Genomic DNA, 71,043 nt, shown 5'->3' on the forward strand with positions numbered 1-71,043 from the left:
ATTCATTGAATTTTGAATTCAATGAATCATTTCATTCAATTCAATTTTCAAAATTGATTTGAAAATGAGAAGTTTTCAAATGTGATCCTCAATGGAGAGTGATGAGCATTAAGGCTCATTAATGGAATTAATGATCATTAAGTATTTTCATTGGATGAAAATACTTAAGCCATTTTTCTTCTCATTTTTCACAACTTCTTCATCATCTCCTCCCTCTCTTCTCCTCTTGGCCGAATCCTCTTTCTAAGGTTGCTAGCACACAACCTTAGGTGGTAGGCATCTCCACTTAGTGAGTTTGTGAGACAAACGAACCCTTGTTCGTGTGGATACCATAGAGGCGCGAGCGTGTGTTCGTGCTGAGATCCGAGCTGTCGGGAGTCCATGAGCACGCAACAAAGGTATACTCCATCATGTTTTAGATCTAACTTAGTATAAGTTTTTGTTTCCCTTCGCATGGATCTTCTGGAGTAATAGGTTTTTCCGCTGCGCGTTTGCGTATTTAGCAACCTATTACCTTATACAATAGATATCAAATATGACAATAAATCTAACTTAAATCTTTGTCCAAACATCAAAATCTAGGACACCTAGATTGCTCCAACAGTTGTTCCTAAACTACAATAAGTCTTTCTAAGGATGTACCCAATGAGATTATTTCCAAGATGCTATTTCGAGAGAAGGGCTTGTATGCCTTCTACAAAGGGAAGAAGGGCCTTGTTGAACATGTGCCTTCTTCAACAAAAGGGCTTGAAAATAAATGTATGTCTTCTACGGGAGAAGGGCTTGTGTGCCTTTTGCAGGAGGAAGAAGGGCTTTTGTGCATGTGTGTGCTTTTTTACCGGATAATGTCTTTAGCAAAACTACATAAAATGGAGCTGTAAAATATTAATATTGAATGGGAATGATACAAATATTAGACCTACAGAAAGTTGGTTATGAACGAGGATGATTAAAACACAGAATTGTAGCAAATTGGTGCGAAATGGGGATGATAGAAGTACCAGATCTATAGAAATCAAAGCTACAGAGAGTTGACCTTAAACATGGATGGTAGAAGTAACAGACTTACAATAAGTAGAGCTGTAGAGAGTTGATCCCGAACTGGGATAATAGAACTACTAGAACTATAGAAAGTCAATCCCCACATACACTACAATGCCATTAGAGCCAATCTTTACCCATTTAGGAAGAATAGAAAACCAATACATCCAAACACCAAAATAGAAAGATTAGAATCCAGATTCAACCCATCAAGAGAGAGGGACTTGATCCCACAGAGCTGAGGAGGTAGCAGCAATACAGAAAATCAGAATACCATGCTCAACCCACCTTGGGAGAGAACTCGATCCCAGAGGGTTGGGGAGATAGTAGTAATGTAGAAAATCAGAATACCACTCTTGACTCTTGTTAGGATCGATGATCGCGGCTAGAGAGGGGGGGGGTGTGAATAGCCGACCCCAAATCTTCATTTCTTTCTACAAGTTGACGTTAGCGCTAGGGGTGGGCATCGGCCGGTTTGGTCCGGTTTTACCCTACTACGGTTTTATTTTTTCGGTTTCGGTTTTAAAGATTTTTGATCCAAAATCAAACCATTTTATTACGGTTCAGTTCGGTTTTTATGTAATACGGTCCGGTTTTTACGGTCGGTTATATACGGTTTATACAATGAATTAAATTGATTTTGTGCTACTACAAATATTAGTTTAGAGACAAAGAAAAAGTATCAATTTATTAAAATAATTATGAATTTAAAGTAATATTCAAATTTTGTTATCCGGTAACAATAAGTAAATATAAATATATAATTTGATTATGCTATTATATTATAAATAATTAGAAATTAATCCACTTTGTATGATCAACTATCTATAAAAATAATGTTTTAAGTATAATACGGCCGGTTCGGTTTTTTCGGTTTTTTGGGAGTCAAAACCGGAAACCGAACCGAATAACCGAATTTTAAAAAACTTAAACCGAAACCGGCCGAAACACCGAAAAAACCGAACAAAAAAAACCGAAATTTTTCGGTTCGGTCGGTTTTTCCGGTTTGAACCGAATTATGCCCACCCCTAGTTAGCGCAGCGGAAAATAAAACAAAGAAACAAAGACAAGAAGATCAAACCTCAACACGCGTCGATCTAACGAGGTTCGGAGATATACTCCTACTCCTCGGCATGTCCGTAAGGTGGACGAAGTCTATCAATCCGTCGATGGATGAGTCCCCGGAGAACCGGCTAATGTAACACTCCTTCTGGGTGGAGAAACCTCGCCACAATGTTTTGCAAAAGCAATACAGGAGTAGAAAGCAGCAAGAAGCAAAATACAATACAAATGTATGAAACACCTTCGCTTACTTGCCTTCTCTTCGACTGGATGAAGCAGCAGCTTGTCGGATCCAACCACAACAGCAACAGCAACTGATCAGTTGGTCCCAGCCGAGTGGAAGCTCTCAAAAAGCTTCAGGAACGAAGAGCTCAGCAAAGCTCGCAGAAGAACTTGCAGCAGCAAGAAGAAACAGAGAGGAAGAAGAAGGAAGCAGTAGAAGCCCTCGATCTCCTTTTATAACTTGCACTGCACCTGCGAAGAACAGAAGACAGAAGACTAGCCGTTGTGAGCCAACGGATAGTTCTGGACCGATCAGGCTGAAGCCTGATCGGTCCAGGGCACCTCTGATCGGTCCTGGTGACCGATCAGGCCCCAGTCTGATCGGTCCCCGGACCGATCCCACCTCTCTGTAAGAGAGGTGGCTGCGTCTCTGATCGATCGTGGAGACCGATCAGACTCCCTGCTGATCGGTCTCCAGACCGATCAGATGACTTACAGAACCCTTCTGTTTGTTATCTGATCGGTCACCAGACCGATCAGATACTCAGGCGTATCGCTGGATCGGTCACCAGACCGATCCAGGTTTAGAGCTCCAGCCCTAAACCCTAAGTGGTCCTGAGAACGAGCTACCGAGCCCTCTCTTGACCTAGTCCGGAGAACGAGCTACCGAGCCCTCTCCGACTTCGTCCGGTCCAGAGAACGAGCTACCGAGCCCTCTCTGACCACAGTCCGGAGAACGAGCTACCGAGCCCTCTCCGACTTTCCGTGCCAAGTCTCCATACTTGGACTTTTCCCGTGCCAAGCTCCCTGCTTGGACTTTTCACCAGATGTCTGGTCAACCTTGACCCATCTGGATTTCCCTTGCCTGGCTTCACTCACCAGGACTTCCAAACTGCCTAGCTTCACTCACTAGGTCTTTCCCCTGCCTGGCTTCACTTACCAGGACCTAGCTCCAACTGCCTGGCTTCACTCACCAGGACTTTCACTTTCACCTATCTTCACTCACTAGGATTTTCACCTGGCTTCACTCACCAGGATTTCCTGACTACCTAGCTTCACTCACCATGACTTTCTCCAACTGCCTAACATCCCAGTTAGGACTTCCCAGTCAAGTATCCGGTCAACCTTGACCTACTTGACTCTTCTTCATCCAACCTGATCAAACCCTGATCAGTATCTCTCCGCATGGACAACTGCACCTGCATTGTCCATGTCTACATGTCTTTCTGTATTGTCAAACATCGAAACCATGACCAAGATTTACGCTTGGTCAACTAGGTCAACCTTGACCTACTGGAAAGATTAGAATCCAGATTCAACCCATCTAGAGAGAGGGACTTGATCCCACAGAGCTGAGGAGGTAGCAGCAATACAGAAAATCAGAATACACTACAAGAAAAAAGCTAATAGACAACGCTTTTAAAGCGTTGTCTTTGTGCCTGAAAAAGCGTTGTTAAAGGCACTGTTGTTAAAAGTCTGCTCAACGACAACGCTTTTAAAGCGTTGTCGTTTGTAGCGAAGACAACGCCTTTGCAACGCTTTAAAAGCGTTGTTATTTTTTTACAAAGACAACACTTTTTGTAACGCTTTAAAAGCGTTGTTATTTTTTTACAAAGACAACACTTTTTGCAACGCTTTAAAAGCGTTGTTATTTTAAAGAAAAAAAATTATTTAAAAATTATTATTTTTATATTTATGAAACTATTAATTTTCTTTCACCATGTCTAGATTCGAATTTTACATATAATCAACTCGGCTAATGATTTCAAACTCATACCAAAATAATAGAATTCTGACATTGAAGTAATATTAGTATTTAATTACATGAGAAGCTAGTAAATATTAAAATTAACACTAATTCTATTTCAAAGTAGATAGTGATATTCACATATAAAATAAAAGAGCACAAGCTATAGCTTGTCTTTCACATATTCACATATAACTCATACCAAAACAGTACAGTATTTACTACCACAATATGAAGAAGTAGCTTGTCTTTCTCAATCTATTACAGGAATAAGCAATTGGATTTTGTCTAGGATCTTTGTGAGCTTTGAACAGATTGAACAGTTAGCCTGAAATATAAACAAAAAATTACAATCAATAGTTTGAACCAAAAAATTACTTCTACTAGCTATTTTCTATAAATGAACCAAAACTCATTACTCAGAAATGAAATGCTTGCAGAAAGAAAGAAAGAGAGCTTGCAGAAATGCAACGTTTCCTCAAACTGCAGAAAGAAAGCTTGCAGAAATGAAACACTTTCTTCTCTGCAAATGCTTTCTTGCAAAAAGTATTGTTGTTCGTTTCTTCAAACTGCAGAAATAAAGCTTGCAATTTCTCCATTCTAAAATGCATACAGTATTTCTCCATTCTAAAATGCATACAGTATTTGTAGAAAGAAAACTAAAATGAAACGTTTAGAATATGAGTTTAACCAATGGTGAAAAATTGCCAACTTCCTAAAGAAAGCTTGTAGAATTTTTAGCTTAACATGCTTGATAGACTTAAAGCTTGCCAAAATCTTGCATAAATCTTGCAAAACTCTTGTAGAAAGCTTGCAGAATATTTGCAAAGAAAGCTTGTAGAATAGACTTAATATTGTGCCATTCATCACAATTCCGATGACCGAACCCATAATGACTTAGCATGAATTAAGTGCAACAAACTGAAGACAAGAAAGTACTCCAATGTATCTGAGCTACAGCTTAATTGTTGCCCTTGTAATTTTTTAACTACTGCTGATGTGGCTTGAGCCAAGTAGGAAAAAAATGATCTAGAGTTTAAGTACTGGAGCATCTCCACCTAAGTGACTAGTCACCAATGATAATTAGATTGTGTACAAAATAGAACTTATCCATTTTAGAGTGTCATTGTGTTGATTAGAACTGGAGCATCTACATCCAAGCGACTAGGCACTAGGATTGATAAGAAGCCACTAATAAGCAGCAGTGAAAATTAATAAGCTGGAGAAACTATTGCTCACAAATCAAATATATTTTACTAGGAAGTCAAAAGGATACGACTAACTGGAGCATTTTATAGAAAAAGTAATATTGAAGAGACTCACTGCAAGATAAAGAAAAAGTAATTATAAACTATGTCCAGCGAAGTGTAGTAGGGGTTTAGACAAATAAAAGTATTCCTAAATGAACTTTCACCAATAGGTTTTAGTCTAACGAAGTGTATAACAACATCAAACCTGCAGAAACAAACAAAATGATGTCATGCAACGTTAAAAAGGATATCCAAACAAAATCAGAAGCAGACTGTTAAATGACAGCAAAATAAAATTAGATCAATCAACACAACCGTTCATGTCCCAATCACCTTCCATTCTTCTAATCCTATTGTTTTCGACCATGTGAAAAGAACAAATAAAATATTTCCATGTGTTAACTTGTATTGTGATACATGCAACAAGCAATAATTTCAAAAGTGATTAGCAATCAAAAACCTTTATCAAATTATTCAATAATATAACCATTTATGAAACCCAAATCAAATACCTTTATCTGCTTTCCATTGCATTTTCCACCATTTTGAGTTTTGATCTCCAGAACCCATCCCAAAGGCAACAATTCGGGATCATCTTTTCCCTCATTTGCATTTTGACTCTATATGGGTAAAGCATGTTAGAACATATCTTATAATTGAAATTATAAAACTCATCTAAAGCTTGGCATTTCTTTGTCTGAAAAAGAGAAAAAGTGGGATATTGTTTGGCATCTAAAGTTCACAATCACACTTCATTTTGGAACCTTATGTGATAGTTGTAAGAAGTGGGAAGTTGTATAACTGGATAAGTAAAAATCTTAAGGGAAAAATGGATGCCTGTACAAAAAATACCACAGATGTATAATAGGTTATGTGAGATCAGATTGCTTATTAAGAGAACTCAAATATAATGGGATATACATTTTGATGCCTAGAGTTGGGGTCTTTCATTTTTTTTTTAGAGCTTGGTTGAACCAAGGCTAACCTGCTCAATTGAAGAGATAAATATCATAGATACCAACTCTACTGCGATTCCAAACACTAGAATCATTTTGGGAAAAAAAATCTACTATATTGGTTGATTTCAACTACAATATTATAATACAAACACAAAAATAAGGTAGGGACAACTCGAAGATGTAACACCCCAAATTTCATGATTTGAAATCCTAAAAGACCTTATTAAAATCTAGAAATGCTTTAGAAATATTCTAGAGATTTTTAGAAATTTTTAGAGTATTTTTATGGAATTTTTGGAGGTCGTTTGGTATTTTTACCAAAAGAAAGAAGTTGTGACAAAAAAATGTCCAAGTCGAGACTCGGACCGGCAACCCCTGACCCGAGCAAAACCTGACTAGCCAACTGGGATAGCAGTTGTTACTTGAATAAATAAAGGAAGAGATTTATTTAAGTAATAGAAATTTATAACAAAGAAATAAATTGGAGAAAAACGGTTGTGGCTGAGAATCGAAGCCCAGACCCGCGGTTTTGAGCAAAACCCAACGGACCAGCTGTTCCGCGATTATTTCGTGAACAGATAAAAACATGTAATATAGTTTAGTTATAAAAGGACAAGTTAAAGAGAGGGTTAAGAGATATTCTTTTCTCACCCGTGACCTAACTTCCTCCCCTTTCTCTCACGCGCGGCGCGTCGACATTCCTCTTCTCGGGCGAAGATGCAGCAGGGAGTTGGGGCTTCTCCGGCGGCCGGCCAAAGAGGATTTCCGCGAGCTCTTCTCGGACCCAAGTCCCTCTCGTCAAGGAGAGCTCGTGAGTGCAAGGAAGAGCTGGGATCTCGAGCTCGCCGAAACCCTAGAAGTTATTCCGGTTGTGAGTCAAAGAACAAGAGGTAAGTTGCTACTCACCTGCAGTAAGATAGCTCCGAAGCATATTTTGTATTCCTCTCCTTGTTTCCGAAGCTTTGCTTGAATTTTCTTGCGTTTCAGCTTTTGGATCTGTTTGTTGCCGTGTGCTTCAAAGAAAAGGGAAAAGGGGTTTTGTTGTTTAGCTTGTGCCTAATTTCTTTGGACCTTGTTGCTTAATTTAGGGATTTTGTTAGCTTCGGGTAATGGAGTTTTGGTTCCTTAGAATGGTATTTCTTTCAGTATCAGTTGCCATGCTATATTAGCTTTCATCTGTTTATGAATTGCTGTTCATATTAGAAGGAATTCCATAAATATTATCAGCCACGTTCTGTTAATTTTTACCTTAGTATTGAAGTGTTAGAAGTTTAAGAGAAATTCCAAGCTTTACATAGGTTTGAAAATCCCAGCAGGTTTTAGCTTGAGTTGGTTTTTGGAAAATTAAAAACTGCCAAGAAAATTGAGTTGTCTACTTTTTGGTTGATGACTGTTATGTGAATTGATTCCTTATCCTGTAAGCATACGGTTTTGTATTACAAGTTCTAGATGCTAATCATGCACCGAATCCTTTGAATTGAGACTAAAGATGATTTAAATTGATGTTCTGCCATTATAAAATTAGTAGACTGAATTTCATATCAGATTCGGTTTTATGTATTAGGTTTCAGATTTAGTTTGGGTGCATGTGTTATGAACAATTAGTCTTAATCTTTAGGTTCTTAAAGTATGAAATAGTTTCAGTTTTTAGGTTGTTTGTGACCTTAACTAGCTTTAGTTTTGTGTTAAATTACTAAGTGTGAACAACCTTTGGAGCTACTATACACTTTAGCTCACTGTTTAATTGCCGAGGCAATCTTAGAGCTTGTAGAGCAGAATTTTGTTAGTTTAGTGTGCAGAATTTTAAGTGCAGATTTCTTCCATTAAGTGCAGATTTCATAAGTATAGTATGCAGATTTTATAAGTATAGTATGCAGAATTTCATAAGTATAGTATGCAGATTTTGTAAGTATAGTATGCAGAATTTCATAAGTATAGTATGCAGAATTTCATAAGTATAGTATGCAGATTTTATAAGTATAGTATGCAGATTTTCATAAGTATAGTATGCAGATTTTTATAAGTATGGTATGCAGATCTTTTTATAAGTATTGCATTGCAGAATTTATTTAGCATAGTAGGCAGATTTTTGGTTTAAGCATTTCAAAGTTAGAATTTGCTTAAACATTTCAGTTTCTTTTTGTAAGAAGCATTCTTTTATAAGAAAAGTATAAGAAAGATAAAGAAAAAAAAAGAAAAGGCCGAGGCCTTAAGTAGATCCCAAAAGTCAAGACTTTAGGGATTTTGGCACACAAGGTGCCTATTAAAATGCCGAGGCATTAAAAGAAGAAGTAATTAAGATTATAAGTATTTTACTTTTAAGAAGAGGCTAGTACCCGACTTCCGAGGTTGTCGTTAAACAAATCCAGGTGTCCAATTCTAAGGTCTTGGCCCTGGTAGACCGAGGTCTGCTCTTTTAGGATTGGTGGCTCGCTACCCCAACCTATTAGGGAACGCGCATAAGATGGTACTATGCCTGGGCCCAAGAAGAAGTTGATTATTATTTTGAAGTATTATAAGTATAAGTTTTTGAACAAGTAAAGCAAGTTTTACATAAGTATAAAGTATTAAAGAATAAGTCTTTGAACAAGTGGAATAAGATTCAGAAGGTGTTTAGAATTCAGTAAGTTTAGTTCTTTATTCTACCATGTTTATCTAGTGGATGAGTAGTTTCATGTTTACCTATTAGATGAGTAGCATGATTAGCGAGTAGAATTACATGAGTAGATTTCTTAGCTTTTCTTTGCTATTAGTTTGACATGAGCAGTTATGTTTATGTTTTATTTCTTTTTAGAGCATATAGTTTTTAGTTCTTTTCGTATACATGCACATTCGTGATTTTGTGAGTTAGATAGCGCTTACTAAGCAAATTTTGCTTATAGACTACACTTCCTCTTACTGCAGATACAGGAAAGGAAAAGATATAGAAAGGAAGACGACAAGGTGGCGCGGATGGTGTGTGATGTCAGGACTATGGAAGCCTTGGGACTTAGTTTAAGAATTTATTAAGATTGTCATTTATTAAGAATGTATTAGATAAGTCATTTAGTCTTCCGCTGTTAGTTAATTGTATGTTTATTTTGTTTCCGCTATTCATTACTTGCATGATTTGATTTCATTAAACTGCGTGGTGATGTTATTCCTTTTGTGTGTTTGATATGTGTTCCAGCCGCCTGTGGCTGTGTATATTATGTTATGTATGTCAGTTTAAGGTCACCGGTACAGGGGAGATTCTGTCGAAATTTTTCGGTAGGGTTTCCATGTGATTTTTAATCATACCGGTTAAGTAGAATTAGTAGTTAAGTAACGGTCATCCTTAGAGAGTAGTAGTAGTAAGAAGGGTGGTCGTTACAGAAGAAATCTCCAAGAACATTGCAAATATCAAATCTCCATAAAACTCAAAATCTCTCTTCCGTATTCTTCCCTGAATGCTAGCAAAGTCTACTCTTTTTCGTGCCTTCGACCAAAAAAAAGAAGAGTCCTCCTACTAAATAAAGGAACAAATTCCGCATTCCGAATCTAAAATGCAAAACATAATACTAGGGCAAGCAAAGAGATCCACAAGCTTTGTAATCCACGCAGCAATCGTTCTCGGGAATCAATTAACTCCAAGAAGAATCGGAAAGAAAAGAGATCGAAATAGGGGAGGGAGAGAAGACGAACTTGATCTGCCAAATCCTTTTCTCTTTCTTCCTCCACAGTGAAGTGTGTGAGGGAAAAGCAGAAGCAGCCCAAGATAGTCAACAATATCTTTTACAACAAAATCAGCTTGACACAAAATTAGATCGAGGTCAACAATATTTTTAGTTTATATTTTTTTTTTGCTGTGTTCATGGTTTACAGCAAAAAAACAAAAAGAAACAAAAGTGAAAGGGGGCAAAATTAGATCGAGGGTTGGTTGTCATTGATGTACAACAGATTGAAGAAGAAAACAAAGAAAATGGAAATTTTTCGAAGGATCCGCCGACCTAGAATGGCGAGGTAGCCGGCGGCTGGTTGCGGAGGCGGTTGGTACTGCAGCGGCGACTTCATAGGGTTGGGAAGAAGAGGAGCCGTCGGGAGCGGCACTTGCTGCTGGGGTAGAAAGGTGCCGTATGGAGTGGGAGAAGGAGGGAACGGAAGCCGACGGTCGGCGGGAGTCTTGGAGAGATCGGCGTCGCTGCTGCACCCGGCCATCGACTTCTGCATCGAGCTGGGTGGGATCGCTGTGCAGTCCGATTGAAAACATAAATGGACGAAAAAGGATCAGCAATATAGACCGTGGTCACACTGCCATATCGTCGGAGGCGAAGGAGGCGAAGAGCTGGGTTGATCTGTCGTGGTCGATCACCTCAGCACCGGGATCTGCCACTTGACGAAGGTGTGGTCAAAGAGATTGGGCAGTGTGACGGAAGCGTGAATGAGGCGACGGAGACGAAGAGATTAGGGCATGAAGAGTTGAAGGAATAAGGTGATTAATCCCGTGGTCTTGACGGAGAGAAGTTCGGAGGAGTGGTTCGCGGAGAGGGGTTCACCGGAGAGGGGTTTGCCGGAGAGGAGTTGGAAGGAGAGGGCGTGAGAGGAGGAGTTGGATGGAGAAGGCCGTGTGAGATAAGGAGTTGGGAGGCGGGTTCGGGATCAAAAACGATCGAAAGATAGGAGTTAGGAGAAGGGTTCGGGTTTTCTAATAATAGACAACACTAAAAAAGATTTAGATTAAAATTTAATAAGAGACAACACTAAAAAAAGGCTAATAGACAACACTTTTTACAAAGCGTTGTCTTTGACCCATAAAAATCACTAATATACAACGATTTTTAGAAAAACGTTGTCTATTAATAAGAAAATAATGAAATAGACAACGCTTTTCACTAAAAGCGTTGTTAAAAAAAAAATAGACAACGCTTTTAAAAAAAAACGTTGTCGTTTTAGTGTTGTAGAATCCCATTTTTCTTGTAGTGATACCATGCTCAACCCACCTTGGGAGAGAACTCGATCCCAGAGGGTTGGGGAGATAGTAGTAATGTAGAAAATCAGAATACCACTCTTGACTCTAACCTGGGAGAGAGATTCAATCCCACAGGACTAGGGAAATAGCAGAAATGTAGAAAATTCAAATACCATACTTGACTCACCCTGGGAGATAGACTTAATTCCACAGAGGTGGAGATAGCAACAATATAGAAAATCAAAATACCATGCTTGACCCACCCTTGGAGAGAGATTTGATCCCACAGGACTGGAGCGATAAGAGAAGTTGGTTGTGTGGCCGCACGACCTACAGTAAAGTGCCTCCAACACCAGCAAATGAGATTGCTCAATCTTGGTCATTTGATCAGGAGAGAATGATCGAGTAGCTTAGTGTCTCCGACACCACCAATTCAAGTAAGTTGATCGTGGTCAAACGACCAGGAGAGATTGGTTGTGTGGCAGTATGGCCGAACAGTAAAATATCTCTAACACTACTAAGTGAGATAACTTGATCCTGGGCGAGTGACTAGGAGAGATAGCTCAATCCTAGTTCAGAATCTATGAGAGAATGGTCGAATGACCAAGTGTCCTGACACAATCAAGTAAAATAATTAGACATAAGTGAGAGGCTATGAGAGAGTGTTACCATCCATAGGGTAGCTGACTTAGGAGGGATGGCTGACCCGAGCAGGTTTTCATGGGCACGTCAAACTTCTTGACTTTCCCTTCTATTCAAATGGAGGAAAAATCTCGAGGTCGATGAACTATTGTTTGGGCCCATACGGTGTATGGGAAGAGAGATTTGATCACTTCCTTAATAGTGAAAATAGTTGGGTCACTGTCAATAGTTACTTTGGCCATGCTATCATAATTCTTGTAAGTGCACTTCATACTGACTTGAGTGTGCTTTGTACAATGATGTAGATGATCTCATTATTGTGATGATGTGGACGATCATTTAAGTTTTTTGATGTTGAGTATACTAGAATTAATTGATGTCTTTACTCCCGATCTGCTGTATCGCTTAAATCGGGTTTGCACTGATAGTGCTTCTTCTGTTAAGAACTGAGTTAGTTAACTATTGCATTGATTGAAAAATACTCATAAAGTTTGCATTCGGGAGAGAGCAGAGAAGAGATAACCTTTTTCTTGGTGAACTGACTCAGGGGCGGATCTAGGCGAGGGCTGGAGGGGGCTGAAGCCCTCGCCAAGATTTGCCGGAGAAAGAGCTAAAGAGGAGTCACACTTGTTCTGTGTCCGGCGGCGGCGTGAGAAGCCGACAACCACTGGACAAAAAATGAAGCAGCGACGTTTTCATCTTGTTTTTTTTTTTTTTTTTTTTAATAAAATTTATAGGCCTTTGCAGCCCAAGCCCAAGCCCAAGCCCAAATGCCCAATAGGTCATGTTTTGTTTTTGCCGTCAGTTCGTCAATTGCAATTTCTCCCTCTTCGCGATCGCGAATCTCGACTCTGCCTCAGCAGTCGGCGACTCGACGCTTCGACGCTTCGTTCTGTCGTCCTATGTTCGCCGGTCCACCGCCCACCAGTCCGACACCCGCCGGTCCGCCGCCCACTGCTCCGCCCGGCGGCGCCCGCTGACTGCAGCAGCTCCCTCTAAGGTTTTTTCTCTACTTTTATTTTGTTTTCTTGTGTAGTGTTGAATGTTGATTCCGTCGTCTGCCGGTCCATCGTGGCGCCGCCGACCAGTCTGTCGGCCACCCGCGGCCCCGGCCCGCCTGTCCGTCACGGCGTCGCCCATCCACTGCAGCAGGTCAACAGCTGTCAGCTGCAAGCCGCTGTTGATTTGATTAATGTTTTTCTTAACTTACTGAAATCCAAAAAATACTACCCTGTTGTCTGTTGAAAGTGAGTACTATTGTGATTTGATCCTAACAATTATTTAGATTAAGATTAAAACTTATTAATTTCAGGACTCTGTGCATTTTGTCCGGGATCAGAAGGTTATTATTTGGCTCTTCCAGCAAGTACAAGTAAAGGATCTGTCTTACTCTTGATTTACAACATAGGTGGGCTCACGTCATTCACTTAATTTGTGAATTCAAGGTTATTTTTTTTACCTTTCTTATTATTTTTTTACTTTTTTATTTCAATTTAAATTAAGAAGTTTAGGGTTTAAATTAGTTGTGATTTATGAATATTAATTTAGTTACATCATATACATGACTTTATTTTTAATTATTTATTTATGTAGATTATGGAGAGGTTTTTTTAAACCTAAACGTTTTCGTGAGGGTTCTTCCAATGATCCTAATATTAATGAAGTTGTGGAAATTCAATCTCATGTGGAATTAGATTTAAATGATATTGTTAGTGATCCTGGATTACGAAAATCAATTGAAGAGTTTGATATTTCTATTCGAGATCAAGTCCGAAGAGAGTACTTGACTAGGGGGCCCTGCCAACCAATTGGGCATATGTATCCAAAAAGATCTTTTGGTAATCAAGAAAGGAGTTTCCAAGATAGTTGGTATAAAATATATACATGGTTAGAATATAGCATATCAAAAGATGCGGCGTTTTGCTTATGGTGTTATCTTTTTAAACCATCAAATAAAGGAGGTCGATATAAAGAGGATGCCTTTGTAAAAAATGGATTTATTAATTGGAAAAATGCTTTAGAAAGATTTAATTTGCATAATGGTGCCGTAGATAGTTGTCACAATCATGCTAGAGTACAGGTTGAATCTTTTCAAGATCAAAGACATAGTGTTTCAAATATATTACGAGCACATGGGCGAGATATAGAGGTTTCTTATCGCATCCGTTTAATAGCAATGTTGGATGTTACGCGATTTCTTTTAAAGCAAGGACTGTCTTTCCGTGGACATGATGAGTCAAGTAATTCTTTAAATAGAGGAAACTTTCTTGAATTGCTTCAATGGTACAGTCAACGAAATGAGGAAGTTTCAAAGGTTGTTAATCAAAATGCTCCCGGAAACAATCAAATGATTTCTCCAGCAATTCAAAAAGACCTTACGCATGCTTGTGCCTCTGAGATCACACTTTCCATAATCGAAGATATTGGAAACAATGTTTTCTCCTTAATGGTTGATGAATCTCGAGACATTTCAGTGAAGGAGCAAATGAGAGTTGTTTTGAGATATGTGAACAAAAGAGGACAGGTGATTGAACGATTCCTTGCAATTGTACATGTATCTGACACTAGCTCTCGTTCTTTGAAGGATGCTATCGATGCTTTATTTGCGAAACATGGATTATCATTATCTAGACTGAGAGGTCAAGGATATGATGGAGCTTCAAATATGCGGGGTGAATTCAATGGATTGAAATCTCTCATTTTACAAGAAAATCCATATGCAAGTTATATTCATTGTTTTTCTCACCAATTGCAGTTAGTTATTATTGCTGTTGCCAAGAGTAATCTCAATGCGAGTGATTTTTTTTACTATGTCACTATGATTGTTAACACAACGGGAGCATCATGTAAAAGGAGAGATCAACTTAGGCAAATTGAACATGATAGGATTGTTGTAATGTTGGAGGGTGGAGACATTAGTACAGGCAGTGGCAAAAATCAAGAAACTAATTTAGTAAGGCCAGGAGACACTCGTTGGGGATCACACTACTTGACATTGGGTCGTCTATTATCTATGTGGCCTTCAGTGATTCAAGTGTTGGAGAATATTTGTGATGATTCTAGTTCTTTTGATAGTAGAGGGGTTGCCAAAAGTTTGATTCAGAAAATGGAGAATTATGAGTTTGTTTTCATGTTGCACTTGATGAAGATGATATTGGGAATGACAAATGAGTTATCACTTGTGTTACAACAAAAGGATCAAAATATTGTCCAAGCCATAAGTTTGATTGAGAGTGTGAAAGATCAATTTCAAATATTTAGGGAAGACGGATGGCATACAATTATAGATAAAGTCAACACATTTTGTGAGTTGAATGAGATCCCAGTGCCGGAGATGAAAGACAATTGTATGATTGGTGGTCGTAGTAGACGTAGAAGGCAAGTCATCACCAATTTGCATTATTATCGTGTGGAGATTATCTATCAGGTATTATTTTTTTAAAAAAATTATTATTATTAAATTCATCGATCCTAGATTTTTTACTTATTAATTATTTTTTTTGTGAATTATAATGTTAGGTTGTTGATTCAGTTATACAAGAGATGAATACTCGTTTTTCAGAAGTTGGCACAGAATTGCTTAGTTGTATAGCATGTCTTCATCCAAGGAATTCTTTTTCTGAATTCAATGTTCAGAAACTCGTTCGACTTTGTGATTTATATCCTGAGGACTTCTCAACAAATGATTGTATAGTTATTGAACAACAACTTCAGAATTTCATTCATAATATACGACAGGATCCAAATTTTTTTGGAATTGAAGATTTGGGAAGTTTTGCTCAGAAAATTGTTGAAACTCAAAAAAATCAAGCTTATCCATTGGTTTATCGTCTGATTGAGATGACATTAGTTTTACCAGTTGCGACCGCTTCTGTTGAAAGAGTATTTTCTGCGATGAAGACGATAAAGACTGATTTACGTAACAGAATGGGAGACGAGTGGATGAATGACAGTCTAGTCGTATACATCGAGAAAGATATCTTTTCAACAATTGAAAATGAGCAAATATTGCAGCGTTTTCAAAAGATGAAAAGCCGCAGGATGCAGCTACCTCCTCTTTCTTATCCAACGATCACCTAATATGTCACAAAGTGTTAACCAATACTTCAATAAGCAATAGTCTAATTGCAATTTATTAATTTAGTATTTTATCTTTTTGTGATGTCAAATTGAACTTTTTGTTATTAAATATATTTTTTATGTTACAAAAGATATTCTATTAGTCCTCGTTAAAATTTCTCTCTGGATCCGCCCCTGAACTGACTTATATAGACTTGAAGCTTCCTCCTCCATGGACTCCCCTATGCCTTGACCATCAACTCACGTCTTTGTTGCTGTTAACTCTTGTATGGGGAAAAGTATGGTGGCTGTCCTCTGCTCTCTGGGATAGCTTTTGAGATGTTTGACAAATATTGGTTAGGCGACCTATCCTTACAGTACTATGCCTCTTGTTGGCCCAGTTTGCTTGTACTATTGTTGTCATCTCATTTAGTCAGCCTTCAATTGACCCATGCTTAGTCCACAATTCACCATTCGACTCCTAATTTAAGAATGGTTACCAGCAATAATTAATTAAGTAAAGTAATTCACAAGCTCAAAGTTAATTGAGAGATATGGGTAGGTGGTGCCATTCTAGCAGCTTGTGATATTGCGCCACTTATTAGCTTGTTAGCCAAAAGGGTGTTAATGAGAGTAACACAGTAAATGATGAGAGGGGTTATAATCTAGGGGAGATCTATGTAGAAAGGGAGACTCTTGCAGCTTGAGCTAGTTGAAGTTCAGGGGAGATCTTCGTAGGTAAGGAGACTCTCGTAGCCTAGGCTGATTGAGGTTCAAGGGAGATCTCCTTAGGTAGGAAGCTCTCGCAGCCTAGATTGGTTGAGGTGCAGGGGAGATCTCTATAGGTAGGGAGACTTTCGCAGCTTGAGCTAGTTGAGATGAAGGGGAGATCTCTGTAGTTAGGGAAGCTCTCGTAGCTTGGATTAGTTAAGGTTTAAGGGAGATCTCCGTAGATAGGGAGACTCTCGTAGCTTAGGCTGGTTGAGGTCCAAGGGAGATCTACGTAGATAGGGAGGTTCTCACAGCTTAGGTTGGTTGAGGTCCAAGGAAGATATTTGCAAATAGGGAGGCTATCACAGCCTGAGCTAGTTGAGGTTCAGGAAAGATCTCCGTAAGTAGAGAGTCTCATAGTCATAGTCAAGACGGTGTGTTAGGGACTTTCTCAAACAGGAATGTTACTCCCATACTAATTGAACAAGTGGCCCATCACTTTTTCGCTCGAGCAATCTGGCTACTAGGTTGATTTAGCGATTCTCAAACCGTGCACTTCTAGTCGATCACGTAACGGCATATCAAAATTAAAAGCAAAGGAGACTTAGTGAAGGGTAAAATTGCTACTGTATATGATCTTACGATCACGAGTTAGATGTATTTCTTCGAATACTGCTAAACCTAAGAAAAACAAACTTTATTGCTTTCAAAGATTCAAAACATACAAATTTTTTTTACTGAAATTTAGTCACTGCGCCGCCGCTGGCTCCCTGCTTCATCAAGAGCATGCAACTTCAACCGCAAGGCTCTTACCGACATGCGCACAAGGATCACCGAACAAGTCGATCGATACTTCCACGTCACAGCTCGTGGCTCCAACGCATGCCTGAATCAGTAACGAGCACAGTCATTCATTCAATTCCATGAGAGAACAATCAGTGGTTGCATGCACGAAGTTTTACCTGCTTCACAATAGCGAGAGCCCTGGAGCTGCTGCATCCGCCATGGCTGTAGCTCCCACAAGTGCCATAAGGAGTACCAAAGCTTGCAAATGGCACCGAAGATATGACCTGGTCAGGACGAGGGCATTCTAGATGGAGCACTGGTGATTTATTCCTACTGTTCCAAGCTCGCACAGGCGGCGGATGATTCTCAGACACATGCCCACATAGCCGGGCTATCTGTCGCGTGGTGAAAGATATGATCGTCGGATCGCCGCCCATTTCTTCAAAAAGGACCAGCTTGTTTTGACCCGGCCGGATGAACGAACGGGGAACATGGTACCTGTTCGAAAGATAACGTAGTCGATCTCACAATTATGAAACTAACATGTGATGCAGCAAGGTAGAATGCAGATAATTTACAGTGTCTGAGATGGCTGTCCACAGTTCTTCCGGCACTTTTTTGCATCGTAATTGCCTCTGTAGTCGCATGGCTCGCAGCCAGATTCTGGAGCGAGATAGCTCGGCCAATACCGGCCGATGCTTTCCCCATTCACCCATGCCGTTCCCTTTCCCATTCCGGTGAAATCTATCGCGACAGGATCGTTCCCGGCAGGGGCCTCAAACTCTGTCTGCAGGAAACAAGTTTGAGATCGATGGAGAAGAATTAGGAGGAGGATTCAGAACTCACCGTGTACCACACCAAAGGTACATACTTTGGCAAGTCAGCTTGTGAATGCCATACTGATGAATCTCCTGAATCATACAAGCCCGAGTCTTCACCTTGTAGTCCAATCTGATTTAACAACACAAATGGGGAAATCATCGTTCGACACTGTGTTTTTTGACTAAAGCATCAGTAGAAGAGATACCTGGTAAGTCCATTCGCTTAAAGATAGATTTGCACTGGCAGTTTTACCTATTAGCAACACAGGGCTAATTATTCCCGCACCCTGTTTTTCGTAAAATGCACCGTAGTTCTGAAGACCAACAGTGACGCTCAGGAGATCAATTTTGTTGATTCCTTTGACAAGGGTTATTGTTAGATTCAGAGAGACTTTCGAATCGCCGCCGCTTCCGATCGCGCTGCCTGTGCAATAACTCAGCATTCTTAGTCGAATGTAAATGAAGTCGATCATGTTCGATTGTTCGATAGACAGAGCTGAAAACGACCTGTTGGCTGTCCATTAACAAAAGAATGGAGGACGTGGCCAAGAGACTCCACATGCAGTGTGCACTCACTCCCATCCGAAAGAAATGGTTCATTTCCAGTGATATCGAGACTGTAAAAGTTGTCCATGAGATCCTTTTGAACAAACACTGCACTGCACAAATCACAATACAAGTACAATACCTTGTTGAATACCAAAGATAGTCACTGGCATCAGCAGTAGTGTTTATCTGTTCGAGTATCTCTGCTTTCACAAAAGCACTGGACTTTGAGATGCCCACAGGCTCTTTGACATATTTCCATGCTAACTCGGAGCTCTGATCATCACTGTTTACATATTTCATCTCTGGAAGAGTAGTTTGAGAATTTATCTGTCATTGAAATAGCAGTTAGTGCAAAAATTAGGGAGGCCAGCATCAGCATATATAAGAAAATTATTACCTGTGCAGTATTGAAGACGACATGCTCACAGTCAGGAAGAATGCTCACAGACCATGCAGGCAAAAAGTAGGTTTTACCATTAAAAATAACAGTGGCATTAGTTTTGTTATCGATATTGGCAAGAAATGCTGCACATTTCCCTGATTCTGCTCGATAAACATCTCCCTAGATCATGAAAAGTTTTAGCAAATAAACAAAATGCAACTGATGTGGATATTTTCACATATATTGCAAATATTAAGTTCTTACGATCAAGTTTGGCCCGAGATCAATGGACTCTGGATCTGTTGCTACCATTGCTTCTTCACAAAGCTTTATGGCGATGTGTAGATCTCTCAAGTGTCCCCACTTAGGTTGCCTAACAAGACCTGAAATGTGCACCGACTTTGTAGAGGAAAATAAGCAGCAAGCTCAGTGTCCAGGACCAGAACATCAACTTACCATACTCATCGATGGGAGCATCATAATCGTAGCTCGTAGTGATAAATGGTCCACCTGAAGTGCGTCCAAAGTTGGTGCCTCCATGGTACTAGAACAGAAAGAAACACATTCATCTTCTGATCTTCTTCAAGATTATTTAGCAAAATGTGCAAGGCATTACCATGTAGTAGTTTTGTAAGGTACCGCCACGTTGGTAGAATCGAGCTACAGCAAATGCAAGATCTTCAGCGGGTCTGTATGGCACACTGTCACCGAAGCCGAGAAACCTGCATGCATGCCGAACGTCGTCGTCGTCGTCGACGTCAAGAAGATGGATGCTAATTAGGATAGAATTGCAGCATGAGATCACTAAGCCTTACCAACCGCTCCAATTCTCAGTCCAAAATTTCGGTTTGTGATACGAGTTTGGAGTGTACTGATCACAGTAGAAGCCATTGCAAGTGTCGATCTGTAGAACAGATATAGAGTTAATGCAAGTCGACAAGTTCACCAACTGAAAATTTGAAGTGTGGAACTCACAATGGGATCAGGGGCATCAGCTTGTTGGCACATCACCCATGGTACGCCTGTGTTAAGAGAGGTTGCCATTGATGCTGCCCAGTCGATATAAGTTTTGGCTGCTTTGCCATAAGCATCATCTATGTTTCCATACTCATTCTCAATCTACCATCAGCCATGAACGTACAGTGACAAGTCAGTCATGTTCCGTGCTGAAATTGAACCGAAACTTCATTTCAATTACTAATTACACTACCTGTGACAGGATGATAGGTCCACCTTGCGACGCATAGAGCTTTTCATACTTCATCATGTCCACAATCTTTGTCGTGAAACGTTGCATCTCCTTCTGTGCTTGAGATTTTGAAAATTATAAACAGGACTCGATCCGGAGATGTCCAGTGCATGAAAAATGTTGGAATTAATTAAAGCACAACTAAACCTTGTAGGGCTCGTTGTCAGTCCTAAACTCGATTCCAGGGATGAAGTGCAGCCAAAGAGGGAACCCACTGCAACAGAGGAAGAAGAAGAACCAAATGAAGAAGAAGTCAAAGCATAATCGATGATCAGAGTTTCAGTTCTACCCGTAATTCCACTCGGCGCAGACGTAAGGACCGATCCGAAGGTGAACGTAGAGGCCGCCCGCCGCCACCGCCTTCACGAACCGCACCAAATCCTTCCTCCCTTCGAAGTCATACTGTCGAAAGACGAATGGAAAAGCGATGAGTTGAAGGAGAAAGCGCACAGCGTTTGGTGAGAGAAGAAGAACCGTCACCTCGCCCTGAACGGGCTCGTGGATGTCCCAGAAGACGTAGGTGTCGATGACGTCGAGCCCGCCGCTCTTGGACTTCTCGATGAGGTCGGGCCACATCTGCGACATCTCGAACCGGCGTAAGCACAACCAAACGGTGATCAAAGGGAGAAAAATAATGCACAGAGGGTGGAGGAAGGGACCTCGGGGGTGCTGCGAGGATAGTGGATAGAGCCGGAGACGAGGACTCTTCGTCTTCCATCGATCACCAACGCCCGGTGGTCGTACGTCACGTTGGCCGCGGCGGAGAGCTCAACGCCGTGACAGAGGATGAGCAAGACCAGCACAAGCAGCGAAGTCGGAGCCATGGCTGCTGCCATTGAAGGGGAGGATGGAGCTGCAAGGGAAGAAAACAGAGTAGTTATATATACTTTTTTTTAATTCTCTTTCTTTTTTTGAGAAAATAAATCCAGATCAACAACGAGTCAATGCGTTTTCTTCCAACAAGGAAATGTCAGAATTTAAAAAGTTATCCAAATGAAATTTTTTATTTTTTTGATAAAAAAATCACGCCCATATTTAACAGTAAGTTACTAAATCACGTAGCAATGTTTTTTAAAATATTTAAAACATATATTTAATTTTAAAATTATTAAATCACTTACCTAATTTCATTATCCACTGAACCGATTGCTAAAAAAATATTAAAAAGTTTGATGAGATCAAAATTTGACAATGGTTTATCGAATTGAATATAATCAACGGAACGGTTCTATTTCAGTTAAAATTGGTTGATTTTAGATAATTCAGAATGACACAATGCAGTAATTAATTTGGAGGGGTAAAAATAGAATTAGATATCATGATTTAATAATTTTAAAATTAGAGTATGTAATTTTTGTATATTTAATCAAGATAAAGACTAATTGATTGGCCTTCCTTCGTAATTATATTCATCGGTTCTATTAACCTTCCCTTTTTTATCATTTAGTAGATAATTAAATGAATGACTTTTCATTTACCATTTTTAATCGAGTTCGACATTATCTGATTAGGATGAATGATCCTATATATAATATATAGTTACGTACGCTAATTTTCAATTCGTTATTTTGTATTTATTTTCAATTATATTAATTAAAGAATTAAAAGCAATAATAAATGTAATTAATAACTGTCATATTATTATGGTATTAAATTAACACAAATGCCAAACTAAATTATAATTAATTTTGAGATTAATTTGAAGGACGTGGAAAAAAAATTGATTTTACGTTGGAATAATTATTTGGTATATGGTGTATAAAATTAATGTTATGTACAATTTATAAATCAGTTATCTTTCTTTTTCATTCTATATATTTATACTATTTGTTTTTGGATATAGAAGATGATTTTGTAAAATAAAACTGTGTGATCAACCAAATAAAAAATTAAAATTTGAAAAGTAAAAAAATTAAACGACCTTTTGTAAAATGTCAGGTCGGACTTAGCAGATTCTAGCTCGGCCTGCATTGATTCCAGTCGAGCTTCTTATGTGTCCAAGTTGTGTACTTGCGTTGTTGTTTTAAGATTAGTATATCTTTGGTGGATAGTTCTTTGGTTTGCTCGGCTGACCTGGAGGCATAAGAGACTCTTATTCCCTCCAGTAGGGCGATTTTTTATGTCAAGTCGGAGATCACCTTTTCGCTCGAAGTTTATTTTATTGGTCTGAAACACGATTTCTAGTTTTCTTTTGTTGACATGTTAAGACTCTACTAGCTATTGAAACTCCCGCATGACTTGCTCCATACACGATAGGAGTCCGTCCTGATAATCTACTTCCTTTTGTAACTTGACCATCTCCTCGCTTGGGTTGGAAGCAGAAAATTCCAATTCCCCCACGAGCTCCTTCAAAATTTTATTATCTCTCTCCAAGTTCACCACTAGGTGGCTTAATTTAGCCCGGTGGCATAAAACTAATATGAATAGAATGGAGAAATATTATTGGAGAAATTTTACCTGCTAACAGAAGTAATAGTACAAACTTATCATAGTTACGGTCCGAGAATACTCGTTTGCGCGTTCAGAGGTAGAGAAGTCTCTCAATCATCTTCTCGCAGTCACCCATGCTACGACCAATGAGCCTTGTAACTTCACCACCCCGTATGATTGGGGAGTAGAAACCATTCCCTACTAGGATGGCAAACCATAGGTGAATTGAAATTGACGGCCTTAGTCGGCAGGAGAATATGGCTTGGAGCAAAAAGCACCTAGGATAAGGCTCGTTGGTGGGGTCAATCGGATGGAAGATGAGGGTCTTGTATTTATTTCGAATGGTTGGGGAGGCTGCCCGGAGGGCAAAGGCCTAGTTGGTCGAGTAAATTAAGATGATCTAGTGTTGGAAATGGGGATAGTGGGGAACGTGGCCCATGTTCCCCACTACACATAATGGAAAAGTCCATTATGCCCCTAGTGTATTTCCCTATATAAAGGGGATCCGTCCAAGGCTCATGGTGCGTTGGAGACTAGAGTAAGAGGAGAACATCCAAGGCGACGGGATTTGGTTTGTGGAATTGCGGAGGGCTTTCCGATCTTGTGATCGCTCTTCCGACAGCGAGTTTTCGCCACTGCCGACTGCAGATCTGCGGGAGATCGCTGTAAGTTTTTATCGCATTTAATTAATTCATCTATCATGCATTTAGAACATATTTTCTAAATTGGTATCAGAGCGCGTAGTTATTTCTAAATGCATAGAGACGAATTAGAAAATCGTTGTTCGGATGTTTTCTCGATTTGCCATTTCTCGTCACTGTCTTTTGCACGACTAATGTGTCGTAGCAAACAACGTCGCTCACCGGTGACAGGGTCGCTGGCAAGAGTCACCATCGGCGTTAACGTCACTGCTCAACAGCGTACTGTACCAAGTTTAAAAAAAAATCGCGACAGTATAGCGATTTCCATCAGAGCAGGGCTCAGGCCGCAATGAAATACCGGTGAAGGCATTCTGTGGCCTATGATGGCGTCTTGGTTGGTCGACGGAGTGCTCATGGCTGCTGCCTCTCACAATTTCTGCGCAAGCAGAGACTTGCTACCTGCGTTCGTCGTGGGTGAGGCACTGAAGTGGTGGGCAGCGAATAGATTGTGGTGAAGAAAATGCCGGCAGCGTGCTTGAGGCGGCCTCGGCCTCTTGCAGTTTCTGTACCGTGTTTGTCGCTGGTGCGCGGCTGAGACGGCGTGCACAACGTGCACGATGTGCGGTGTGCGAACGTGGCCAGCGGGCGTGGGCAATGGGCGGCGGAGAAAACGCGATGCTAAAAAAAAAAAAAAGGAAGAACGTGCTTCGTGAGAAAATATTTCATGACTAGTGAATGTTTGATTTAAATAAATCAAATATATATATATATATATATATATATATATATATATATATATATATATATATATATATATATATATATATATATATATAAAAGTGTTGCATGCAATTAAAAAAAAAACCAAAACCTTTTGGTTTCGAATGGCTCTTCCTGTAAATTTTTTTTTAAGCTTCTGTGTTTAAAAAAAAATTATGCATGTTAAAATTAATTAAAATTATGATTGTTGGTCTAATTTTAATTAGTTAGGTGGGTTTAAACTGGTTGGTCCAATTAGACCCGGTTTAGATTAAACCATTGGGTTTAATTAAACCAATTTGATTCAACTCCAAATTAATTTGGGTTAATTAATTACACTTGGACCAAATATGATCAAATGACCAGATTTGTTCTAATGGGTCAGATTTGATCAAAACAATTAGATTTGTTCTAATTGGTCAGACTTAAACCAATGGGCATTGGTTTGATCAAACGGACCTGAGTTTGATCAATAAGTCTGAAATTGGTAGAAATGGACCTAGAGAAAAAGTAACAGAACATAGGTACAAAAATCCTTATCCAATTAGATTAGTTCTAATTATGGACAATGGACCAAGCTTAGGATCTGGATCCCTAATCAACCAATCCAATGGGTCTGACCAATTAGATTAGTTCTAATTGTCGACTTAAACTCCTGAAAATCGAGAAGATTTGGTTTTCTTGATTTATTATGTTGGTACTATGCATGTATAAATTGAAATAAGCCGGTTTTGTATTGACTTATTTATTTCCAATTTTTTAGATGGCACGGACGATTACCACATTGACTCGTTGCGAAGTGCGACGAAATCAGCTCATGGAGGAGATTCAGGAGATAGAGTACAACTCTGCTTATGGAGTCGACGGACACATTGGACGGCTTGATGATCTGTTTTGGAAACTTGAGCGAGAAGAGTTTCCAGTCCTGGACAGTTATAGGATTTGGGCTTTGATGCAATCATTGCCAGAAAATCCAAGGATGATAGCAGACTATATTTGGGGGTGTCATCAAGGACGCGTCACATATTCTGTACTGTGTGAGGAGTTGCTTCATCATATGACTGAAGAGGATCCGGAAGAGTTCGAAGAGGACCCGGAAATGATCGAGGAGGAACCAGAAGAGGATCCAATAGAGAACCTTGAAGCTGTCCTGCCTGTGATTACCCCAAATTAGTCCAGGCTGAGAGGGATTATTTTGGCCACTGCACCAGTGTCTGTCCTAGTGGGAGTGGTAGTTGCCTATTTAGTTTATTAGAGTTCTGTTATTTTTATTGTCGTTTTGTATGAACAACAGTTAGTCCATTTCATTCATGTCAGTTGGTTATATGTTAACAATTTGCAGCATAATTTTATATTAATGATATGTTCATTTATTTATGCTGTTTGCTTGACATGATGCATGATTAGTTCATGATGTATTAAATGATTAGTTCATTTAATTAAAAAAAATATGATATATTAAATGATTAGTTCATTTAATTAATGAATTCATGATATTATAAATGATTAGTTCATTTGTTGGGATGTATGTAATAGAATTGATTAATATTAATTTGATTGGTCATACGGATGATGAGTGAAAACATAGTTGTCACTTGATTTTATAAACCAACTCAAAGTAATATTAAGTCAATCATAAATTGCATACATATGATATACACTGAATACTAAATAATTTGTTTATTCATGATAGATTATGGCAACCAAAAACATAATAGCTGAACTCAACAAAGGTGAAAAACTTAATGGGGATAACTACAAGATCTGGAACCTCAAGATACAATATGTACTTGAGGAACAAGAAGTTCTAGAGGCTGTAAATCAGGTTATGGAAGTACCTGTAGATGGTCCCACTGCACAACACAGACGAGATCTTGATGCCTATAAGGCATGGAAGAAAAAGGACTCCATTGCAAAGGGTATATTGATTAGTTCAATGGTAGACGACCTAGCTTTTGAATATGAGTCATATCTTACGGCTCATGAAGTCTGGGTTGCCCTTAAAGAAAAATACAGTGGAGTAAGTCTGAGCAAGCTTCGACAGCTGACAATTAAATTTGACAGCTACAAAAAGCGTCCGAATGCGTCAATGGTTCAACACCTCAGGGAGATGTCGAACATGATTCGGGAGCTTAAAACTGCTGGTCATGAGTTGACTGATGAACAACAAGTTCAAGCAGTTATTCGTTCACTTCCAGATTCTTGGGAGACCATGAAGCAGACCTTAACTCACAGTGAGAGTATCAAGACTTTCACTGATGTCTCACGCCATGTAGAATTGGAGGCGAAGAGAGTTGAATCCGCAAGGATTTCTGGACAAGCCTATGTGGCTGTAGGTTCTGCAGGATCATATGGATCCAAGAAAAAGAAATGGTTCAAGAAAGAGAAGGGAAAGAAGAAGGAAGCTGCTGTTGTGGGACAAGGCCCAATCAAGAAGATAGTCAAGAAGACTGGAAAGAAACCTAAAAACAAGTTGACTTGTTTTAATTGTGGCAAAAAGGGCCACTTTGCTCGGGAGTGCACTGAGCCGAAAAAGGTAAATCCAAGTGTGTCTTTTTCTTTTCAAGAGTATTTTGTTGCTAGTTCAGTGTTGTTAGCTGATTCTTATCCTTTGTGGATTATAGATTCGGGAGCAACCAACCATGTAGCTCGGGAACGAGTTACATTTGTTGAGTACCGTCGGGTACCAGCTGGCAACAAGTGGATCTATGTGGGAAATAATGCAAGAGTTGAAGTTAAAGGAGTCGGCACTTGCAAACTCAACCTACGTGGTGGTAGAATTTTATTTCTACATGATGTCCTGTATGCTCCTGAAATTCGACGGAATCTTGTTTCCGTTACGTGTCTTCTTGATTTAGGGTATTGTATTAATTTTTACAGTCGGTCTGTTGAACTTGAGATTGACTCAGTGTCAATCGGATATGGTTTTTTAACAAATGGTTTTATGGTTCTTGATGTAGAACTAGATGTCAATTATGCTATTGATGGTTGTTTTTTAAACATTGCTTTAACTAGTGATGCAGATATAACTGATGAAGTTTGGCATGCTAGATTAGGACACATAGGACAAGAACGTATGAATTGATTAGCTAGAGAGGGTCTATTGGGCACTCGAGCTAAGATTCAATTGTCTATATGTGAGCATTGTCTTGCTGGAAAAGCAACTAGGAAACCATTTGGTAAGGTTATTAGATCTGAATCAACATTGCAGTTAATTCATTCGGACATTTGTGGTCCAATGAATGTGAAGGCTAGACATGGAGCTTCCTATTTCATTACATTTATTGATGATTTCTCTAGGTTCGGTCATGTGTATTTGATTTCTCACAAATTCGAAGCATTAGATTGCTTTATTCGTTATATGAACGAAGTTGAGAATCAAACGGAACGTAAAGTTAAGACTTTACGCACTGACCGTGGAGGGGAGTATTTGTCTGATATGTTCAAGACAATATGTAATGATAGAGGGATTATTAGACAGTTAACAATCCCTGGAACTCCACAACAAAATGGGGTAGCTGAAAGAATAAATAGGACTCTTCTTGAAATGGTTAGGTCTATGATAGCGCAAGCTAATTTGCCAATCTCCTATTGGGGAGATGCACTATTAACTGCAGCCTATATACTTAACAATGTGCCTTCAAAGTCAGTTCCATCTACCCCATATGAACGTTGGACAGGCAGAAAACCAGATTTGAGTAATCTGAGACCTTGGGGGTCAACTGCTTATGTTCATGATAGTTCTCACAAGTATGGAAAACTAGGGCCTAGAGGTAAGAAATGTATCTTTATAAGATATCATGAGACCTCCAAAGGTTATGTTTTCATAGGTGAGCAACTAGATGGAACCATCTCCGAAATAGACTCGAGAGATGCGACTTTTCTCGAAACAGAGTTCCCAATCAGAGGTGATGTTGATAAAAATGTTCCTCTATTTGAGGAGGATGAGATATTATCAATAAGAGAGGTGTCAAAAGGGATACCTGAGTCTAGTCAACCGAGTGGGAGTGATATGCCGAGTCATGAGTTGACTTCTCAACAGCCCAACTTACGGAGAAGTGTTCGTAAGATCAAACCTAAGAAGAGGTTTGATATTGAGAATGAGACATTGGTTACACTTCCAATTGACGATGACGAGCCTCAATCCTTTGAGGCAGCATTGGGATGTAGAGTTAGAGAAAAATGGAAAGCTACAATGGTTGAAGAGATGGAGTCCATGATTAAAAATCATGTTTGGGACTTAGTCGATCTTCCTCCGGCCCGAAGGGCTATTGGGAATAAATGGATTCTCAAAATAAAGAGGAAAGCAGATGGATCGATTAACAGATACAAAGCTCGTTTAGTTGCAAAAAGATATACCCAAATGGAGGGTATTGACTTTGAAGAGACATTTTCTCCTGTAGTGAAATTTGTATCAATAAGAGTTATTTTGGCCTTTGTGGCACATTATGACTTAGAATTACATCAAATGGATGTAAAAACCGCTTTCCTTAATGGTGATCTTGACGAAGAAATCTATATGGTTCAACCAGAAGGTTTCATTGTTGTAGGCCAAGAGCAAAAAGTATGTAGACTTAGAAAGTCTATATATGGGCTAAAGCAAGCGTCAAGACAATGGAATATAAGATTTAATGAAGTCGTTTTATCTTATGGTTTTGAAATGATCAATGAGGATTATTGTGTTTTCCTGAAACAGAAAAAAGGAAAGTATGTCATTTTATCATTATATGTTGATGATATGCTGATAGCTGGAAATGACATAGGATATGTGAATGAAGTCAAGAAATGGCTGTCATCACAATTTGATACAACAGATATGGGAGAAGCTGAATACATCTTAGGGGTGAAGATCATAAGAGATCGTCCTAAAAGACTTTTGGGTCTGTCACAAGAGTCTTATATAAATAAGATGTTACATCATTTCAGCATGTCTAATTGCAACATAGAACATACACCTATTGTGAAAGGTACTGTGTTGAGCAAGAGTATGTGTCCTAAAACTCCAGAGGAAATAACTGAGATGAATAAAAAACCATATGCCAGTGCTATTGGTAGTTTGATGTACACTATATTGTGTACACGTCCCGATATCAGCTATGTTGTGGGCTTGGTCAGTCAAACCCAGGACCGAGACACTGGAAGGCAGTAAAAAGGATATTCAGATATCTGAAGGCGACAACAGATTATTGTCTCTGTTTTCAAGGATCAGATATGAGTCTGAAAGGTTATTCAGATGCAGATTAGGCTGGAGACCTGGATGATAGAAAATTCACATCAGGCTATGCATTCTTGCTGAATGGTGGCGCCATCTCCTGGAACAGCAAGAAACAAACTTGTGTAGCTTTGTCGACTATGGAAGCTGAATATGTGGCATGTTCAGCAGCTGTGCAAGAAGCAATCTGGTTGAGAAGGTTTCTGAAGCGTCTGAAAATTGCTGAGGATAGTGGGAGTCCAGTAACTGTCTACTGTGACAGTCAAGCTGCAATAGTTTTTTCCAAGGATCCCAAATATCATAGCAAAGGCAAGCATATAGAAATTAAATATAATTTTGTAAAGGATATTGTGGCTAAAAGAAAAGTCATTCTTGAGTATGTCCCTATACGTGTTATGCTTGCAGATCCTTTTACTAAGCCAATGATTAAAGAGTCATTTAAAGAACATGTAAAGTCTTTGGGACTTCGTAAATTGTAACAATATTGAAATAACAATCAAACTTTGTGTTATGATTGTGTAATTTGCCATAATTTATTCAGTGTATATGTTGTATTTGTTACATTCATGTAAGATCTCGGTGAGCATGTTGGCAGGTGGAGATTGGTCCACTCACATGGACAATCATCTCTGTTTGTTAAGTACAAATAGGGGTAAGACCGTTACTTATGAAACAACTTACGTAGCTAAAATTATGAAATTAGAGACAGATTCATAAGTTGAGGTCGCCTTGATAATTGTGTCAAGATGAGATCATTTATGTGTAAATAATGATCGAAGTAAATGAACCCACCATTTACTAAACCTGTTGAAAGCCAGATTAGAATTCATATGTTGAATTCAGGATTAGACGTTAAGTATGTCTAGATCGAAATCTGTACGATGTTAAATTTGAAGACAACATGCACTCTTTTTAGTAAAAAGAATAACATCGTAGCATGTGATTCATACCACATGTGCTATTGCGACAATAAAGGTAGTAGGAGAATGAATCCCTGTTTCTCTACTATGTGAGACCTTTGAGATTATATGTTAATCTCAATTTTTGCCTTAGTGACTATTTAGCTATCTACTTGAAGTTTTAATCAGTGTCTGCTACTTTAGCGTGTATCCTATGACTATGGATGATTCGGTCTATGGAGCATAACTAGGAAAGCGACTGATTAAAATGAATTGATTCTAGCTAAAAAGGAAGATTAAATATATTTACATCTTTTGTTGTTATTCACTGGTCGACCCATTTCTGTTATGTACGGAAATGAATGTGAATATTGGATATGGAACATGCTCATGACATAATGGTCATTATAAGGGATTATAGATGTTCATATCGATGTAAATGAAAATTATTTAATCTGGGTAAATAGCAAGACATGGATATCTTCAAGATAATGGCTGTGTGTTATTTGAAGATTGGATGGATTCTGGATAAAGGCTATGTGCCACCAGGAAAGAGGCTATGTGCCATGAAGAGTGTGTCTCTAATTTATTTGAGCAGCTAAGTAAAGTGTAACAACTTTATTAGCATTGATTGCTCAAAGAGCGGCTAAGTCAAGGTGTAACAATCTTCTTAGCAACTATCGCTCAGTGTGCTTGCTGTCGCACGAACCATTTTCTCTAAGTATGGATTGGATGTTCTCATACGGTCTATGTGACCAAACTCTCTAATAGTCTATGTGACTTATTAAGTCTTTGTGACTTACCTAAATGAACTAGTCTTAGTGACTTACCTTGGACGAGTGGGAGATGTTGGAAATGGGGATAGTGGGGAACGTGGCCCATGTTCCCCACTACACATAATGGAAAAGTCCATTATGCCCCTAGTGTATTTCCCTATATAAAGGAGATCCGTCCAAGGCTCATGGTGCGTTGGAGACGAGAGTAAGAGGAGAACATCCAAGGCGGCGGGATTTGGTTTGTGGAATTGCGGAGGGCTATCCGATCTTGTGATCACTCTTCCGACAGCGAGTTTTCGCCACTGCCGACTGCAGATCTGCGGGAGATCACTGTAAGTTTTTATCGCATTTAATTAATTCGTCTATCATGCATTTAGAACATATTTTCTACATCTAGGAGGCCCCGGAGAGAAACTGAACGACCTTAAAATAATGGGTTTGGCCGGAGGATGATCAGCTACGATCAGCTATTTTCCAAGAGCGGATGAAACTCGGGGTGTACCGGCAATGATTCACTTGGCCACTGGTCTTTCAGACAAAACTGAAACATCAAGTCGACGCCTTTTACGCCGAAAGCTAAGTGGCGTGCTAGAATCCGACGACTGGGGGGTCGATAGCAGAAGGAGACTGGAAGATGAAGACGCCAACTCTACCTCACGTTTCTTCAAGAGTTCTTGGACTAACTGGTTTAGCGTATCTTCATTTAGCCGGACATCCTTAAAATGGAAAGACTTGAAACTGATTTCTACTATAAAAGTAATGTTAAATACCATGAGACAAAAAAAGTCTTCATAAGAGCAAGAGGTAAGGGAAAATATTTCTTACTGAAAGATGTGTCTAACTCAAGTTTGATAGGACTTAGACCAAAAATATATAGCAACTCCTCCTGGAGTAGTAAGGAAACATCGAATTTTAAGTCGGTTGGTTTATTTAGGGCCTTGCATAAAGACGGTTCCACGTTAAGGTCACCCAATATTGGCGTAGGGGAAAGACGTTGCCAATTAGTTGGCCAAGATATGGGAGTAGGGAGTTGGATAAAGAAATACTTGTCCCTCCAATTAATGCCTCGGGATGGGATCCTATTGAAAAAGGTGATCTTGGGCTGGGCATGAAAATGAAATACACCATCGATTACTTGTTGCGGGTAAAAGAAGTAGTGAAACAGGCAAGAGGACAAAGGAAACCTGAATAACTATAACACGATTGTAGCTCCGCACAGTAGCCAAATGAAATTAGGAACTAATTGTTGAATGGGAATGTGGAAGTATTGGCTCACCTCAGTAAAGAAGGAGGGAAGAGGAAAGCGTAATCGACCAAGATTTGCTCCTTAAAAAAGGTTACATATTCTACCGGGGGGGAGATGAGGACGTTCTCGCTTAGTCAGTATTATCATATGCATAGAGGTAGGAACATTGTAAGTAATATGTAAGTCGTTGAGGTTTACGTCATTGAACTTGGAAACAAGAAATGTATAGCCCAAATCGGAGATGTCCATGATAGGAATCGAAAAGTAAGGTTAAAGGAGAGTAAACGAGGAAGAAAAGGGTTCATTGGAGTTCCTAAAGGCATAAGGATCAGTGAGAAAAAAGATGAAGATATGAAAACGCTAAGGTTTTTAAAGGGTTTGGGAATAAGACCCTTGAAATCCCCTTTTAAGAAGGGTCGTTGGATCAAGATGACAAAAATGTAGGCTAGTGTCCGTGACTGTCAGATTAGAAGATGAAGTGGCGTACACCTAAAAAATTATGCGCTGATTGTTGTGTCAGGAGAATAAAGTTGGTAGACACGTGTCACTAATAGGGGATGCACATTTATAATAGATATGACAAGTAAATCATTATTTTAAAGAATTAGTACTCTCATCGAGGTAAATTTTCCTTCGTTTCTAGTGTTTAATGCTTAAGGCATCTATTGCTCAACCGAACCTAAGCCTGGTCAGGTTTTCAGGACCTCATCGCTCCTAATTATTAGGTGGTCTTTAACAAATGATTGGTCGGCCTAAATGCTGGTCAAACCTTAGGGTCTAGTCGATTTTGTCTCCGTGTGATTCCTGATGACTTTACCCTCTGAACATATCTCCTACCAATTACTCGATTGGTGGTAGGTCAACCAAACTACCAAAGTTTCATTACTAATTGAATAGCTCAACAAATAGGGTGAGGATAAGACCCTGTCGCTTGGGCGGGGGTACTCTCAAATTAGGGAAGAAAAATAACCACAAGTAAAATAGTTCAGCATAGGTTAACAAATGGACAACAAACATAAACTTAGTTAATAGAAAGGAAAACTGTATTACACAAGAGTTGTTTAACAAAGGAAAGGTAAAATATTCGAAACTATTTAAGGTCGGGGAATAGTTGGGTGGTTTCTCATTAATAAGTCTTTGGCGATCTAGGAAGTGAGCTAGGGGTTCAGACGCTAAGTAGCCCCCTCCCTGAGTTGTGTAACTGCACCATCAGCCCCGAGGAGAAAAGCTTTGTTAACAGAGTCGACGATGGACACGATGAAATTATGTGACTGGAGGAGGGCTATCTTCCTAATCTCAAACCGCTCATCCTCCCCTGCCTGATAGGCAGCAAGTTTCGCTCGGACAGTTGTCAGCTCGGAAGATAGACATGTTGATTCATATTTAGAGGCAATGAGAACATTTTGGCCGGCCACTAAGTTCGTCCAGGGGGATTCCAATTCTGCTACTTGGGCATCCAACTTTTGTTTCTACTCGGACGCTAGTTGAGTTTGGGTTGCTAGCTTCACCACGTGTGTAGCGTTTGCTTCCTCTAGCTGAGCAGAGAGGCACTAGACTTTTATAATTTTCTTGTCCAGCTCAACCACTATTTTTGCTCAGGGAGTTGTCTTCGAGTGGAGCCTATCTTCGACAATCATTAGGGTGACCTTCGATTTTTGTACCCACTTTGCATCCACCATACTCGACGCCTGAGCCACTTGTAGTTATTTTTCTAACTAACTTAGCCACTCGAGTTGAGTCTGACGCTCCTATAGTGAGCGAGCGGGAGCATAAAGAGAGCCCGCCTTTAACAGACACTTCTTCATAACATCATTTTTTTGAGCTAGACTGGCCAATTCTTGTGCCACACCCATCTCGATTAGCTATTGCTACAAAACAAACATCATTAGGGGTGGTAGGTGTTCAAAGTAAAGGATAAGCGAAGAGTTAAAGCATACCATGGTCAAATCGTATGAATACTCGTCCGCCATCACCGTAAGTTAGGGTTTGTCCAGTCAACTCATAATTAGCTCTCAGGCCTCCATTAACTGGCCTCTCAATAATAGTCAACCACTGAGTGGTGGGGGAGTTGAGGGGAATGCTATGGCTTGAGCAGACGGTATATTGTAGGCTGTGGAGAAGTGGCAAAGCCTCTTTGGCTAGGTACTAGGAATTGGAGCAGGCAGAGCCTCTGCAAGCACAATAACTGGAAAGCTAGGACTAGAGAATCTCCTGACTGAGAGGTGACCTCCTGGATTGGACTGCTTGGATAGGTGCATATATGGAGGGACGAGTGGATAGAGTCCGCTCGGAAGATTGCATCGGGGTTTCTTTCTGGACAGGTGCAAGATGAGGTAAAGGTACCATGATGGGGGACGGCCGACCCTCAGGAACTTGGGTATAGAGAATAAGTCGGCGCCTCCTCTTCAATGGCACCTCGGCTTCGTCGGACGGAGAATCTTCAGAAGCTGGGAGAGGGTCGGTCGATAATTCTTCCTGCGCAGTTGTATCACCAAATTCAGCTGCCCGGCTATCGGACGCCTCGCCAGAGGGGCCAGTTGACTGTTGAGCTTGCTAGGCTAATAGTATTTGCTCTTGCTGAAGTAGCTCATTTTCGTCTAGTTGGATATGCTTGATAGCCACAGCCTTAAAGAAAGCGTCCACTACATAAAATAAGAAAGAATTTAATTCATGCCAACCTAATGAACAAGTTGATAAGACTTACCAAAGGAATAAGGAAACATCTGTTAGGACCCTTGGCAGCCGGCTAGAGGGGGGTGAATAGCCTTGCAAAATTAAAACAACCTTTCTCGGACTTTACAAGTTAAATTAAATTAACACTTGCATATAAAGAATTAGAAACTAAAAGAAAAGAAGGGGTGCAAACGATTTACTTGGTTACAACCGGGGAAGTTGTTAATCCAAGATAGTTGAAGCTCACTATCAAAGTCTCCTTCAGGCGGAGAAGCCTCTTACAACGTTGATGGCTCACAATAACAAAGCTAGAATCAATTACAAGTATTTCTCAAGTCCTATCTAATTCTAGAACCAGAGCTGTATTTATAGTCTTGGTAGGGGTGCCTGGAAGGGTTCCAGGTGCATGGAGGGGGATAAAACTTTATCTCCATCGCAACGGATTGTGTCAAACATGATCCGGGTAAAGATCTTGGTCCGGGCGCCCAGAGTCTGGTGAGTCCAAGCGCCCGAACTGGGTCCGATCGCCTAGAGTCCGGTGAGTCTGGGCACCCGAACCAAAAAAGTCAACAGCCTATTGACTTTCAGTCCCGGTCTTCTGCTCCGATTCTGCTCGCCTTAGTCCGGGTCTTATGCTCCGGCTCCGCTCACTTGGGTGATCTCGACCATCTGGAATAGGGCTCACCTGAACCCAACTTCTGGCCTTCTCGAGCAACCTTCCGTTCTTGGCTTTTCATCCCTCGAAATCACCGCATGCTCCCTTCTCGTCCGTTGGCGTACTCTTCTTCATCGCCTCATCCCTCGGACACACCAAGCTCGTAGGCTCTCTCCCGTGTCGTCCTTCTTGCTAGCTACGTCTTTTGCTCGTCTCCTCGAGCGACCTTCCACTCCGACTTCTTGTCCCTCGAAAACACCGCACACTCCCTTCTCGTGCTGTCCTTCTCGCTAGCTGCGTCTTTTGCTTGACTCCTATTCTCCTAAGTTCCTGCATACTTAGACACAAGGTTAAAAAACCAACATGACCTAATCTAATTTGGTTGATCAAATCAAAACCACCTTGGTGTACTAACAATCACCCCCTTTTTGATGTGATCAAACTCAAGTTAAGTTAGGATAAACAAATAGCAGTTATAAAAAAGATTTGCAAGTACACAAATCAAATGCAAAAATATTAAATTTTGCAAGTACAAAAATTAAGGGCAAAAATTAAAATTTAAAATTTTGTACTATCATTCCCCTAGAATTAATCTTTACTACTTCCCTTTTTGATCATATTAAAAGTAGGGTATGTTAAACATATTACTTGGAAGGTTTAAAAAGTCTAAGGGTTTAAAAAAATCTGAAAAAAAATCAAGTAGTTTAAGCAGTTGAAAATCTAGATTTTTAGACTTGGAGAAAAAATCCTGAAAATTTTTATAACAGATATTTTCTGAGAATATATAATAGCTAGTGACTTTGCATAAATATAAAATTTGAATAATTGACTTTTCGATAGTTTATAGAAAATTCACCAACAAGAAAGTTCAAAAAAAAATTCTTTAAAAAAAAAATAAGTTCTAATTAATTTCTAACATAAATCATTCAAAGATATTTAATTAAACATGATTTTAAAATCAATTTCAAAATTATTTTAATCCTTTCAAAATTATTTAAAAATTACTTTCAAAATTAATTTCAAAATTATTTAAAAATCCTTTCAAAATCAATTTTAAAATTATTTAAAAATTACTTTCAAAATTAATTAATTTAAAATTACTTTTCAAAATTAATTAATTTAAAATTATTTTTCAAACTTAATTAACTTAAAATTGTTTTTCAAAATCAACTTAAAAATTATTTTTCAAAATCAATCAAATGAAATTTTTTTTTTGATATATGGCCTTAGCCTAGGCTTTCCCCCTAGAAATCCTGTTCCCTTAGACTTAAGTCAGAGCATCTCACAAACACCTAAGTATACCTTGCTTGTGTTTGAAAAACATAAAATGGTGTTAGATGCATAGGATACAGCCTGGACTAAAGAATGCTTATTTCTGTGCATCAATATAAGTCTGAGCGTTAAATACTTTATTAATAGTAATCAGTTTAAGTCATCCAGCCTTAGTCATATCTAACTGGACCAAAAAGACTTAACTTGACTAACCAAGTGAAAGCTGCTGCCCTCTAGGCAATCAACAAGTAGCTAAAGGTTAGACAGTTGGTGAAGGAAATGGAAATATTAAGATTAAGCATACTTGTACTTTAGGGCTCTGATACCTGATCAAAACCAATTAGATAATTTGATTACTATTTAACTTGACTCATGCTTGGACTTAAGGACCAACTGAATAAATAACCTAAATTAAATTTTTAGCTACTCCCTCTTCGTCCTAAAATTCATAAGTTCTTCCTCCTATTTTTTCAAAATTAAGTTTTTAATTAAGCTAAGTACCTTTTCACACTGAAACTACATTTTCAAAATTCATTGTTTGCAAAAAGGTTTAGCTAAGTGATTCATATAGCACCTTTCAAACTTTCTCAAACTTAGCCACCTTTATAAAAAATTTTTTGCTAAAATACTTTTCTAAGTTACCTCTTAGATTCATTCTATACTTAGCTAAAAGTATTAAAAAGCATATTTCTTTACTTGCAAAATTTAACTCATGGCTTTCCAAAAATTTCTGCAAAAACTTCAAATTTTTCTTTAAAATCTAGCTAAGTTTTTCAAAATTTAGTTAAGTATCTTTCAAAAAATAACTAAGTTTCAAAAGAAGTCAACCATATATTAACCTTTTAAACTTAGGTGCAAAATATTCCTTTTAAGTCCTCCCTCTTCCTTAGCTAACAATTTTTTCAGTAAAATTTAATTATAAGCTAAGTGTTACAAAAGCATTTTCTTCAAAGCCTAAATCTGTTCTTTTTCTAAAAACTTATAACTTGCTTTCAAATGGCTTATTTTTTTATAAATGACAAAGGGGGAGAGTAGGAAAATTCAAACGTAAAAATCTAATTAAAAAAAGAAAGCCCTGTATTAAGGGGGAGCTTCACAAAGTTTAAGTGTTAGCTTAAGTTATGGTTGTATTTGAACTTATGTACTTAAGCTTGCTCACTTACACTTTTTAAGTATTTTATGCATTTGTTTTACTTAACTTTGAATTTGGGTTGCCATAATAAAAAAGGGAGAGATTGTTGGTGCGGGAAGCATCCGACGATCGAACCTAAGTTTTGATAATGACAAAAGATTCAAAGTTAAGGTGGTTGGTGATCTAACGGTCTGAATGAGATTGCAGAAAAGTCCTAAGTGTACTTAGGCAAAAGCTCTAACTGTGGTTAGGCAAGGTGAAAACCCTAGGGGGTGGTAACCCTATGCGGAAAGTCTTGGTGGGTCGAGTGATTCAGGCAAAAGTCCAAGGAGGGGGGGGGGGGGGTAACCCTAGGTGGAAAGTCCTGGTGTCGCGAACGAGGTAAAAGACTGGACCAGCCGGGAAGCGGAAGTCCAGCAGAAAGTCCGGAAGCATCGAGCACCGAGCAAAAGTTCAGTCGATCTGGAGGATTGCACTAGCAACAGGTAAATCTCCTGAGTGGAATAGGTGAGGACGCGTTCCCCGTAGAGGGAACAGTAGGCGTCGGGTCGACCTAGGGTTTCCGGTTGGAAATCCGAAGTCAGACCCGGATAGTCCGATGACTGTCAAACTTCATATTCATGATATTATATGTGCTAACTTTTGTTTTGCAGGATATGTTTGTGTTTTGGATCTAACATGTCTTGCAGGTACGAAAGAACAAGGTTAAGCCTCGGATAAACAGTGTCTGAGGCGCCTCCATGGAGCTTGGAGGCGCCTCGGGTGCAAAAGATGAGCTGGCTGCGAAGCAGGCTTGGAGGCGCCTTGAAGGAAGCTCAAGGCGCCTTGGACTGGTGGATGAAGGCGCCTTGGAGAGCAAAGAAGGCGCCTTGAACCTGATAAGGTTCGACCAGTTCAGCCCTTATCTCAGCGTGTGACTCGGCCAGCATGGAGGCGCCTTGGATGGCTTTCAAGGCGCCTTGAACACCCTTTATAAGAGGGTCTCGACTAGCAGCTCAAGACAACTTCGCACAAGCAATCATTCTGCAACCTGCTACTAACGAGACGTTCCGACAAAGCCTCAACTAGACGCCGACAACCCAGAGCTTCAGATTTAGTCTTTTGTTGTCGGTATAACTGTTATTTTTACTGCTTTAAATTCTACTTAGTTTGTAATAGTTTTTACGAACTATAGTTGTTGCCCACGGAAAGCGATCAAGGATCGCGGGCCTTCGAGTAGGAGTCGCTACAGGCTCCGAATGAAGTAAATCCCCTATGTTTATGTGTTTGCTTTTTATTCCGCTACGTTTTATTTACTCGATTGATTTACGATTCCGAAACAAATGAAATAGCCGCGAGCGCTATTCACCCCCCTCTAGCGCTTCTCGATCCAACACTGAGTACCTTGGCATTGAGAAATGGGAAACTACACTTTGTAAGTCCGACCGGCTCTTGGACCGACTCGCTATATATTGACAATTGTATTGTCAAAATAGGGAGTTGGGTCCTGTATGTCCAACTGGCGCTGGGGCCGATCGGATTTATTCTATGTATCTTAGCATTGAGGAGTAGAGCACTAAGTTCCTTAATTAAGTCCGACCAACTCTAGGGCTAATCAATCGTGTGCTGAGAGACTTGTGCTCAAATAATAGGGAGCTAAGTCCCTTAAGTCTGGCCGGCTCTAGGGCCGACTATTTCATATTGAATGCCTTAACACTGAGGAATAGGGAGCTAAGCCTCAATGAGAGTGATTCATTCAGCTGCATATACTTTGACCTTAACTGTCACCTCACCCACTTTGACAATCACCTCACCTTGACTTTGACTATCAAATCATCTTGACCATAAATCTCACATTACCTCTAGGTTCGCTCACAATATACCATTTCATATATAAATTACAACAAAAAAAAAAAGTAGAGCCTATTTTTTTATTATTTTTTCCAATGGAAAAAATATTAAAACTATTTTAAAAAAAATGAACCCCACTGGAAGTGGAGCCCTATACGTCGGTCCCACCTTGACTACTCTAAAGTTAACTATGGTGGTAAAAGATGAATACGCTCGTCCCCAACGTCCCTACCAATCCGTCCCAAGGCCTACACGGAGAAGGTAAATCATGAACGACTACTAGCCTTTGGAATAGTAACTAGCATATAAGGAAAGTATTTATCTCGACTTTACTAAGATTCGAACTTCAGACCTTATGATAATAATACCTCATGTGCTAGTCACTAGATTGTCCTAGGATCTCTAAAATTGACTCTGATAATGGTATATGGTAGTGGGAGGGAAGAGAGTCGGAAATAGCCAATTCTTAGTAAAATTAATGATATTAGTTGCAGTTTGCCCGCATATCCGTTAGTATAGTTGCCCTAAAAGCATGGGAGGAGTGCCTTAAGCGGGCCCTGCTCAAGGGTCTATGCCTAGGCCTAATTTTATTAGGTCATTATCATTAAAAAAATTAGATAAATTTAATAACTAATATTTTCATTTATTAGCACGTTGCCCAGTTCCCAACTGTTGAGGTTTTGCTTCAAATATTACTTGCTTCCAATGCACACGATTTTGCTGGCTTCTGTAGTGCTTTCAATTAATTCCAAAGACAATTATATTTAATTACATATTAATTATAATTATTTTATATTCTAGTCTTAAAATTCTATCTAGAACTACAATTTAATTATATAAGACCTTAGATCTAATTTTATTTTTTTCATCTAATTTTGTAATTAGCTAATCATCTACTTATTCTCTCGTTAGTGCTCAATCATTTTTTCCTCCCTATCATTGATTTTCTATGGAGACATTCTTTTCCCACGTCACTCAGTAATATTTTTTCCGTTCTTTTCTTTTACTTGAAATATTTTTTATTGTTCAGTATGAATGATAAATTATGGATGGAATGAATTATAAACTCAAACATTATTGGAAAAATAGATTATTAATAATTGCATGAGATTTTTTTTTCTTTTTCAATCTAATCAAATTTACTACCATCACAAACATAATTTATTATGGGCTTAAAATATTCATAGATTTTTATAATAATTTTTAAATGCACTTATCTAATTTATTATATATATTTTTAAGTGATGGTTTATTATATACGGCTTAAATTAATTGATTCAAATTAAATTTAATATTTTCTTATATATTTATTCAGGTAATAGTTACATTTTAAAATAAATATTCTCTGAATGGTAAAATTGAAATTTTACATGAAAATTTTAGGATAATTCACCGTACTTATAATGATGTATCCCTCCTAGTAAACAAAAGTAGACCGGAGAATATTTTCAAGTTCAGGCTAAGTAGGGTACCACGGGATCAACCAGCTTTAAGCCACTAGCCCCTTGAAATGCTCATAGAGTCTTCCATTAGTAGCCTTTGAAAAATGGCGATAGTGACGCCCTCCATAATTTTTACAATAAACTGTCTGCAACTAACTGTCTCAGAGGCACTTTGAAGGTCAACTTTCAATATGTTCTGAGTGTACTTTTAAAATAATTCTTGTATTCAATAAAAGTTAACTTGTGTTGGATGAATATGACAAACACTTTATCATTCTACTTGGAAATGTCTTAGTTATCATTTTATAAAAAATAATAATAGCTCTATAGCTTCCAAATATTAGTACGATGAGGGTATGATTCCACTATTAAGAATTTAGTCCATCTGAAAGAGTTCAGTGATTACTATTATAAAATTGAATGCCATTACATTTTATTACTTATAGAATTTATATGAAAAAGATGATTTATTCATTCAAGTGTCCCTCTTAATTTATTTCTAGACTAACATATAAAAGATAAATAATAGATTACTGTTAATAATTAGTACGATGACAAGATATGAAAAAGATACATTTAAATATGTCGAATTTCAACCAAAAAAAACTCAGATGATAACATCTTATATTTTATCCATCCCATCGTACTGCCATGAAAGAACTCAATATTATTCATGATGATAAAAAATGAATACATTCGCTCCTAGTATTCTTGTCAATTCATCTCAGGACTAACACGGAGAAGATAAATCACGGATAACTATTAGCCTTTGGAATAATGACTAGCACATAAGGGAAATATTTATCTTGTCTTTGCCGAGATTCGAATCCCAGATCTCATGACTCATGATGACAACACCTTATGTACTAGCCACTAAACTCATCCGAGAAGACAACTCAATATTATTCATAGAACTTAGCACCATAGTCATCTTATCCTGAGATTCGTTCATCTTCGTTACTAAATAATATGTATTTTTAATTTGTTCTGATCTAGGAGTTTCGGTACCAAGAAGGTTTGTAAAACAAATTGTGAATTCGCATATAATTTCAATATAGTATGAGTAATTTCATCATGCCTCTATGGACTACTGTAATCTAATTTATTTGTTTTTTTTCTAATTTTTATGGTCCAAACATTTATTACACTCTCAACGAATCCAACTAGACACGTCTGAATACGTCTCAAGTATGTCTTGATCATTATACTAATGGCTAGTAATTATTTGTAATTTATTTTTTTCATCTTGACCAAGAGACACTGAGACGCAGAGAGTCTGTGACGAGCGAATCATCCCTCGCCATATTAAAAAATAACTTTTTTAAGATAGTGATTTTTACACGATGTGATCATCCCTCTACAGTTCTTTTTCCTTCGTACACCTTTTTTCTGGGAAAAAAATACCTGATTTGAACATCGGAGGACCTATTCTGGGGACTTTTTCCCTAGTTGTTGGCCTCTAACATTCCGTGTGCTTATCTGAGTGTGCGCAGAGCTTAAGTACCGTCGGTTTAGTTATCGTCGTCCGTCAACATCACGTGGGGGTCCGTTCTCTTAGGCACATACGATAAGGGTGTCCTAATCACCTCTTTGTCAATACCAGCAATAGCTCATCTAACCTTAATCTGACTCAAATTTCAAACGGGATCAACTAATAATTATTCATAATTTATTTTTTTTCATATTAATCTAGGGACGGATTCATGCTAAACCGAACAAATCAACTTTTGTCATATTAAAAAATAACTTTTTAATTTAGTGAGTTTTACACGATGCGATCATATGTGCTAAAGTGCGCCTACAGGATTCCAGTCCGATTGCCTAGAGCTTAAAATGCTTCAACTGAGACAAGCTGACGGTTTGACCGTGTTGAAGAGGAGTGGGCATCTTCTCTTTCCGCAGCTCATGAGCCACGCTTCTCATGGACGGCCTGGACTTTGGATCGACGCGCACGCACGCTAACGCGGTCGCCGCCACTCTCACAATCTTCTCCGCCAGGCCGCGGTCTTCGTCGGGAAACGGAAGGCGCGGATCCAACACATCTCTCAGCAGTAGCGCAGACTGCTCATCGCTCGACTCCGACGAAGACAGAGACAAAATGAGCTCCCCTGGGTGCCTTCCCAGGAGAAGCTCGAGCGCCACCGCGCCAAAGCTGTACACATCACATTTCTCTGTCACCTTCATCGTGTAAGCCAGCTCTGCAACGAGATGACAGGAAAAATTGGTTTTCTCAGGGCACAAATTCGATTGGCGTGTTTAGGGCCAAGTTTTGTTCGTACCTGGTGCTAGGTATCCGAGGGTTCCGACCAGCGCGGACCAGTTGGAGGAGTCGAGCTTGATGAGCTTGGCGGTGGCGAAATCGGAGAGGCAGGCCCTGAACTCCGCATCGAACAGCACGTTCTTGCTGGACACGTCGCGGTGCACCACCGGGGGGCTGCAGTCGTGGTGCAGGTAGCTGAGGGCGTCGGCGACGTCCCTCGCCGCCGCCGCCCGCCTCTCCCAGCCCAGCTCCGCCGCCCGGCCGTCGTGCTCCAGCATCTCCGCCAGGCTCCCCCTCGCCATGTGCTCGCACACCAGGAACATCCACTTCGAGTGCGCGCAGAAGCCGTACAGCTTCACCACGTTGCGGTGCCGCAGCCGCGTCAGCGCCTTGATCTCGTTCCTGAATCCCTTTTCGTCCAGCAGCAGCCCCCCGCCGCCGCGGTCGCCGTCTGCGAAGTGGAACCGCTTCACGGCCACCACCTGCCCCGTCGGGAGCTCTGCTTGGTACACGCTGCCGCTGGCGCCGACGCCGAGGCAGTAGGCGTCGTCGAAGTCCTCCGTCGCGTCGATGATGTCGCCGAACACCGTCCTCCCGTCGTAGTTCCAGATTGAGAACAAATCCAAGTTGTTATTTCTGATTTCACCTTTTTCTTCTTGCTTCAGCGCGTGTATTCTTTTGCGACGACCACGAACGCAGACGTATATGACTGCGACTGCCATCGCCAAACAGATTGGAACAGAGATGAAGATAATAACTCGGAATCCATTTTCTGCTTTATGATCGGGATCAGAAGGCATACTCTCTCAGTATTCACTCTTGCAATCTCAAAGATCCTACTGCTACAAATGAAGCAACGGAAATGAGAGAGAATTTAGAGTTCGCATCCAAATGGATCGAAGAAAAACTTAGAGTTAGAACTCATTGTGAGTGCTTTATTCAGAGTATAAAAGACTTGCGAAGTCAATCGTAAGCTTATGGAAGACTCAATATGACCAAACCATACAATTTCTTTGGAAATTTTGAACCTTTCAAAGTCTTGTGGGAGACTTTCTTTTTGGAATTTGCAGACTGTCTTAATGACGAGTCTAATCGAAGAAGAAACTTGGCAATAATATTACTAGCCATGTATGTGAGCAAATCACGGGTATTGCCGACGTTGCTCTGAGTCAATGGTCAACGTTCCTATGGCTAGCGTGTCCTTGTGTTCATTGAGGGAAGAAAATGGAAATTTGAATCGTAATCTCTCATAGCTTTGAGATACATGATGAATGCACAAACTCAACTTTGAGAAAATAAAAATGAATTTAATATCATATTTCGTCATGCTCTGGTTGACATATATTGAACTGCAGATGGTATCAAATAGTCTAGAAGGCTGAACAAAAGGAAAGGAAACAACAATGGAGATCATCAAAGCTTTCGACTCTTCCACACAAATGACCTCCTTATTCTTACACCATGGCTCAGAAGTTTGGCCCTGCGGCAAGGATCTCATCGGTCAGATTGCCATCCTGACCAATCTTGTAGTTGGCAAAAACCTCAAAGTTCTTCCTGAAAAGGCCAGCCAGCTTCAGCAACGTCTCCTTGTAGTCTTCCTTCTCAGCCCACTATTACCAAAGGAAACAACTGAACAATGTAAAGGCACAAACATATGGTTGTTCAGCATTAGATCTCTTGAGCTGTAGACAAGATTAGGACTTACAGTGTTAATCGGATCCAAAATCTCTGGAGGTACACCTTCAATCTCAGTAGGTATCTCCAAACCAAACACATCAGTTTTTTTGTAGTTCACTTTCAGAAGGCTGCCCGAGTGTATGGCATCAATGATTTTCCTTGTGTATGCCAGCTTAATTCTCTTTCCGACACCGTACCTGAAACGAATTGATCGCAATGAATCACTAAGATTAAGGTCTCTCCTGCTATTCATTTTTTTTCATCTGTAAAATATTTGCTGGAGAATTTTCACCTTCCACCAGACCAACCAGTGTTCACAAGCCATCCTGTGGCACCATGGCTCTGCATTTTTTCAGCCAGCATAGCTGCATACTTGGTAGGATGAAGCATGATGAACGCCGCACCAAAGCAAGCTGAGAATGTTGCCTGAGGCTCCTTGACGCCTTCCTCTGTGCCAGCCACCTGATTTTTATTTTTAATATCAGTGAGCATACTCGAACGAATTGATTATAAACAGCAACCAAAGAGTGGCAAAGCAATGGACTATATACCAGAGCAGTGTAACCACTGATGAAGTGGTACATTGTTTGTGGCAATGTAAGTTTGCTAACTGGTGGAAGCACACCGAAAGCATCACACGCCAACAGGATGACATTCTTCGGGTGTGGACCGACACATGGTAGCTTTGCATTAGGGATATACTCGATAGGATATGAAGCTCTAGTGTTCTCTGCAACATCAACAATTCAAATGAGCCAGATTCCCTTTTACACAGTACAATTGTGTAATAACATTGCTTCGGATAATTAATCACCTGTAACGGATTTATCAGAGTAATCTACTTCCCTAGTGTGTTCATCGAACACGATGTTTTCCAACACTGCAAGAGGTTTGCAAACATTAGGAAAACAAATTATTCAAGTTCAAAAAGGCATGTAAGTTTAATAGGCCAGGCACTTGCCAGTTCCAAATTTGATGGCATTCCAAATGTCAGGTTCCTTTTCCTTTGATAGGTCGATACATTTTGCATAGCAACCTCCTTCTATGTTTGAAATACCATTTTCACTCCAGCAGTGTTCATCATCACCGATGAGAAGCCTGTTATGGTCTGTCGATAGAGTAGTTTTCCCTGTGCCTAAAATAACAAAGGAGAAGTCATTAGAACTAGGAAGTCATATAGATCAAAATGAAATAGAATTCTACACATCCAGACATGGAATGCTTCTAATTAAGTTGCAAAAGGTAGGATAATATGGATACAATTGGCTGGTGGCAGGCCAGAATCGAGCCTAACCAACACTTACCTGATAGTCCAAAGAAGAGGGCAACATCACCATCTTTGCCCATATTGGAGCCAGAGTGCAGGGAGAGAATGTTTCTTTTAGGCATTAGATAGTGCATCACACTGAATAAACCCTTCTTCATCTCCCCGGCATACTGTGTGCCAAGGATGACCATTTCTTTCCTAGCGAGATTAAGATCAATGCTGGTGGAGGAAGTCATGTAGTGTGTGTATCGATTACATGCAAACTGTCCAGCATTGTAAATTGTGAAGTCCGGAGTACCAAAATCCTCCAGTTCTTCAGGCGTAGGACGGATGCACCTGCGATCCATCCAGTCATTTCATGCACAAGAGATTTTTTTTCTTCTAGTTTACATGTTTTCCCATGGTGTTAGGGAGAGAAAGAGGAGCTATCTAGCTGCACCGATACATGTATATTTACGATCCTGTCTGATACTAACACAACTATCATTCACTACTAGAAGAGATCAACAGAGGCAACGTAGTTTACAAATGACTTATCTGGATACCCGTCGAAGTCCACAAGAAATATAGCACTGTAAAAATGAAGAACATCTTTAGCATTCTAATTAGTATTTTTCACTTACATGTTGTGCATGAAGAGGGAATGATACGCCCTTGCAGAAACAATTCGAACTTTGATCCGATGCTCAGGATCCCAGTTGAGGAATTGGTCATTCACAAATACCTATTTTTATATATAAAGACCAGGGTTTACATGTCATTCAAATGTATATCTAAGGTTCTATGAGAAACTACAACAAACACTTGACATGCACACTGGGTATACATCCCAAAGTATGTTCTTTGTGTAAAATAACTTGTCGATCTCAAAAATTAGTATTTGAAGTGCAGAAATGAATCTCATACAAGGAAGAAAAGTACCTTATCCAAAGAGTTTAGGTAATCAACAGCCCTCTCTCTGTTCACTAGGAAGGTGTGTTCGTCCATTTCAATATTGGGCGAGCCTCTGTGGATAGTGAACATATATTTTAAACAGGAACCTTCAAAGCAAAGGGGTGAAAGAGTTATGTGGACTTACTTTCCCCACCAAAGCTCATTGGCAGTAGTTTCATCCTTGACGACGCGCTTATCCCTGGGTGATCGGCCGGTCTTTGCGCCGGACATGGTGGCCAAGGCCCCCGTTGAAGTAATAAATGATCCCTTTTCATACTTTATGGCTTGCTCATACAATTCTACAAGAATTGAATTCAGCGATTCTGGTTAGTATCGTTTAGAAAAGGAGCAACAAGTTGCAGAACATTGAACCAATTCCCCAGGAAAACAAACTCAAGGACGACCGAGATTTGAACGATTGAATGAGGAAAGGGGGAGAATGAAAGCATACCAGCAGGGGAGAGGTTGTAGAGGACATGGGTGAACTTGAGGGAGCTGTCGCTGACGCTGATGGTCGGCGTCGGGTAGTGGTGGTGCTCGACGTTGACCTTAGTCGCCTCCGCCTTCCTCGCCGGATCACCCCTGACCACCTTCGGCCCTGTCTCCCTCGTCAGCGACGCCAACGACGCACTGCAAATGACAAAATCATGTTACAAGAAAACAGGGGAGGAAGGTAGGCGAAGCGTCCCTCTCTCTCTCTCCGTGGAGCGGAAGATCGGATTCCATCTTCTTGCTTTTCAAAATTGTTTCTTTTATATTTAGAAAAATCGATCCACGGGTGGCCCACCAGAATCCGGCACCGAATCTTCATTTTTTTGGTAAGTAAAATTAATATTAACCTGATGGATTGGAGCTGGAGCTTCTGGCGGTCTTCCTCGGAGATGGCGGCGAAGGCCGCGCTGCCTTGCTGCGATCCGTCCTTGATGGGGGTGGTCGGCGCCGACCTCTTCTTCTGCAGCGAGTGCAGCTCGTCGATGGTCTTCGCCTTCACCGGCGGCGCGCTGTCGTCGTGGCAGATACCGTTCTCCGGCTTCTTCTCCCCGCGCGTCTGGATCTTCGGCAGCCCATTGGGGACAGCCACCGCCGTCGCCGACTTCGCGCCGCCGTGGGCAAAGCTGAACTCGCCGTTCTCCGCCATCGCCTTCCTTCCGCTCTGTTCTTAATCCACTGAAAAAACGCAACGATAAAAAAAAAACCAATTTTTCTTTCGTCAATTAGTTCTACAGATCAACTTCCACAGACGCCGTCGGCGCGCGTCCAGCTAAACAAAACAAGCAAGAACCACGCCCATCCCCGTCCATCATCAACCTCCACATGAAGCCAAAAAAAAAAAGGAGCAAAGAAACACAACTACCTAAACCAAAGATCATATAGCACAAGCCAGGCGACGATCCACAACGAAGCTGCAAACGAGAAAGGATGGGAAGGAGAAGGGCACCCATGGCGGGCTTTTAAAGGCGCGCCACCAACCGTGGTTAAAGTGACCGGAGACTGTGTCAGGTTTGTCCAACTCTGGTTAAACTTGAATGCCAATTGCCATTGTCATTGGTTGCGAGCTCCATCGCAAAATCGCAAAAATAGAAATTAAAAAAAAAAGGTAAAAAAATAAATAAATCCTGCTCGTTCTTGGGAAATAATTTAATGGTAGGCAACTGCAACCGTCGCGCGCCGCGTATCTTGGATTTTCCCAATCATTGCGACAGTTTTTACGTTTCATCAGACTTTAATGTGATTTATAAATGGAAGTTATAATAAAAAAAAGAGAGAGAGAAAATTATACTGCATTATTTCTATATATAATTTAAATAATTTGATATTAAGGATAATCCTTCCACCACGAGCTTTTTCGTTTTCTTTTAAATAATTGCATAGTTTATATAAATAGATTAATTAATATGGAGTTAAATCGTAATGATATTGCTGACTCGTGCGGAGCTGGAGAAGCCATCAAAACACGAACAAAAGGAGGATTCCATATTTGCTTCGACGTTATCTCTCGACAGCTAAGTTCCACCTCAACGCCATTTAATTTATTAATTATTTTTTGATTAATTAAATTTTAATTATTCACGCGTCGAGTCAAATCCGTTCATTTGTCGATCGTGATTATATAATGCGAATTTGACCGTGAATTGAGCCAGAAAATCCAAATCTTGTTTAGTGCGATTTGCAAAAGCAAGACGAAGCACGAGATGACCCTGACTTTAAGAGTGCGTTTGATTCGGGGTTATTCTTGATAATCTTGGTTATCCATCCAAGGTTATCAACAAAAATTTTGTTTGGTTTAGATATTCGATGATTCCCGAGTAATGTTCCATGCCCGACACGTCAGTAAAAGGGTCATGCAGCCCGGAATCGGAAAACCTCAGAAAACTAAGGTTTTTCTTGATTCCGGGATTAACGAATTTTTTTTACCAAAAATACCCTCCGATAAGAAAAAATATGAAAAAAGGAGAAAAAATGTAAAAAATATTAAAAAAAAAAATAAAAAATAAAAAAATGTTTAAAAAAATTTAAAAATTAAAAATTTATTTTTTAAAAAAATAAAAAATTTAAAAAATTTAAAAAAATTTTAAAAATTTATAAAATTTTAAATTTTAAAAAATTTTAAAAAATTTAAAAATAAAATAAATAAATATTAAAATTAAAAAATGTAAAAAAAATAAATAATATAAAAATATAAAAACATTAAAAAATAAAAAAAACACATAAAAAAGTAAAAAAATATACAGTAAAAAGAAAAGTAAAAAAAACATAAAAAAATAAATAATAATAATAATATTATGTATAGTTAGTTTTGTAACTGAGGGTAATATGGTAAAATATTAAACTAGGATATTCATTAAAATCTTCAAACAAACAAGTTTTTGTTGCATTACCTAGGTTGAACCAAACAACATTTGGTTATGTTTTATTCCCCATAATCTTGGTTATGTAATTACCTGGTAATCACATAACCAAGGTTATATACAATAACTTGAACCAAACGCACCCTAATGGGTATGATTTAACCATCATTATAAAAAAAAGAATTTCATTATCACTCTATTTGTCTTTTTTTTTTTTTTTTTTTTTAATGTCCTGACAATTTATTATTATTATTATTATTTATAATTCAGATATCAAACTCGACTTACAAGCCAATTTGACGTACGCATTTGATTTTTTGCTAATAAGATTGATCGAAACTATAGAAGCAGTGCGATGATTTAGAAACTTTAGGAGCATTTTGAAAAGGTAGCAAACAAGAAAAGGTGTAAAACGAAAATTTTCTCTTAAGCCTCGGTGTTCATTATTGAATTAATAGGTTGGCAAATTAAATTTGTTTTCATACACACTAACGTGTCCAGTCGGAATTGTGCTACGAATATTTTACCCCATTTTTTAATGAAATTTTGCCCTTGATTTTAATTATTTTACATGAACAGAATTTATTTATGTTTTCAACAAATAAAATAAAATGGTGAGAATTAAAAAAGTTTTCCCCCCTTTTTTGTGTCTAGGGCACGTGGTTGACTTGCTTTGATCACCGGCTGTGCCTTGGTCAATACTCAACAATAAGACTTCTCAATTTTTTCTTTAAGGATTATAATCAAATAAATCAAAGTAATAAGAGAAAAAAAACTAGTTATAAGGGCACCTATAATGACGGTCTATAACATAGGGTTTATACTATAAATCTCTTATTATAAATTCCACTCTCATTGGTGTGATTTATAATTTTTCTATAAATCGGTTCTAAAATCTTAGAACCGGTTTATATTTATTAAAAAAATTGTAAAGAAAATGTATATTCTCTCTTGATACACGCATAAGTGTTATGATCAATTTGTAGCTAGAGAGGGAATGAATAGCTCGTCGTGTTCGTTGTCTTGCTTTATGAGATGATATGCAGCGGAATGAACTCGAAGCAATATTACAATGCTAACACAAGGATTTACTTGGTATCCATTTCAAGAAGAGGTGACTAATCCAAGAATCCACACGCGACGTACTAAGAAAAACACTTCTTCTCGGTAACTACCGGAGGTGAAGAAACCTCATACAATACTCACACAACAAGATACAACACATGCAAGAAGAAAAATATAAGAATACAAATAAAAACCTTCTTCTTCCTCACTTGTTGCTTGTTGATGCCTCTTGAATCTTGGAAGTGCACCTACACTTGTCTCCAAGAGCTTTCAAGAACTGGCGATGAGTGTCGAGGAAGAAAATGGCGTGAGTTGAAGAATAAGAGTTGCGAAGACAAAGGCTCGCCATAGCTTTATACCTTGCGCTTCTAGGACTCCCAATCGATTGCCGCGTCAGATCAGCGCGATCCTAGTCGTCCAAAACTTGCATCCTGTACAACGATAATATCTCAATCAATCGACCAATCGATTGGGGAGGCTTGAATCGATCGGCTGATCGATTCAGAGCACCTCTATGCTCTATGGAATCAGACCTGAATCGATCGACCGATCAATTCAAGCTTCCTCACGATCGCGTGAGAAAACCAGCTCCAATCGATCGGGCGATCGATTGGTGTTGCCCAATCGATCGACTAATCGATTACGAAAGCTTCTGTAGTCGCGATTCAGGCTCCCAATCAATCAATCGATCGGTTGGGATCCCCTCCAATCGATCAGTTGAGCGATTGGACTGTGGTTCAATCTATCGGTTGATCGATTGACCTCCCTTTTACTTGCTTAACTCAAGTCTAGGGTCCCCAAATCCAACATCCAGTCAATCATGACCTGTTGGATCTCCTCATGCCTAGCATCCGATCAACCATGACTTGTTGGGACTTCTTCACAAAATGTCCGGTCAATCCTTTGACCCACTTGGACTTTTCTCTTCATGCCAAGTGTCAAGTTAACCTTGACCCACTTGGACTTATCGTCTCGTGCCAAGTGTTCGGTCCTCCATGACCCACTTGAACTTCATTCCACCAGATGTCTGGTCGCCCTTGACCCATCTGGATTTTCTCGTGTCAAGTATCCGGTCAATCCTTTGACCTACTTGAGCTTCCCAACACCAGATGTCCGGTCAACCTTGACCCACCTGGATCTCCATGTGTCTGGTTTTACTCACCAGATCTTTCCATCTGCCTAGCTTCACTCACTAGGGCTTTCCATATACCTGACTTCACTCACCAGGACTTTCCATCTACCTGACTTCACTCACTAGGGCTTTCACCTAGCTTCACTCACTAGGATTTCCCCACTGTTTGGCTTCACTCACCGGGATTTTCATCTGCCTATCTTCACTCACTAGGTCTTTCACCTGGCTTCACTCACCAAGATTTTTCAACTGTCTAACCTCCAATTAAGACTTTCTTAGTCAAGTATCCGATCAACTTTGACTTACTTGACTCTTCTTCACATCAAACTGGTCATCCCTTGACTAGAGGAGAATTGTATCAATAATCTCCTCAATTGGATGATTGTATCTGCAATCTCTATATATTCTCAAACATCGAAACCCAAATATCAAGACTCAAATTTGAGTCAACTCAACCTTAGTCAACTAGGTCAACCTTGACCTAGAGATATTGCACCAATAATGAGGACAACAGAAAGGAAGGGCCCTCGACCATATTTAATGTTTCTTATTTATTATTTATTTATATTTTTTGTTAAACATTTGTTTATTTTTATCAGATTATTTTTTATATAAATAAATGTATAAAATTTAAAATACTAATATAATTATAAATATTAAATTAAAATATTAATTAATATTATATATAGTGAATGAAATTATAAATAAAGATAAGTGGAAATTATAAATAAAAATAAGTAAATTGAAAAACTTATTAGAAAAGTTTATGATAGTGGAGATGAGTGTTTAAAAGGAGTGAGATTTTTCATTTTTGATATGTGATGGAATATAAATCTCTATAAGCGTTTTACGATTATGGATACTTAAGGGCTTTTCCTTCCTTATAAAATTATTTTTATACTAATTTACGTATTTAGTTTTCATTTTATCTCTTCTATCAATTCCTATTGTGTTGTATCGAAAGAACAATATTATTATAGTGTTTACATTTAGAAAATACATTATAATGATTGAAATTTATTATATGGTGGTGTTATTTTTTGAATACATATGGTAAAGGTGATTTACTCTCTCTCAATGTCCCTATCAATCCGTCCTTAAGTCAATAAAGAAAATATATATATATATATATATATATATATATATATATATATATATATATATATATATATATATAATTTAGGAGGGAGTTTAATATTAATGCTAAAGAATTTTCTTAAAAAAATTACACATGTATAATATATATATGTGTGGGTCATTTTAGAATCACGGCGATGAGATGAACTATTGAATTATTATGCACCAGATATGAAGTCATGACTTTCTAAAGATTTCTATCATGAGTCAATGTCATAAACCATGTGACAAGGTTTGACATTTATGTTTTCCTTTTAGCCTTTACCATTCATTTTTATTTGTGCACATTAAATGTTCACCAATATTCCATGTGATACGGGTATAATTATCCATTAAATTAGAAAATCACTAGGATAACAACAAGTGCTTCAAAGTTGGCAATTGGTAATGAGTGATCCTTGTGATCGATCGTCAAGTTGTGCTGCTCGCTTAAAGATCCATGAGGTCATATCTCATGCATTGTTATATAAACTTCTAATATTGAGCCGAAATATTAAGATTGTTCATGGCACATTGTAGTGTTTAATTATTATCCTCATATGGGAGAAGCAATCCATAAAAATTTCAAACTCTTCCGATGTAATATATCATGAATAAGATTTGAACCCTCATTATCTATAGAGCCCGCCCCATATTTTACCATTACACTATAGTTCAAGTCTTCAAGAGAGTCATCTTGTCCAACTCTACAAGGAACTTGGGTCAGAGCCTCATATCTTAAAGCAGAATTGATTAACTTCGGTTCGACTTGAGTTAAACATGAGGAGGGACTCAACTGTGTGGATGGGTAAATGGAAGAGAGGGGAAGACTCATGATGAGGGCGTGGATGAATGTGTGAGATTTTTTTCCTCTCTTTTCGCTTGATATATACTGTTTGTATGAGTGGATGGATGAATGTATGTTATTTTTTCTTATATCCAACTATACTGACTGTTGAGATTTCTTTTTTCCTATATATTTGACTTGAGCGTCAGAAAATTTTCGCCAAGATCCACCTTAACTCCCTTCCTACTCGCTTGTCAACAGTCAGTGGAAAAGCACTTGACTCAATGTCAATGATTATCGACCCCATAAGAGCCGATCTGATCTGATAAGGAAATACTTGGTCAGAAGCAATCCGACTCTGTCTCGTCTGATCTACTCGTGGTGACTGTCTAAAGTCTTTAGCTAGTTGGCTCATGACTCGATCTCAACCAATTCTATACCGAAAAGTGAATATATTTTCTTGGTGTGATACGCCACTTTTCAATTGCCACCAAACAAAAAGGTAAAGAATAAAGATGATGATATTCTTCAGTTTTTATTATTCCTCTCCTTCTCCAATGTACGAAATGGCCTACCTAGGCTTCGGATAATGCAGCTGTGGTTTAGTTTTTAAGTGGTTAATGAGGTATTTAAAAGTCCAATTCCAACTGCAGCTTATTATAAAAATTTTCTTCCAGTCGAACAATAATTTTAAAAACGCTGGCTGTTTAGATAGATACTAGTAAATATTTTCCGATTTATTTCAATGACTAATGGAAAATTTTTGCAAGATCAAATAATCAGAGGAATTAGATATCTGGATTAAAAAAAAAAACATTGAGGAGGTGGTAGTCTTGTTCTCCGAGTAAAAACAGGCGAATCAGTGGCATACGGGGAAAGGAAAGGGAAGGAGACAGCATTGTTTTTGTAAAGCCAAAAAATAATTTGAAATCCACAAGAGAAGGATTCGGGGGAGGTGGTATTGAGAGAAGCAGCAGTGGGTTATTGCCATATACGATATTGATGTGGGGAACAAATGCAATTCTGACAAGGAATAATAAGAAGAAGAGAACAAATTTAATTCTGACAAGGAATAATGAGATGAAGAGAAAAATAAGAATGATAAAATTTAGTTAGTTTTATTGATTAAATTTAGGATTGATTCAGTTTTATGGAAAATTTTCATCGGTCGTTAAAATAAATCGGGAAATATGCTTGACGAACAGTCTAGAAGTTCAATATTTTTTAGTTGCGCGTCTCATTTGAAAAAAAATTCTTATAAATACGTTATAATTAGAGATCAAATCATGGATATCTGAATGACAACTTAAATATTTTATCATGACATCATAACCTTAGGTGATAAAGAATAATAAGAAAATAATAAATTTAGTTAGCTTCATTGATTAATCTCAATTAATTTTATTGATTAATTAGAATGTTTGATCTGATTTTATAAAATTCTTTTATTGATTATTAAAATAAATCAAAAAATGTTCATAATAAACGACCAAAAAACCAAAAAGCCAAGTATTGTTTGATTTGACACCCAATTCAGGGAAAAAGACAAGGCAAGGAATAATAAGAGCATCTCGAGCTGGTGCGTGGCGAGGCTCATATGGTGGAGGAGATATCCATTATAATAAGATTACGTCCTGTCACCAATTATTAACATATATGCATATAATTAACCCCTGTTTTTTCCCGGTATAATAAAACCAGAACCGATATCCCAGGTATACTTGAACTTTTTCATATAATAAATGACATCGCAATTTTACGGGTATCTGTAACTACTGATCAATTTTTGTATTATTAAAAACACAAAATTGATGCCGAAAACAGCTTACAAGAAAGAGGGTAAATAAAGGGAAAACAAAAAATTGATAGCTTTTGTAATCTGTGCAGATACAAAGCAGTATCATGATTATTTGTCTGCTATTCAAAGAATCTGTAAAATGGAACTAAACGATCTCAGTGGGCTGATTCATCCATCCTCAAGCAACTGCCGCACTAAGAAAGTTGCTTCCTGTATAAAAGCACGAATTCGAAGAGTGCTAGGTCAGGTGCTTTCCTGAAAATACAACAGGAACAGTCAAAATAGAAATGCCAAATTCAAACGGGTTAAAAGCCATGAACTAATGAACTATGACTATTCCAAACAAACACAGGAAGGAGGTACAGTGCCTTTATTTTGATAGCCAACTAAAATAATGTGCAGTCAGGGCATTTTGAGCATAACATGGTAAATGCTTAAAATATCAACCAAGAATCAAGAAAAAAGTTAATACATGAAATTCTCATTCTTACTGATGATAGATATAAAGCCAAAGCATTCGTCTGGCACCTTGAGTACGCAATTTAAACCATTTTATGAAGTCGATCCTAAAATAAAACAATTAATTTAATAAGCATGGCACAAGGCTAGAGTGAAGCTATATCTTATTAGGCAATACATACAAAAAGTTACTAAGGTTGAGACAAAATATTATATATATATAACTAAGGTTGAGACAAAATAATATATATATATATATATATATATATATATATATATATATATATATATGGAAACTTGAACTTTTTGTTCTCACATCAGCAAAAATAAAATAAAAATAAAAATCAGATTGAATATTTTTTTCTCCTCCAGTCTTAGATAGTTTTAATAACTGCATTTTAGAATAAAACATGGTCTTTCAATATTGCAATTTTCTTGCAGCCTACTCCTTTCATTCCTTCTCATAAACTAGATCGGAAATCTACCATATTGGAAAGCTCAAAGACTGGATTTCTTACTTAGCTACTAGAAAAAGTTCACAGGCTCATGGTTTTCAGCTTATCTTTGAAGAAATGTTAAAAAATCTTTTGGGGTTTTTCCCAGATTGGATTTTTTTCATATTGATCTCTTAAATGAGCAAGCACTCAATTCTGAGGTCGAACTCAACAAATGACAAAGGGGCAAGATCAGCAAATAGCCACCGGAGAGGTAACTTGAATTAGGAAATGTAAAGTTTTACTCTTCTACTTCCTTGATCGTGTTTCCTTATTGTTATTTTTATTTGTTCTGATTGTTGAAAGACAAAAATATGCACTAATATGAAATTCTTACCTAGTTTAACAATTCATTACATGATATGCATTTTATAGATGCAAATATTATTGGAGCTCTAGTGCAACATAGAATAAATCATTTACTTGAACAATTAATTAGAGCATCCACATTAGCTTCTTTATCCAAAATGCATAATTTAGTGTAAAAAAATTATTTTATTAAATTTGGATATCCACTTTTCACTGCATCATATATCAACTTCCATATTTTTTCTCTTTCCTCTATAATTTTAGGGAATGAAATTCATTCCCTAAATTTAGAGAGGTACTATTCATGAATGCAAAATTTAGGGAATTGATAGGGTAACTGATGCAAAGATTTTTTAGTTAACCTATCCAAATTTTAGAATCAAATCTTCAGATAGGGTAACTGATGTGGATGCTCTTACTCCTTATAACAAAGTTTCAATAATGATAAAAAAAACATTAACTCCAACTCTACTTTAGGTCATTTTATATCCTGGGAGTAATTTCTTCTTTGTTGGGCTTTAATTTTAGAAATTCCTCTCTAGTAGAAGTTTATATTCTGATTCTAGCATGCAGTCATCTAATGAAAAATGAATTACTTATATGCAAGTATTTGGGTCTAAATCAATTACTATGCAATTATGAGAAATAGTTAAACTTATTTTAGTTTCATTAGTCTTTGTTGTAATCATATAATTCATTATCAGAACTGATATGATTTCATATGTTTAATTTTTAAAGCACAAAATTACAATTTGTTATTTGTTAAGAAAATGTCAATTATACTTGAGTGTTTCCCTCGAACTGATTTTATACTTTAAACTTTTTAGTACTATTTCAGAATTATTATATTAATTAAGATTTTCCTTTCTATAATTTACTATTCAGATTATATTTTCTTCAATTGTATCATACTATGATTTAAATATTCCATTTCATTTATATAATAGTGCTAATTTATATTTAAAACATATAATAATGCATGAATCAACCAAATTTAGTTAGAATTAATTCAGTTAATTATATGTAAAATTTATATATCAAAATGCATTTATTCTCTTTTAAAAAAATTTGTCAATCAAATTTCTATATTCACATTTATATTTGTTATAATTTTATTTAATATATCATAAGTAATGCGAATTTAAGAATAACAAAATTGTTTTAAATTTTTACTAATTTTGATTAATTTATTTATTAATATGTAAAGTCTTTAGTTCTTGCTTTTTTGAATATTTAATTTTTATATTATTTTATAAATCATACTAATTGTGCATCAGGCAGAGCAATGACTTGTTACTCAAAAGAATGAAATCTAAAAAAAAATGTTCTTAAAAGAGAGTGATAGCAGTAAGCTATAGTAGATGATAAAAGAAAAGAAAATAGCAAATGATATCAATAAGTTCAAAGAGAACAAATATACATATTTACATGATTTAAGATTTCATTTGATTGGAGTTGAAGGCATGGAGGAACCAAGACCAAAGAAAACTCAATAAAGTAATAGTTAAAAGTGATGTAGAAGATCAAGATGTTAACAACATTATCATTTTAAAAGCGAAGTAATAAGATCCACATAGTTGATTCCATGTAATAGGACTCACTGTGGTCAGTTATTATATTCATGCTTATCCACAAACTCTTTGTGGGCCGAAAGAACACAGTTCATCTAAACTAAACCAAATGCAATAACATTATGTCTGAACTCTGAACATCAATAATTCTATGATAGTAATTAGACAGTGAATTAGATATCCATAGTTGAATCGAGCTTCATGATACTTGTGTCAGTAATGATGATATGTTCTCATATACATCCATTACCAAAAAGATTAAACCTGGCCCCTTTTGTGCAGAAGAAAGAATTTATAAATGAAGAGGAGTTCAAATTCAAAAAAAAAAAATTGAAGTTGACCAACCTTGTGAAAGCCGCACATTTGAATGAACAATAGCATCAAGGTCCTTTGGCACTTGCCATCCTTTAGGATAAACAAGATTTCTAGATTCTATATGAAGATGCCAATTCATGATCGTCGAGCAACCCTTTGGTAGCCCTTCCATTTGACTTTCATCCTCTACAATCTGCTCTATGAATGTAGTCTCCTAAAAACAAATGACAGTTTGATAGTAGCCAATGACCATACGCGGTTCATAAGTTTTACTGGTTCACATACCAAAAAAACAATAAAGATTCATGGCCAGAAGCAGAAAGTCAAAAGAATGGAGCTTGGACCTTTTCTTACTGTTTGCCAATAATAAATAGCTTTCCTTTTATCTAAAACTAAGGGACAAAAGAATATTGAGAATTTCGGATGTTCTACAATGCATCAAATTTTGTTCAGAGCAACAATATTTTAAAGGAAATAATACCTGAAATCCCTCTTTCACGGAGTCTAGTTGCCTAATGGCATCTGAGTTTGGACGGTGCCATATCCTGGGGTCCCAAATTATTGTGCTATTGAACGCAAATCCAGACATATCAACATGAAATCTCCTAAGTCTCTTACTTTTCTCATTAGTATGCCATCCTATTACTTGACTTCCATTGCATACCGGACCTTCTAGTATGGCCTTATTTTTGCTTTGAGAGAGCATTGCAACAGGCCAAACACCAAATCTCCTGGAAATGCAAATAAAACAGATTAAGACTTAACTGGTACAAGAAAGTAAGATTTTTTACTTTCTTATTTACCATAATACATAGTCAATACTAGAAGAGGATTGAGAATGATTGGCCAGCACAAAGCCGAAAAGTGCTGATTAAGGAGGCAGTCAGGTGGAGAACTTCAGCAATTGCTGATTTGAATAAACATTCAGGCTCAAGCCCAAGAAAATAATTGTCATGTAAAAATTCTGTAAATACTGACCTTAACTTCTAACTGGACATGCATGATTTATCTCAGTTTCATATCATTGAATGTGAATATTGTTCTCTCCTTATTACAATCAGGTTAGTTTTTATTGTAAGTATGGGGTTTTTTTATGGAAAATCTGATCTCACTCGTCGACACTGCAAAAATGGTGCAATTACTGTATATATTATATGGTGACAACAGTGAAATGAGCCAGAAATATTTGATTTCAGTTGTATTTATCTCTTTCACATTGCATTGCTTGTCCTAAGTCTATTGATCACATATTTTCCAATGTTCTCTCTCCTCAAATTTAAGTGCTTATGGTTATGGGAATCAATTCCAACCTGTTTGATGAATGAGAGAACAAAATAATTGGTTGTTTGGGGCTCTAATTCTAAGTCAAAAAATTCACCAATCTTTCACTCTATTACTGCTTTACTCTCATGTTTTTTTGGACTTTTCATAATAATGCAGAGGAAAGGGCAGGCCCTATCATGATAATCATAGGGTACTAGATCACACAAGCCTGCTTGTCAAAATCATGTTGCTTGAAGGAACTATGAGACCTAAGATGAATTTTGTATTCATGGACTCCTCCAGACAAGGCTGGCAAAAGATTTAACACAGATGTCTCTTAACATCCACAAAATGTTGATAGAGAGATGCTACTTTCGTCTTTGGTAATATATTGAAAAGAAGGATGGACATAATTAGGACTTTTAACTTCAAAGCCAAGAGTCATTTAAAAGTTAATAATGATATTAATTCCAAGAGATTCATAATTTAAATGGCATGTCGGATTGTAGATATTGTTATTAATGGTGTATGCTTCTCAAAAGTCCAGTTTTCCAGGCCATGGCTTTTACTTTTGATAGCCAAAGTCTGAGAACCATTTGTTTGGGAATGCAAGAATTTTGCAGATGATGCTGCTGTATCTCAAGTTCTAGCATTCAAGCTATAGTCATTGCTTCTTAGAGATTTAAGTATATCTGTTCTTTAAGAATGACAATTGGGTGGCACGGGTATAATTAGAATAATACGTTTTTTTTTTCAAAAAAAAAAGCAAAAAGGATGGCTAGGCATGAGGCTCCCATTAATATTTTCAGGAGGAACACAATAGGCCATGCATGTTTGAAATGGACCGTCTTGGAACCTGAATTGAACTAATAGTATTGAAAAAAATCACAGATTTGTACTTTTTCTTTCATATATATCGAACTTTAAAACTGTCTAATTTTGAAAGAATATACTAAATTGAAGACTGACCCACCTAGTGGAATAAGACTTGATTGTTGTTGTTGTTGTATACTAAATTGAAGACACACTGATCTCAATGAACCAACGTGTAATGAAAATATTCTTTGCCTTTCATTAATCAGAATGTCTCCTACAGGCTTAGGCAATCCTAGTGTAAACAATATATGAACATTAAGAATAGACTATTTGCTTCTTTGTCACATCAGCAATCAACATCGACTCCATGATTCCACATCAGTAGTGAAGAAGAGTAATGCATTTTACGTAATTTAAATTATGTTTTAGGTTTTATTTGAACAAGTCATTGGTCACAATTATAATTTCCTTTAATAAGGAGTCAATCCATTATGAAGTATGAACCAAGTATTATATATATACACCACACATGCCAAAGCCTGTGCCATGTTGGCATAATAAAATCATTATCAACATGGCTGACACAATGGCGGCACAGGCGAGATTATCTTGCTGTCAAATGTTAGGTTTTGCCATTTTGGTAATTTACTAGAAAGATAAGTTTTGGCCCCCGAAGCAACATGAGATTTACTATATTATGTATATTTAATACTTTAGAGCAATGATAGGGAGCCAAAGTCTAATGCCAAAATATTTACATTTTTATCCACTCTTCTACTTTGCCTGATTCTAAGTAGATACAAATTCTATAGAGGATGAAATAAAAACATGCATTATCTTCTCCTCTCAAAGAATACACAGTGATCTTGTGCTCTCTCAATCCATGGACACAATAGATCTGCTCTTGTTGTGTGGTCCATAACAAATATCTAGTTGGAATGTTCACCTCTCACATAAGCATCCAAAAAACTGTTAAATGGATTAAAAACTATTTCACGCACAGGCCCATGTCTGTTGAGCTGGAAAAGGTTAATCTTGCTTGAGTACCTAACTCTAACGCGCACTAGCAACTCAACTAGTCATTGATGATGATCTAATCATCATCAAAGTGGTTATTAGTCCCAACTATTTGTGATTAATTATAGAGGTCTAACTCCTCCATGTTGAGCTCAGTGTAAGGTCATATCACTCATATATTCCACTCTCTTGAGTGAGTTTTAACTACATTAACAGAGTTACAGAGTTTTCTTTGATCTCCCTCTCCTAATACCTTTCTTTATAACAATTGAATTTGTATAACTATAAAACACATTGACCGTCTCGAATATGTGCATAGCATCTTAGCATATCGCCTTGTTTTATTGCATATTAAAGATACTCCTAATTGCACTTATATAACAGTATTTTTATTTTCTTTATTAATCCCACTTGATCATCTTAGCATTGTCTTTGACGCCCTAATTTGTTGTATTCATTATTTTTCGAACAGTAACTCTTGATCCATTGTTAAAGTTTTAGTGCAATGCCCATGTTGCTAATTTGGGGCACCACTTTCAATTTGCTAAGGGTCCATCAGAAGGGCATCTTTATCTATCAGTCACATTAGTCAATTTACATTAGGTTATTTAACCACGTATATTTCTCTCAGAATTTTTTCCCCTTATTTTCATTGTTCGGGGAGCCTTTTACTTTGATAAAACAAACTAAAATTTTAAAAGGTCATATTATCAACAAGTTCAAACAATGCCATTTGTTTGGAAAGGAGATGCTAGATTGCTTTCCCAAAATGGACACTGTTTTCCCATTTCCACTCATTGTTTCTACATCTTTATTGATTTACTTTTTGCTGATTCTCCCAATAGATACATTGACACAAAATGAAGGCATAGGTAAAGCAATAACTATGATGAAAAGAAGCAAGAACTTCAATTTGAAATTTTGTTTTTTTAGTAAGGAATTTGTTGGTAATAGTCCAGTAAGGTATAAGAACACTAAAAATACGTGATTCGGCACCTGATTTTCCTCAGTTGCTCGAACAGCTCAAGTGAGTAGATGTTATCGTCATCGGCGAAGTACACAATCCCATCCAGGCGGTGCTTCTGGATATGCTCGAGTGCTGTGTTTCGCTGATGAACGCCTCTGTCCTTGACATTGGTTGTGTTCTTATTGCAGACAAGATGTCTGCACATAACTCCGGCATCCACGAGGATCTGCGAGGTCTCCGCAGAAGCCACGTGCATCTCCACCACGATCCAAAGAAGCGGAGGAGGCACCAAGCGCAGCGTTTGCCCCAGCCGGTTCAGGTAGTAACCCTGGGAGGCGCGGTTGTACGTGGGCGTGACGACGATCAGCAGCTTCCCACTGCGCGATGGATCCGTTAGCTCATCCGTGGCGTGCGTCCTGCCTTCCGACGGCTGGATCTCGATCTCCTGACGACCAGAGGGTAGAAGGGCTACTAAATCGTGGCGCGGAAGGTTAATCATACTTATGGAGGAAATGGTGGGAGAAAAGAAGGGGAGGTCATCAAGCTCCGGGAAGGGGTAGAGGCCGAAGAGAAAACCGAGGAGGAAGAAGATGAGCAAGCGGAAAAGGTGGCGCTTCCATGGATTGCTATGATGCTGTGGCTTAGCACGGGAGGCGAAGAGAGAGTAAGGAGGAGCGGAAGAGTCGCTGGAGTGCTGCCGGCCGGGGTTGAGGTAAGGAAGCCCTTGATGGTGGTGAAGAGGCCGATCATTGACGGCGTTAGCTGCCGATTGAGCTCGACGGACCGATGGCATGTAATCAAGAGAGTGAGCGACTCTTTATCATCTGAATCGGAGGGAGAACGGCGAGAGCGAGAGGAGACAAGATTCTCGGCGATTGGGATGAAGACGGAGATGGAGCGCCATGGCAGCAACAAGTGCTCGCTTGACAAGCCGCCCAAGTAAACACGACTGGTAATTCATCTGGCCAAACCCACTACTAAATCGGTGGGCCTAGTCTTCTCCTCTATCCTTCCTCTTCTCCCCAACTAAACGGAGTCTTATCGGGATTCATAAAAGGGGTCCACAGCTTCTCCCTCCCTCTGCGTCTTCTCCGACGTTTTTTTTTCACTTGTGCGGCGTCCGACGAGCGACGTTTGGTGTTTCCTGTCCTCTCCTCCGACCTATGCGAGGGGAAGATCCGCTGCCTTTTGCCGATCTGCGAACCGTGTCGCCGGACAAGTCTCGTGCACAGCCATCGACGCCGTAGAGCCTTGCCCTTGTGTCAGTCTTGCACTCCGCGGCTGCTCGTCCTTCCTTCGTGACCAGAAGGCGGCGATTGGTGGGCGATCAGACCTTTCGAGTCGAACGCCGCGAGTTTAAGCATCAGGTGCACCGAATCCTCTGCCTTATTCTGCAGCGAGCTTTTTATTCCCTTTTCCCCCTTGGATCGCTAACGACTTGGCTGGTTGGTGGGGAACCTGGAGTTGGTATTATTCCCGTTCGTTTCCATTGTAAATGCTCCCTCAATCTCTCGTCTTCTTCAATTTAGGGCATCATTTGTAGGGAGTCAATTGCCTGTGAACTACGAATCTAAGTTGAGGTTTTGGCGTTGTCAAAACCCCTTTACTCAAGGTGGAGTCGTCACTTTGTCTAGGGCACCACCGTTGGGTGGAGTTCCAACCAAAGAGGGGGGACATTGTCGATGACCATTTGACAGGAAAGAAGATGGTGTTATGCGTCGACAAATTCTGTCGCCAAATTTTCTCTAAAATCGAGTTGTGCTTGTGAATCTTTATTCGCTGAGTTGTTCTGTGCGTATGAATCGAACATCTAAGGTGAGGCTGTGTTTTTCTCCTGTATGTGGGGATTAAAACAATGAATAGGGTAGTTCTGAATTGAAACCTAAAGAGCGGAAGTTTGTGAACAAGTCACGAGCCATGTGATCATCATCTTTGGATTCAAAAATCCTAAATACCATAAGTTAGCTTTTAACCTAGATTTTGGCGAGTTGTAAAGGTTTTGGTTGAAATTCTAACTCAACAAAGGCCCTTTATATTTGTCCCTTTATATCTTTTTGATTCCTTTAGTTGATCAACTTCTTGTATACTTATTCTTTGTGTGTTCATGGCATGATTACTTAATATATTATGCCTGTTGCTTATATGGGTACATGTTTGTAGTACCTCTCTTGTATTGATGGATGCATGCTTAAGAATATATATGCTTATATTGGTCATTCATCTGTTGAGATTATTTTTATTATTTGTTTGACATGCCATTTGTGATATTTTTGGGAAAGTATTGCATAGTTGTTATACATGGTCGTTTAGATTAGTTAGGGCATGATCAGTGGGTTTACTTGCATGAAATAAATGCCATATTTGTTATACATAATCCATAGATATGTTAGGGCATGATGAGTTAGTTTACTTGTATCTTTGTCTTAATTTGAGGGGCTTTTAGCCCAGTTTCTGTACAAGGCCTATGGTCTCTCTATCTATATATATAGATAGTGCTTCTAATCAGTCAACATGGTAATCTCGCCAAACAATTTTGGCCAACAATTTAGTATTAATTTTTTTTTTCAGTTCTTGGCATTTGTTATTGCTTTGTAGGGATTTGACCACAAAATCAATAGAGGTCGTGACTTTCTTCCACATTGACACACTGCAACTTTCTGATTTGACAACTAACTCTTGCAAATGCCATCTTGAAATGGATACTGCCCATGAATTTGTTGATATTGTTGCCTCCAAGGGCTAATCTCGTCAATCCTGCAAGTACATTTGGTCAACTAAGAGACTGGCATCTCCTTCCATCGATTTGTCTTGCTGTTTCCTCTTTTGAATCTTTAACTATGAACCATGACATGTACAAGTTATTTCGAATTACATGTCTACTAGTTGTGTCTATCCAGTCACAATCTAATTCTCCACATCATAGTGGTGGTGATCATTTCTTTTTTCATGGCCAATTATCATAGGTCATCATTGCCTATAGTTTGGCTGGACCTTTGCTCATTTCATCAGCTTCACCTTTGTTGATAGATTTGAATTCAATCATGGCATCATTGGTGGGCTAGTGGATTTCTTCTCTTTGGTATGCTAAATTGCTGCTTAATACTTACAAAGATTCACTTTTATGCTTCTCTTCTTTCCCCATAACCTTCTCGACCGACCAACCCTCTAATGCTAAGGATTGTTCATGGTTATCTCTTGGTATATGCTTCATGCATTGTCCAGTCAGCCTATAATATCATCTAAAGGGATGCTCTTTTGGCATATTGGTTCAGTCTATCTAGGGACTGCCATGACTCCAATGACAGTCAAATTCTTGGATGGCTTACCTTTCATAGCCCTCTCTGCACTAAAGATTTGCCTGCAGCTCTCCAACGTCAACATCCTGGTTCCCTCATCAACATTTCATCCAGCTGATTGACACCTCTGCAAATGGAAAACTGCTTAATTATCTTGCTTTGATGCTCTTGCTGTTTTAGGTTGCTAGATTCTGAACATCCTCATCACTCCGTTTGACATAATCCTATTGTTTGGAAAAAAAAAATATATATTGCAATTTCATTGACTTCAAAATTTCAAATCTGATTTAATAATTTAAGCTCATGCTTGGCCCATTCTCAGTGGCTCCATGAAGACTAATATAGCAAATTTAGCTCATCTTATAAGATATTGTAGAAAATTTTGGAGCTTATAGATTCTTTTTATTTGACTTGCCAACTATTATCATTCTAGCATGCCTCACTAAAACAAACATTTATAACGTTTGCAAAATGATTGGTTTTTTCTTTCTCACTGGTTTCTCTGGTGGTATCTTTCATCAGAGTTAATTGTGGCTTGATTTGATATTAGACTTCTACATAAAACAATACCATGCTAGTCATTCGCACATGATACTGAAAGGTTGGCCTTTCCTACACAACAGGGACATTGTAGGCTTTCTTTAATTTCTGTTATCTGTCATCATCAGAACATTTAACTCAAGAAATGGAAGAAGCGGAATCATTCTCCAACCCTTCATTCTTGCAAGATGTATCTACCAGAGCATCAGAGAGATCAGGCGGCGACGAATCACCAGCAGTGGCACAGTTAAGAAAGCTCCTCTTCCGTCGGATTCTTATAGGAGCGAGTGATGGACGATTCTTTCTAGGGACGTTTCATTGCATTGACAAACAAGGCAATATCATCCTTCAGGATGCGGTGGAGTATCGTCACACCAGGCGATCTGGAGATCCATCTCCAATGGAACAGAGATGCCTTGGACTCATTCTGATCCCTGCCAGCTGCCGCACCTCATGCCATGCCGAATGCTCTATAGACGAGCAAATATCTTTCCTATCAATTAATAAATGATAGCAAATTGAGTTTCTAGTACAATAAAAAGGTATAAATCATCTGCTACTTGTATTTTTTTAAAAGCAATTCTCCGAATTGCTTTATTCTGTGAGTGCAACTTTATTTTAATTCCTCGCATGTCTCCTAGTAAACATGTAGATGATAATTGTCTACATCTTTAATCTCGACAAACTGAAATTACCATTTCTATTGATGAGAAATCACAGATGATGTTCTAGACTTGATTGATAGACCATCTTTTTATATATTTTTTTGTTTTCTGATAAAAAGGACGGCGGATGAGAGAGAATAGATGGATAAAGGATTGCTGATCCCTCCATCCATTTATTTATTTATTTATTTATTTTAATAATTCAGGTGTTTGAATTTCATTCTATTAATTCTGGAGGTGGAGGTAGACTTTTTTTTTTTTTTTTTTTAATTTGTCTATTGGGTAAATCTAGAGCGTAATTTTTGCACATTTAGTATGAATCTTGGCCTTCTTATTACTCTTTTGAGTGTTTTATTCTCCTCCTGGTTTGATTCCTCAGTTCTGTCTTTCGTGTTACTTGGAACTAATATTGAGAATAACGGCCTTAGTCCTTACCCTCTCCCTCTTCTTGGAGTTGCTAGAATGTTGTTAGAAATCTCTCCCAAAGCACCTCCTCTCACTGTATATTATTGATTGTTAGATTCCAGTGGTTAATCGGACATTTAAAGTTTGAATCTCGGTTGTGATATACTATAAAAATTTTCTAACTTAAAGAATGCTATTTGGATTAACTTCATGAGCATTTCTCTATTTATTTTAATAGTCGGTTGAAAATTTTTATGGATCGGATTAGTCAATTCTAACCTACGGGATTAATCGATTTGTGCCGGATTAAAAAAAATATCATTTTGAATAATTATATATACTTTTAAAAATAAAAATGGCACAAAGTCTTGTTAAAAGTAGGGCTATAATTTAGCGAGCTGATGCGAGCTCGAGTTTGAGAAAACTACAAAAGCTTGACTGGAGCTTGATTGAGCTTGTGAGTTTGAGATCGAGCTCAAGTTAAGTTTGAGTCTGACTTAGAAAAATAAATTAAAAGCAGGTTCAAGTGGGGATTCAAATCCTATACCTCAAATACATAAAATGATATATTTCCATAAATTTCTCCTTAACTCATTCTTCATTTTAAAAATAATAATAATTTTAATTATTAAAATATTAAATTAATCTGGCTTGACAAAGCTCGATGAGTCCTCGAGTCAGTGTTAAATGAGCTCGAGCTTGACTCGAATGTTAAACGAGCCAGTTTGAGTTCGGTCAAATTTGAACTCGAGTCAAACTTTGGTCGAGCCATTCGTGAGTGGAACACAAATGGTTTGATTTATTTACACCCTTAGTTAAAAGGTCCTATTTAAACTATTTTTTTAAATAAAAAAATCTTATAGCATTCTAGTTTTAAAATATATGCTCGTGTGTTAGAAATTAGAATTATAAGTCACATTAACTTTTTTTTTGTTTTTGCCATAGAATTATATTTGATCAAAATATAATTTTATTCTAAAATGATAATTTTTAAAAGATTTTATTTGATATACAAGTATCATAACACCTCACTAACAAGATAATTAATTTTTTTGACATGTTTTAGCATTCGAAATTCCTATTTAAATTCGTCTGAACTTTTTGTATATTTTTGCCAGCTATTATGAATTTAAAAACTGTTTTATCATTTTTACAAATATAGTTTGAATTATCTAATTTTTTATTTTATCAATTTTCCTAACTCTTATTAATCCAGTTATATTTTTCTATTTTATTATTAAATTTCACAATATTATATTCACTTCATTTTAACAATATTATTTTAAAGAAGACTTATTAATATAACTGTTTTCCTTGCTAAGCGCTCGCTTCTCCTCCGTTTGCCACCTCGCCAAACCCGATCGACGATCCGGCGACGCAGATTTTTCTCCGCCGCGGCTTCGTCTGTGTCCCCATATGTTTGCGAGTCGAGCGCTCTGCGCGGACATGGTTCAGCAAAAGGCGCACAGTAGGGATTACAAGGAGGCATCATTTTCGTTTGGATGAAGGGGAAAACTGCCGCTTTGCCGCTTTTCAGATTGAATCTCCTCTCCGATGGTTGAGACCAGTAGCAAGTGTGTCGTCCTTCAAGCACCAGCTACTCAAGTATCCAAATCAAAGAGACAAACCAGAATACATATCGGAGGTCTTGAGCCGTATGTTTGGCACGGTGAGTCAACATGCAATTAGCTTGGCACTTGGTTCGCATCCAAGGAATTCCGATGCCGTTATAGGTTTCCTACTTCTAATTGTCTAATCCCACAAGTGACATTATTCTTCAAGTGTTAGTATTGTGCATTCATATATGTTTATCTTTGCTGATGCAATCGAAAATTACGTTTTTAGTCTTGTAATTTATATTTTTTTTAAATTTTAATCCTGTTATGAGTTAATTTATATTTTTAGTCCTGTAATTTGTAATATTTTTCAATTTCAATTATTTTTTTCTAAAATTAAAATTTTTCAATGGAAAATGATGAGTTGTAAATTGAATTTAGGGATTTGGATTTTTTATGATCCATGTGTTTTTTATATTCCAACCATAAAGTAAACATTTTCCGTTAAAAAATTTCAATTTTGAAGGAAAAATGATTGAAATTAAAAAATATTACAAATTACAGGGCTAAGAACATAAATTAATTCATAACAGAACTAAAATTGAAAAAGATACAAATTACAGGATTGAAAATATAATTTTCTCTGATGCAATCAGATAGCAATTTGCTTAGCAAATTCGTCTCATTTTCAGAATACCTAATTTCCAAATTCATCTCATTTTTTTTGCTCTAACAATTCACAATTTGTTGATTAGAGTTTTTCCATTTGCATGAAATGACATATTGTGCTTTATAGTTAGTAAACTGTGTAATTGGTACTCCTAATTGGTATAAGTAGTTACTTTAGAGTTTTTCCATGAGCAGATTTTTTATTGAAGTTACATATATCACCTTTGTTTTCGTTTCTTCATCTAATTCTGCAAGTGTTCCTTCTTTTTTAGGAGGAAGCAAACAAGCATTATTTCTCAGGATATGAACAGTGGGCGGATCTGAGCACATGTAGTTTGTGTGGGACTTTGAAATTTTTTTATTATTAATATTATTGGCTGCCTAGATATTGCTACTCATGTGATGAGGAAATTAATCCTCAAAGATGGGAAATAGCCCATTGA

General features: G+C 38.1%; 5 protein-coding genes and 1 long non-coding RNA gene across 10 annotated transcripts; 1 reads left to right on the top strand and 5 right to left on the bottom strand.

Annotated features, from left to right (window-relative positions):
* Window positions 1–5,839: 5,839 nt before the first annotated feature.
* LOC121968032 lies at window positions 5,840–9,984 on the bottom strand. The gene is made up of 2 exons (XR_006107904.1): window positions 9,945–9,984; window positions 5,840–5,942 (listed from the first exon to the last, which is right to left on the bottom strand). It is a non-coding gene; the product is annotated as an uncharacterized LOC121968032 (long non-coding RNA).
* Window positions 9,985–12,634: 2,650 nt separating this feature from the next.
* Window positions 12,635–15,930, top strand: LOC121967982 (zinc finger MYM-type protein 1-like). Its single transcript, XM_042518510.1, has 3 exons — window positions 12,635–12,850; window positions 14,057–15,277; window positions 15,370–15,930. The coding sequence occupies exons 1-3, from the start codon at window positions 12,635–12,637 to the stop codon at window positions 15,928–15,930; spliced, it is 1,998 nt and encodes a 665-aa protein (XP_042374444.1).
* Window positions 15,931–17,372: 1,442 nt separating this feature from the next.
* Window positions 17,373–21,243, bottom strand: LOC121968033 (beta-galactosidase 6-like). The gene is made up of 18 exons (XM_042518554.1): window positions 21,067–21,243; window positions 20,888–20,983; window positions 20,697–20,809; window positions 20,555–20,621; window positions 20,369–20,461; window positions 20,134–20,277; window positions 19,974–20,062; window positions 19,775–19,880; window positions 19,615–19,702; window positions 19,423–19,541; window positions 19,174–19,338; window positions 18,916–19,103; window positions 18,735–18,844; window positions 18,434–18,651; window positions 18,253–18,357; window positions 17,985–18,193; window positions 17,583–17,904; window positions 17,373–17,506 (listed from the first exon to the last, which is right to left on the bottom strand). Exons 1-18 carry the CDS (start codon window positions 21,241–21,243, stop codon window positions 17,399–17,401), a joined length of 2,517 nt encoding a protein of 838 aa, XP_042374488.1. The 3' UTR covers window positions 17,373–17,398.
* Window positions 21,244–43,081: 21,838 nt separating this feature from the next.
* LOC122055630 (MDIS1-interacting receptor like kinase 2-like) lies at window positions 43,082–44,434 on the bottom strand. Its single transcript, XM_042617154.1, has 2 exons — window positions 43,654–44,434; window positions 43,082–43,572 (listed from the first exon to the last, which is right to left on the bottom strand). Exons 1-2 carry the CDS (start codon window positions 44,432–44,434, stop codon window positions 43,196–43,198), a joined length of 1,158 nt encoding a protein of 385 aa, XP_042473088.1. The 3' UTR covers window positions 43,082–43,195.
* Window positions 44,435–44,920: 486 nt separating this feature from the next.
* On the bottom strand, window positions 44,921–48,996 carry LOC122055629 (phosphoenolpyruvate carboxykinase (ATP) 1-like). Its single transcript, XM_042617153.1, has 13 exons — window positions 48,866–48,996; window positions 48,351–48,678; window positions 47,963–48,141; window positions 47,657–47,810; window positions 47,500–47,584; window positions 47,202–47,302; window positions 46,616–46,914; window positions 46,273–46,446; window positions 46,126–46,191; window positions 45,863–46,041; window positions 45,604–45,773; window positions 45,340–45,508; window positions 44,921–45,244 (listed from the first exon to the last, which is right to left on the bottom strand). The coding sequence occupies exons 2-13, from the start codon at window positions 48,647–48,649 to the stop codon at window positions 45,101–45,103; spliced, it is 2,019 nt and encodes a 672-aa protein (XP_042473087.1). The 5' UTR covers window positions 48,650–48,678; window positions 48,866–48,996; the 3' UTR covers window positions 44,921–45,100.
* Window positions 48,997–56,233: 7,237 nt separating this feature from the next.
* On the bottom strand, window positions 56,234–65,029 carry LOC122055631 (probable beta-1,4-xylosyltransferase IRX9H). 5 transcript variants are annotated; one of them, XR_006132906.1, is made up of 5 exons: window positions 63,499–65,029; window positions 59,888–60,137; window positions 59,437–59,620; window positions 56,750–56,824; window positions 56,234–56,513 (listed from the first exon to the last, which is right to left on the bottom strand). XR_006132906.1 is itself a non-coding variant. In XM_042617156.1 (4 exons), exons 1-4 carry the CDS (start codon window positions 64,260–64,262, stop codon window positions 56,437–56,439), a joined length of 1,227 nt encoding a protein of 408 aa, XP_042473090.1. In that variant the 5' UTR covers window positions 64,263–65,029; the 3' UTR covers window positions 56,234–56,436. The 5 variants fall into 5 exon arrangements, 3 of the variants coding, with proteins under 3 accessions (XP_042473090.1, XP_042473089.1, XP_042473091.1); XR_006132907.1 differs by having other exon boundaries at window positions 56,731–56,824; XM_042617156.1 differs by lacking the exon at window positions 56,750–56,824 and having other exon boundaries at window positions 56,234–56,468; window positions 59,437–59,617.
* Between the last annotated feature and the right edge of the window lie 6,014 nt (window positions 65,030–71,043).

Source organism: Zingiber officinale, chromosome 3B, assembly GCF_018446385.1.
Source record: "Zingiber officinale cultivar Zhangliang chromosome 3B, Zo_v1.1, whole genome shotgun sequence".
Lineage (NCBI taxonomy): Eukaryota > Viridiplantae > Streptophyta > Magnoliopsida > Zingiberales > Zingiberaceae > Zingiber > Zingiber officinale.

Coding starts and splice junctions, on each gene's coding strand:
- LOC121967982 (XM_042518510.1), top strand. CDS start 12,635: ATGTTTTGTTTTTGCCGTCAGTTCGTCAATTGCAATTTCTCCCTCTTC. Junction 12,851..14,056: donor CTGCAGCAGCTCCCTCTAAG/GTTTTTTCTCTA, acceptor TTTCTTTTAAAG/CAAGGACTGTCTTTCCGTGG. Junction 15,278..15,369: donor GTGTGGAGATTATCTATCAG/GTATTATTTTTT, acceptor TTATAATGTTAG/GTTGTTGATTCAGTTATACA.
- LOC121968033 (XM_042518554.1), bottom strand. CDS start 21,243: ATGGCAGCAGCCATGGCTCCGACTTCGCTGCTTGTGCTGGTCTTGCTC. Junction 19,104..19,173: donor TCGTCTTCAATACTGCACAG/GTAATAATTTTC, acceptor TTTCAATGACAG/ATAAATTCTCAAACTACTCT. Junction 17,507..17,582: donor CTCTCGCTATTGTGAAGCAG/GTAAAACTTCGT, acceptor TTACTGATTCAG/GCATGCGTTGGAGCCACGAG.
- LOC122055630 (XM_042617154.1), bottom strand. CDS start 44,434: ATGCCTTCTGATCCCGATCATAAAGCAGAAAATGGATTCCGAGTTATT. Junction 43,573..43,653: donor CCTCGGATACCTAGCACCAG/GTACGAACAAAA, acceptor ATCTCGTTGCAG/AGCTGGCTTACACGATGAAG.
- LOC122055629 (XM_042617153.1), bottom strand. CDS start 48,649: ATGGCGGAGAACGGCGAGTTCAGCTTTGCCCACGGCGGCGCGAAGTCG. Junction 47,585..47,656: donor AATGAGCTTTGGTGGGGAAA/GTAAGTCCACAT, acceptor CACTATCCACAG/AGGCTCGCCCAATATTGAAA. Junction 46,915..47,201: donor TCCCTCTTCATGCACAACAT/GTAAGTGAAAAA, acceptor GATGGATCGCAG/GTGCATCCGTCCTACGCCTG.
- LOC122055631 (XM_042617155.1), bottom strand. CDS start 64,262: ATGCCATCGGTCCGTCGAGCTCAATCGGCAGCTAACGCCGTCAATGAT. Junction 60,138..63,498: donor GAGCAACTGAGGAAAATCAG/GTGCCGAATCAC, acceptor TTGCATTTCCAG/GAGATTTGGTGTTTGGCCTG. Junction 59,621..59,887: donor CCGTGAAAGAGGGATTTCAG/GTATTATTTCCT, acceptor ATTTGTTTTTAG/GAGACTACATTCATAGAGCA.